The sequence below is a fragment of the Lactuca saligna genome, chromosome 1, assembly GCF_052625555.1.
Source record: "Lactuca saligna cultivar CGN05327 chromosome 1, ASM5262555v1, whole genome shotgun sequence".
Classification (NCBI taxonomy): Eukaryota; Viridiplantae; Streptophyta; class Magnoliopsida; order Asterales; family Asteraceae; genus Lactuca; species Lactuca saligna.
Window position 1 is genome coordinate 103,592,174 of NC_136417.1, and position 72,089 is coordinate 103,664,262.

General features: G+C 37.2%; 2 protein-coding genes, 1 long non-coding RNA gene and 1 pseudogene across 3 annotated transcripts; 3 read left to right on the forward strand and 1 right to left on the reverse strand.

Annotated features, from left to right (window-relative positions):
- Positions 1–24,543: 24,543 nt before the first annotated feature.
- LOC145010205 (toll/interleukin-1 receptor-like protein pseudogene) lies at positions 24,544–25,050 on the forward strand (annotated as a pseudogene).
- Positions 25,051–26,480: 1,430 nt separating this feature from the next.
- Positions 26,481–47,794, forward strand: LOC145010211 (uncharacterized). Its single transcript, XM_078968782.1, has 3 exons — positions 26,481–26,859; positions 46,482–46,714; positions 46,853–47,794. Exons 1-3 carry the CDS (start codon positions 26,481–26,483, stop codon positions 47,792–47,794), a joined length of 1,554 nt encoding a protein of 517 aa, XP_078824908.1.
- A 191-nt stretch (positions 47,795–47,985) lies between these two features.
- On the forward strand, positions 47,986–48,567 carry LOC145010217 (uncharacterized). Its single transcript, XM_078968787.1, has one exon. The coding sequence runs from the start codon at positions 47,986–47,988 to the stop codon at positions 48,565–48,567; it is 582 nt and encodes a 193-aa protein (XP_078824913.1).
- Positions 48,568–60,388: 11,821 nt separating this feature from the next.
- On the reverse strand, positions 60,389–61,427 carry LOC145000443 (uncharacterized). Its single transcript, XR_013661223.1, has 3 exons — positions 61,394–61,427; positions 60,523–60,567; positions 60,389–60,430 (listed from the first exon to the last, which is right to left on the reverse strand). It is a non-coding gene; the product is annotated as an uncharacterized LOC145000443 (long non-coding RNA).
- Positions 61,428–72,089: the final 10,662 nt, after the last annotated feature.

A 72,089-nucleotide genomic window follows, 5' to 3' on the forward strand; every position in this document is an offset into this window, starting at 1 on the left:
CAACTTTCTCTTTCCAAAACCTAACAATGGCGGCCACTACTTCCAACAACGATGAGGTTCTTTCTCAGTCTCTGATGAAGATTCAAAGCACAAACTATCAAGTCGATCCCAAAGTTTCTGCTTATCCTGAAGGGTTAAAGATGCTGATTGTTGCCCTAAAACGTTCTGCTTTGGCAACTGCAATGTTCAATTCATCTTCGGTTCCGATGGTCTGGTTATCACGTGCCGCTTCCACAGCTTCCTATAATCACACAGCCGATGTGATTACTTTTAATCTCATCAACAACAAACGAGTTAAACTTTCGAAGAACTTGTTTGTGGAAATACTACAAATTCGAAACAATCCTCCCTTCATCAAACCTGTTAACTCCCAGGTTATTCATATGTTTAACGAAATGGGGCATCAACCGGAGTTAACAAAAATCAGTGATTTTAGAAAATCAGGGTTGCCGTGTATGTGGAATTTTCTTTTTGGAATTTTCTCCGGTGTCTTACAGGCAGAGTCGTTGGCTTGGATAGAGGAAGGATGGAAGTATATGCCATGGTGATGGGCATATACTATGACATTAGTGTTGATTATGCAACACAGTTATGGAAGGAATTTGTCAAGAGTTTAGAACACACAACTCCGGAGAATGGAATTTCGTGTGCAAGATATTGGAGTTTGATTCTTGAACACGTGTATGAGAAAGAAGAGATTTTGATGTTGTCAAATGTTGAAGTTGCTGAATTTTCTTTTTATCAATTTCCCAAAGTTGTAGAAGATGATGAAGCAATCTTCACATATGTAGCTTGTATTCCAGACGCAATGCTTCGCAAGGTCTCTCCCACCCACAAAATTTTGGTGAGATATTTGCGAACTGTTAAGAAGGCTGGCAAGAAACTTGCGAAGGGCTCATCTTCCTCAGTGCCAGCAGAAGTCATTTCAACTAAGGAACCTTCCAAGAAGTCGAAGAAGGAGCTCTTACCTTCTAAATCTGGGGTACTAAAACAGATTCGCAAAGCGGAAGTGAGTAGTAAAGGTGTTACTATTCAAAATATTCCAGCCCTAGTATCTCCTACGAAGAAGCGACAACGAGCGGAAGACGTTGCGAAAAACATGCAACGTACCATGGTCAAGAAAAGGAAGATGGTGATTCGTAATGAATCATCTGAAGAAGAGATTGTCCCAGAAACTCCTCCTGTCACAACAATGGTACCTCTTTCTTTACCTATCATTCCCACTTCGCAAATTTCTACCACTATCTCCTAAACCAAATCACTCGAAATAGTTCTTACCAAATCAGTTACTGAGGCGGTTCCTATTTCTGATATGGTTGTCAACGTATCTGATACGGGGGCACCTATCCTGAGTGATGCACCATCTATTCAAAAAACCTTACCTATTTCCTTACCTGTTACCACTTTGTCTACCACTTCAAATATTTTTGACCATGCTCTACAAAACCCTTTCACCACATTATTTCCTTCGCAATCACCAGAAAATCCTCAACCTTCGCAACCTACACAACAAATGTCTGAACCAGAAGTCGAAGGAGGTGCCTTCGGGGGGATACTTGATGATATTCCTTTTGATTCAGATGAAGAAGATATTCCTGATCATATGCTGATGAAAGGAAAACAGGTTAAAATACTGAATCAAAAGTTGAAGACCATAATTCAATCACAAGCTGATTCAGGTCGAATGTCATCAATATCTGCCATGGAGGTTGATATCATGATTAAAGGAGCAGAAAAACGAATAATGGAGAAAATTGCTCAGTCTGATAAAAACAATGAGCTCAGAATTATGTCTCAAGGGAATAATTTTAATTCTATAGTTCAAGATCTTCGGGCAGTTACAAAAGAACGTCATGTTCTTTTTGTCCAAGATGTTAAAAAGGTTCGCGAAGACGTCAACTTCAAAATTCAGGAGTTGAAGTCTGAACTTGTGAAAGATGTTCATGATGTCCACAACAAACAAGATGCTGTTCAACAACAAATTGTGGACATTTCTGCTCAGCTTCAAAAGCTACATAATCTTCCTGGTCTTGCAAATCACAAAGCCGAAATCATGATGAAATTTGACCAGCTTATCCAGTTGGTCACTGATCTCAAAACAGCTCTTTCGCATTCTTCATCATCTCAAATTCTTACTCCAGAATTCTTGTCTCTAAAGATTAATACTTTAGAACAAGCTATTCACAAAGCCCTTACTCCACTCACCAGCTTTACTTCTTTACTTCCAAAGGGTGCTCCGCCTGTTTCCACAGGGGTGCAAGGGGGAGAAGAAAGACGAAGCAAAGAAGAGGATGCAAAAACTGTGGGAAAAGTGATATCAACACAGCTTGTTGCTACTCTTCCAATTCCTTCTAAGCCGATTTCTGCAACAACAATCACCACAAGAAAAATTACTAAGGGTATTGTTATTGGAAGACATGAAGGTGGTTCAAGCTCAAAACCCCAACATGATATTGTAGGAAGAGGGAAAGGAATTTCATATGAAAAATCAAAAGAAGAGTTGAAAGCAGAGGCTGAGGCTGAGATGGAGAAGATGAGGCAAGTCCAGAGCATCATGAGGCAACGGGCAAGTGATCCTCCTTCCATGAACAAAGGAGATCCCGCAAAACTTTACTCTTATGAAACCATAGAGTCAAAAGTTGTTTGTAGGGAGATGTATGAGTTCGAGAAAAAGCCGAAAAGAAGTTATGATATTGTGAACTCAGATCACTGCCAGTTGGACTTCCCAATTAATGAAATGCTTTTCATCAATGCACAATACAAGATCACTGAGAAATTTGATAATCCGAATGATTTCACTCAAATGAAAATCAGATTTCATGCTGTCTTGGGGAAGGAACCTGATGAAGTTTGGTCGTTAATGAAGATCAATAAGGTTGTGACGATAAAGAAAGATGTTATGTTTGAAGAGATGTTACAGAATTTCAGATACTTTGTTATCAGAGCTGACAACAAACAATATGACTTCACAGTTGCTGACTTTCCTTTGATGAATTGCAATGATTTGATTCAAGTAGCACTGATTTTGAAGCATATGGAAGAAAACAATCTCAAAGGCTCTGATACAGATGTGATCAAAGCAGGCTTCGCACATGTGAAGACTTTCATAGACAATTACTTCGATTGTCTAGCCCTTACTGATGATGAATTAGCACATGTTGTGGGAAGGGAATTGAAAGTTCCATGGGAGGAGACTTTGACACAATCTGCTTTGTCAAAGTATGCTGTTGGAGAAATCTGTCTCAAACCATTTGGTATGGTGTTTTCAGGCAGAGCCACTAAAGGCAATCCAAAGAAGTTTTTGTTCAAGGTCTCAGAGATTGAAAGATATAATTCTTCGCAATATACGCACTTCATTGTACGTATGAACAATTGCAAGAAAAATAATGAAGGAGACAAGAAGGATTTGAAGAAGGTGATCTCCTGGTATGGAGAGGTGCGAAAGGCAATTCACTCTGCAATTCAAAAGCTTATGAATTGAATTGTATCGACTGTTTACAAAGGGGGAGAATGTTGATGTATATTGTAAAAGTCGAATAGAGTGTTTTGTATAGTTTCGCATTTTATGTTATTTTACTAAGTCATTTTTATGCAAAGATAAAATGTATAGACTTAGTATACTTTTTGATGGTTCCCTATAAATAGGGACTTAGGCTAGAAGTTGTAGGGCGATCTTTGAACTTACTTCTTCTTAACTCTGTAATCAGACTTTATCAATATAAGATCTGATTAATATTTACTCTCTGTGTTCTTCATCTTAATTCATACAAATCTATCATTTCTGTTATAAATTATCGATAACAATTCTCATCACAGGCCCGGAGTCTGCTAAGTGGAAGGAGGCTATGGATAGCGATATACAGTCCATGTATGACAATCAAGTTTGGAACTTGGTTGACCATGTACCAGGCCGTAAAACAGTCGGGTGCAAATGGATCTTCAAGAAGAAGACAGACATCGAAGGAAAAGTGCATACTTATAAGGCTCGACTGGTTGCGAAGGGTTTTACTCAAACTCAAGGTATTGATTATGATGAAACCTTCTCGCCGGTAGCAAATATTAAGTCTATTAGGGTTATGTTAGCCATTACCGCATTTCATGATTATGAAATATGGCAAATGGATGTCAAAACCGCTTTCCTTAATGGAAAGTTGGCTAAGGATGTGTACATGAATCAGCCAGAGGGCTTTGTCAGTGCAGAGTACCCCAATAGAGTATGCAAGCTTGAGAAATCCATTTATGGATTAAAACAAACATCTCGTAGCTGGAATCCGCTCTCAGTCAGGCTGGATCTTTACCTTAAATGGAGGGGCAATCTCTTGGAAGAGTTCCAAGCAGGAGACGGTGGCTGATTCGACTTGTGAATCAGAGTATATAGCAGGGAGTGAAGCATCGAAGGAGGCGATATGGCTAAAGAACTTCATCGGAGACCTTGGAGTTGTACCAGCTATTAAGGAACCTATGGAGATTTTCTGTGACAACAATAGTGCGGTTGCCTTAGCCAAGGAACCAAGAGATCATGGCAGATCCCGACACATTGACAGAAAATATCACTTCATAAGACACAAGATTGAAGAAGGACTCCTCGTGGCAAGGAGGATATCGTCGGATGAGAATCCTGCAGATCCCCTTACGAAGGGACTGACGAGGGTTAAGCATTTTCAGCATGCGAGACGCATCGGGCTGAGGGACGATATTAGTTTTACAGATTAGATAGTTTTCCTGAAACTTGTAAAATGTAATCGACGTTTGATGATGAATACAATTTGTGATTTATTTACGAGTAAAGTGTTACTATCATTGTCAATTATTTACTATTGTTTCAGTTTTGCATGTTTTGACTTCCAGAATAATTAATTTATTCAAACCTCCACAATCGATCATACGTCGGAAGTAGGTATGAATCAAGATTGTCATGAATTGAGTTTGTAGATGGCTAAAGGTGTTTAGACATGGCAATGGTTGCCGCAACATTCATGACTACTCATAAGTTATGAGTATTGGTATAAACCCACGCTCACTTGTATCACTTCATGGAATTTATCTCGAGTGATCGTGAGACGATAATATCATATAAATCTTCAAACCTAGAGATATGAGTTGTTACCTATGAGTTGGTTGTGCATTGATTGCACGTAAACGCATCAGTAACTTGATGTTATAAAACGTGCCTTTGTGTATGATTCAATAAGTTGTAGAACAAGCATATCAGTCGAAGTTTATCTGTTCCTTCTAGACATAGAAGCGATATCTGGGCCCCTCGATGATTTTGTGTTGACCCACGTACCGGGCCCGGTCAGAACTAAACCGATGTGTTCAGTGAAGTTCTTCGTCAAACAAATCGGAAAATCGAGAAACAACTGCTAGACAATAAGCAAGACATAGTTCCATGTGTTTGTCCGGCTAATATCATGAGAACAGAGGATTATGTGATCACTTTTCTTAAAATGGCGCTTCATAGTTCGACGGAGTTTTCGAGAGCTATGATTGCTGGTTGGTTCCTGAAGTTATAGGCAAATACAATTATTAGACTTATCCAAGTGGGAGTCTGTTGGATAAGGTGTCTAAGTCCATAACTTATTTGGTATATACTTGACCCGACCGGCATGGTCCATTTGGGTTGCATCTCATCCAAACTATTATGGATAATTTTATGAGAGTTATACACATATGTTTATTAATATATTATAAGTTATAATATATTAATATGAAGTTACGTTATTTAATTAGTTTTAGTCTTAAATTAATTATGAATTAATTTAGAGATTAAAAGGAAGACTAATTAGATTATGGGCTAATTGTTTTATATAGTGTGGGCTAATACTCATTTGTTAATGGGCTAGGCTTATGTGGAAGTCCATGGATGATCCATGGAGCTTTTAACCCATGGATCCTTAGAAAGGAAAGGACATGGGTTATTAGGGTTTCACCCTAACCATGCACACTATATAAGCATGCTTATGGAGCATGAAATGGAGCCTAAGAAGAAACTAGTGAACTAGTGTGTGTGTGCTTGTGTGTGGCCGAATTTATACAAGTGTGTATACTCTCTCAAAGTTTTCCAAGAGTTTGTGGTGTTTTGTGATTCCATTTGAGGCATTCACACTATTGGTGCTTGGCCCTCAAACTCCTTAGAACCAAACTCATCAAAAGCTATGTAATCTCTTCTAACTCTTTTATGTTGAAATGTTCCCCATGCCATGTTAGATAGGTTATAAACCTTGGAAAATTTATTATTTTGCATGTATTTAGACAAACATAGATCCAAGGTTTATTAGGGTTGCATGCACACTTAGGAAGTGTTAGATTGCTCAAAACCCAACAGTTATAAGTTGGGTAATAAGGTTAAATAAATTTTAAACCTAAAGTGTAATCATATATAAACTAAATTTTAATATTAAAATAATATCACTACTTCTACTTATAATGTTATGTTTTTTAACTTTTAACATATTATACTTAATTTATTAGTTGCAATATATTATTGTGTGTAAACCATTCTCATTTTAAAGATATAATTTTGGAACAATTTGTATAAAATACTTAACTTTTTAAATTAAATATATATTACAGGGTTAATTTAAATATAAATTTTAGATTAACTTAAACAATCCAAAAAATATTTTGTAAATAGTTAAAAATGATAAACCGTAGTGTCTTTCTAACAATAATTATAAGTTTGTTAATAATATTAAATAAATAGAAAACTGAAAGTGTAATCATAAATAAACTAAATTTCAATTTTAAAATAATATATTTACTTCTACTTATAAAGTTATGTCTTTAACTTTTAACATATTATATTTAATTTATTATATTTAAAATATTGTTGTATGTAAACCATTATCAATTTAAAGTTACAACTTTTGAAAGGTTTGGAAAAAATACTTAAATTGTTAATTTAAATATAACATTAGAGTCTCAACTTAAATATAAATTTCAGGTCCACTTAAAAAACCAAAAAATATTTTGTAAATAGTTAAAAGTGATAAGCTGTAGCGATAAATTCAAAAACTAAATTGTAATCTCAATTTAACAAAAATATTTCTTAGAGATATTTTTATAATTGTTAAAGGTTTTTAAATAAGTAGTTTAAAATAACTTATAACAACAATAACTAAAAATAACTCTATATAAATAATTATACGGTTAACTTTAAAATCAAAAAATAATATTTGATGTTTTAAATAATTATAATGATAGAAATTAAACGATTAAGAAAATAAATTTAAAAAAAAATAGCAATAACAACTATAAATAATATAAAACCATATATTATATCAATATATTATATCATTAATTTATCATACGAATTATTATATCAAATTTAACAACAATTTTATTGTTATATTTAAAAAACATATACTTGTAAAGACTTCAACTACATAGGTGTTTCTGTGCAACATGCGTACATTCGCCTAACTGGTATATAATATTAGTTACTTTTGTTCCAAAAAAGACATGAATATGCATTTAATTATATAGTTGTGCATTTATTTATTTGTTGGAACATACTTAACTATTGTGGAACTAAATGCCAAATTTTAACTACGCCCCATATAATCATTTTCTCACAATTTCATCATTTTAACTTTTTTAATCTCTAATTTGATCAACAAAGTTTTAAAAATCCAGAATTTTTGGACATTACTTACGTCATAGTCATATTATCTTGTCATACCATAATAATTATACCAACTAACGTTTGATATGAAAAAAGATGATTACTTAACAGTTTAATTATCTTTTAATGCTCGTATACTAGTAAAAAAATATATTTCAAAAGAAGTATTACATGTTTTCACTTGAAGACAAGGTATGTAATAAGTGTTCGAATACACACCTTAATTTTTTTTGTTTTATATACATTTATTTATTTGTTGTCGCCGGAACTAAGTGCCAAATTTTAAAAAAAAAACCCACATAATCACTTAATGTCAATTTCAACCTTTTATCTTTTTTAATTTCTAATTTGACCAACAATGTTTTCAAAATCAAAAAATTTGGATCCTTACCTAGATCTTAGTCATATTATCTGGTCATTCTGCAATAATTATACCAATTGATGTGATATATGAAAAACCAATCATTACTCAACAACTTAATTATCTTTTAATGCTCCTATTCCATGAGGAAAATCTATTTTAAAAAGAATACATGTTTTCACTTGATGAAAATGTATGTTAGAAGTGTTCTAACACACATCTTAATTTTTGTTTTTATAAACTGCAACAAATTAATATATAACAAATATAACTAATACAATATCATTTTCAATTCAACTCTATTTTTTTTTCTTCTATAATTAGAGTAAAAATTAGCGTAAATAATATTTCATATCCAAGTCCATTCCATTTTTACCCTAAAAATATATTCCTAATACTATTTTTCCAACTTACATAGATTGTTAAATACACATTTGTATTAATTTGGTTTTAACAAAAATATAATCTATATATTTTTCATTACCATAATGATAAATAGATTATTTTATAATACACATTCAAATAAATACGTTATCGTGTTTCATGATTTTAATATACATTTAAAATTTTATATGAATTCAACAAATAAAAATAATTTTTATACTTATGATTAGTTAATATAATTTATTATATAACAAAATATTATAAATATCAAATATTATATCTAAATTAAAACTAATAGTTAAAATAAACTAAAAATGTCTAAATGTATAAAATGAGGGATTAAAACCGACAACTGAAACTTCAATTGCAAATTTGCAAAAATGAATAGTATTATACTATTGTTCCATATATGACTTAATACTATTTATATCTGCAAAAATGGAGAAAGAAGTGGGGAAGGTTTAGATAAGAATAAGAAAAAAAAATGAAAAAAATAAAATTAGGAAACAAATTGGATAACGTTGGAGAAGGATAAGAAAACAGAGGAAAAAATAGCATTTGAAGTGGATTGGAGATGCTTTAAGTATATACAAACTTTCATAACTTTTATTATTCCTTTTGACTATCTCACGGTAATTAATTTATAGTAATAAAAAATAGATACCTACCATTTATAAAGTAAACATCTAAAAGAACATGAGTGAATCAGATAAATGCATTAAAATGAAATTAATACAAATTATGGTGTTAATAGCAATAGAGTTTTGTTTTATTTGTTGTCTTTTTGTTTTATTTATTTATTTTTTTTGAATGGAAAATACAAATATATATTAAAATACTCTTAAATTAGTCCACCTATGTTCATATTGGGATTTGAACCCTCGATCTCAAGGAGGTAGGGGTGAGAATATTAACCAAAAAACCGAACCATAACCAAATTAATCAATATAACCGAATCATTACTAAAATATATGGTGCGGTTTCTAATTTCCATTAACCGGATACATATGGTTCGGTTATGGTTTTCATCCAAAACCGAACCACTATTAACCGAACCGAGCCAATAATATTAATAAATATTTTTAATATAATATAATATTAGATACTCCTCCATTCCATATTTATTATCCAATTCTGACTTTTGTCGTATTTATTTTTCTACTTTTACCTTAAACATTTATGTTTTTGATATATAATACTTAACGCAACATATACGAATGGATTGTGTTTTAAATGTTTTTTTTTTATAAGTTTCATCAAGTAATTTATAACACAAATAAAAATATTTAGGGTTAGAGTTAAATAATAAATACTTCAAAAGTTAAAAGTGAACAATAAATAGAAGACACAGGGAGTATAATGTATGTAATATATTGAGAATTAAAATTTTAAAGGGAAATTACTTGGAATTAGATATGATAAGTAATCTCCTACCAATATACTTATATATATATATATATATATATATATATATATATATATATATATATATATATATATAATCATTCATTTTTTATAATAATGGATTTATGTTTTTCAATTTTTATAGAAAATTACTTTTATGTTTATATCATTTTTTGACCATTATGGTTAACCAATATTTACCGTTAACTGTAACTATTAACCGACTAAAACCATTATCCAAAACCAATATAACCGTTACCTAATGGTTATTAAAACATATTAACCAATTGTAATGGTTATGGTTCGGTTTTGACCAATAACTGAACCAAACCGCCTCATACACACCCCTTCAAGGAGGGAAGTCAACACCAGATAGAACCCCTTTGTAATTCTTATACAATTAGTAGTTGATATAATGATACAATAAATAGCATTGAATGCTCATTTAAAGAAAGAAGACAAATGCCAATTGTGTATATAGTGTGTCCTGCCTAAAGTAAAAATCAATTTCTCAAACAGAAGATTTCAAATACAAAGACATGGATGCTACTAAATTTATGTTTGTTTTGTGTCTTCTTCTTGCAATCAACATCATCCATATGAAAGCTTTTGGTAATACATATTTTCGATTTTTTCCTTGATAGCATAAAATGAAATGATGTTTTAAGATATGTATTCATTTTGTAATACATATATGTAATATTTGCATTGAGGTTGTTATCATCCTTTTTTCTTCGTTAGTATAATTAATCGAGTCATAAATTGAGACTAAATAAAAATTATGCATTCACTTATGATCACGATACAACTTGAATAACATTTTAAAAATCATATATTCTGAAATAGTTTAAAATGTTTTTCAAAAAGGCTTTTGTTTTTTTTTCAAATAGTAACATGCTTATAATTATATATTTTTGTTATAACATGGCAGTGTCGTCGGAAGAAGTAGATGGACTTTTTTGTACTGGCATACTAAAATGTGAGAATGATGAAAAATGTATAGCCGCATGCAAGGCAACTGGATTTAAAGGAGGTGTATGTGACAATACTCGTCATTGTTGTTGTAGAAGTCCATTGTAAAGTTTATTTCCTTCTAACAAAATAACATAAGTTTGTTACTATAAAAATTAATGTTATCGATCGTCGTACACACATACATATATACATAAAGCATTGAAATCTATAAGGTAGTTTCCTCTAAACTTTGTAGAATGATGATAAAACCTTATCACCACATTGATAAAATCATAATTAAAATAAAGTAACTAACCAATTAAAATTAAACTTCTAGAAATATTTTAAAATCAACATATCCCCTATCCACATCCATGTTTTGATATAATGATACAAGGAAAGTGATAGTAATTGGATGGGTTGAAAAGTTTGACAAGTCTTTACTGGAATTAAATGACTTGTACTTATTTGTTTTTGATGTTGGGTAAAAGATTCGTTCGGACCAAAATTCCCCTGGCTAAGCGATATTAGATGTATGCAAATGAATTCCTTCCTAAACGGGCTCAAGGTTCAAGTTTTGTGGTAAACAATGGCGTAGTAGTGTAATTTTTTCCGGATTTTTTTTCTTAATAGGTATTACGTGATTTTTTTTTTGTCGGGATACCTCTTTACTTGTTGGGGATACCTCTTTATTTTGATCATGGATGTAACACCGATGGTAGAAAAATGCTAAATTTAGGAGTATGATTTAGAAAATTTATGTTAGCTGTTTTCCAAATAGAGCTTTCCTTAGGAAAGCTATTCACAACAAATGGTAACCACTAAAAGAAAAGAAAAGAGGCATGGTTATGTTTTATAATATATATAACACTTTAAAATCCATAATAACTAACCAATTATTTTCATCTGAATAGTTGTCGTCGTCAAATTCCCTTTGTTGTATTTATTCATACTTTATGTACAGGCATTGTAATCAAATTGAGAAGGTGAGATTAATTCAAATGGTGAGGAACTAGTAGTAGGAATACATCTTGAGAGTGATGCAATAAAACTTTGGTACGATATTCTTCATGGTAATAGGTTTGCCAAGTTGTTTTTTGCATAACATAACATACTTTGCATCACCTCAAGTAGAGTGATGAATGAGGATGCAAAAACTAAACAACCTTTTAGCTGAAGCATCCTAAAAATCACGGCCAAAAATTTTATTTTTAAATCACTAAATAAACCATAATTACTAAAAATCATTTGTCAAAACATGAACCATAATATCTCAAAATATCAAAAGAAGTATATCAATATCAAACATATGTAAAATATATCATATTAATAATCCCAAGGCTAGCATCATGGTGTGTGCACTGCAATCGTCCCGAGCTCTTCCCTTACTACCGGAAGTACCTAAAACGAAAACTGAAAATTATAAGCACGAAGCATAATGAGTCTCCCCATACTATCACATACCATACATAATCACATAACCACATAATAACACATCATGGGCCTAGCCCGCTTCATTGGGGCCCGCTTGGCATTGGACATTGTCCGGCATCAGGCCCCGCCTGACATCGGATAGAGTGGCATCGGGCCCCGTTCGACATCGAGCAAAGATCGGTATACATATAAACATATCAATAAATACACATAAAATAATCACATAACTTAAACATATAAACTTTCCTTGCCCCCCCCCCCCCCCCCCCAACATTAGACCAAAATCCGAAAACATACAAACATTTATTGGGCATTGGCCGGCATCAGAAAGTAATCCGGAAACATTCAATACAAATACATGTGATAATCATGAAGAAATCAAGCATACAAACATTCCTCGGGCACTACTCGACATCAGATTGAAATCCATAAATATTTAAACCTACATGTGGCACTGCCCGACCTCGAACCTTAGTTTGGAACATGCAAACACACATAAACGGGTCAACATTAGTACCTTCGACCAGTTCCTACGTGAGGAAAACTCACCTCGCAATGCTGAATGTAGAATCTCATGGCACGGAATCCCTAACGGCTGCTCCAACGCCTCCCCGAGCTATCAATATAAAAAAAATAACACTTAGTCAAACTCAATAATCATTCTTAGGGTAAAATGACCATTTTACCCCTGGTCTTATGAGGACCATAACCTAGGCCCAAATCCATAACACCAATTGTACAAACCTATAAAGTCTTTCCAAGCCCACTTATGGCCTAATTTTCTAAATTAGGCCTAACTCCTCAATTGAGACTTCCTTAAGCCCAAAGATGACCTTAGCCTAATAAATGACTTCTGGTGGTCCCCCAAGCCCCAATAGCTGGGAGATCCAAAGAATAGCCCAAATTGAGGCCCAAATGACGTGAAGCCCAAAATCCATGAGTACGCGGGGTGTACTCCTTTGTACGCAAAGTGTACTACCCTGTTAAACCATATTCCTCAAAAATCCTTAATACCTTAAGACATTATGCATCAAACACAAATCTGAGTCTGCAAACATGTCTTAACCCATGAATTCAATGACTTGGTGGCTTGCAACCCACCAAATGGACCCAAAAATGAAATATAGCTACTAACTTTCATGTAAATGACTAAAACTCATGCATTATCACAATAAGACCTTTTAAGATGGAAGCTTTTCTGTTCTTGGGACTCATATAGCACCAGGTGGCAACCCTAAGTCTAGAAATGGATAAGATCTATAAAAACCCATTAGTGGGAGCTAAAAAGGTCCAAAACGCCATTAATATAGATCTAAGCATTCATGAGGCAAGTTGAGAGATTTTTACCTCAAATAAATGTCAAATGGTTAAGTTATCTCAAATCCTTGAGCTCAAGCTACTCAAGTTATTCTTCCTCAACTTCTTCCTTCTCCATCCACCCTTTAAATCACCCAAATAAGCTTCACAAGGCCAAAAACACACAAAGATGAAGAATGAAAGGTTTATAGGGTTTTGAGTTGAGGTGGCTAGTAAGGAGGCTAGGGATTGGGACATAATGATGTATTTATAAGGTTTAAACCCTAAAAATTACGGTTTTGAGTTTGCTTGTGTACGCTGTGCGTACTCCTTGGTACGTTGCACGTATGCACCAAAACCCCCCCACATCCAATGTTGCACAATGCATCGCGTACACTAAGCTTACACCCATCTTATTTCTTCGGGCAGCTCAATCATGATGGCCCACTCACTAAGGCCTAACTCAGGAATGCTCCCTCATCTCCACCTCGGGCTCCCAAGTCCACTCCGAGCCCTTGTGGTGCTACCACTGCACCTTCAATAGCTCTACCTTCTTGTTCCTCAACTCCTTCATCTTCCTGTTGAGAATGGCTAATGGTCTCTCGATGTAGTTCAAACTGTCATCAACCTGAATTTCCTTTAATTGCACAACTACAGAGTCATCCTGTAACATCATGGTTATTAGATAAATGAATAGATAAAGATTAATAATTGAATATTAGCCCTAAAATCCATAATATTTATCAAGGTTTTGGTTCCGGGGAGTCAAACGACATGATTTGGAGTTTTGGGGGTTAAAATGTAATTCCCAGATTAGTTTGTAAAGAATTTTGGAGGTTAAGGGCTATTTGGTAAATTCTGGATTTAAATTGAAAGGATATTTAGAAGCTGGGGGTTGAATGGTAAATATTGGATTAAAGTTGAAAAGATTTTATGGAGACAGGGTCTAAGGTGTAAGTTTGAGGCTTAAGTTGGAAAGGTTTTGTAGATGAGGGACTAAACTCATTAAGAAGGATGAAAATTTGATATTGAACATGGGAATTATACCCAACGATCTCCCCCCCCCCCCCCCCCCCCCCCCAGTTTTAAGGTTGCTACTTCCAAACCCTAACCCTAATGATAAACAACGGCCGCCGCCTTATACCTCCTAGCCACCGGTCGCCGTCACCACCCATCTAGTTTGTTTTTCCAGCAAGCTAGTGGCCACCGAACGTCCACCTTCTTCTCCTTCTTCAGCCGCCAATGAAGGTGGAAGTCATCTAGTCACTGCTGCACTGCCAAGCAAGTTGCCACCTTATATGTTATGTGTTATGTGTTCCAGAATTCGGTTCGATGCCAGGGTAAGCCCGAGGAAGGTTATATGTTTTATGTTATGTGTTTATGTTATATGCTTCTTGTTATGTTATATGTATACCGGACTTCGGCCCAATGCCTGACTTTAGTCCGATGCCGAGCGGGGCCCGATGCCGCATTCGTCTGATGTCGTGTGGGGCCCGATGCAGTAGGTAAGGCCTAGTATATGCTCTTATGTGTTATTTGTATGATATGTGGTAGTTTGGGGGGACTGAATAAGCTTCGTGCTTACAGTTTTCAGTTTTGGTTTCAGGTACTTCCATTAGCAAGGGGAAGAGCTCGGGATGACATCATGGCACACACCTTAGCTTTTAGAATGGGATGATTTACTTTTATATTTTCACATATGATATTGATATAATATTTTGTTATGATGATTTGAGATACACGAATTATGATTTTATATGATGATAATATTTATGGTTTTATTAATGATTTAAAAATGAAAAGTTTTGAACCGTATTTTTGGGATGTTACACATCCACTAAGCACTTCCGCATCTAGGAGACATGGAAAGTGTTGTGGATCTGACTAAGGATGGCTGGAAGATCCAATCAATATGCAACATGGCCCACCTGGGCCAAAAACCTGAACAAACCGATATACCTGGGGCCCAGCTTTCCTCACTTCTTGAACCGGATGACACCCTTCCAAGGTGACATCTTCAGGAGGACCATATCCCCTACCTGAAAATGTAGGTCTGAACAGCGCTTGTCGACATAGCTTTTCTAGCGACTCTGAGTAGTCCTTTTCTACTGACACCTTCTGGAGAACCACCTCAGTACTCCCAATGACCCTCTGATTGACCTCACCCCAATAGATTGGGGTCCTACACTTTCTCCCGTAGAGCATCTCGAAGGGAGGTCGATGTATGCTAGCGTGATAACTGTTGTTACATGAAAATTCCATTGACAGAAGATACGTATCCCAACTCCCACCAATGTCCAATATGCACATACGCAACATGTCCTATAGAGTCTGAATCATCCTCTCACTCTACTTGTCCGTCTAAGGGTGGAAGGTTGTACTGAAGTGAAGATGAGTACCCACCTCTTCATGAAACCAATTCCAAAACCTGGAACTGAAACGGACATCTTGGTCTGACATAACCAACACCGGCACTCCATGACGTGCCACCACCTCACATACATAGATCTCGACTAGCTTCTTAACTGATATTCTCTCCTGGATTGGGCTGAAATGAGCACTCTTGGTCAACCGATCCACGATGACCCAAATCGAATCCATTCCACGTGCGGTCCTAGGAAGCTTCGTGATAAAATCCATAGTGATATCTTCCCATTTCCACATGGGAATATCCAACAGCTGCATCTTGTCGTAAGGTTGCTGGTGTTTGGCCTTGACTTTCCAACGCTCCTCCTTCAAACCCTCAACCTGCGCCTCCCAGATCCACTCCAACAACATAGTAATCACTGTCATCCTCAGACATATGTCTCAAATCGGATATGTTACTGCCTTGCAGCTAAGAGCATTGGCCACCACATTGCCTTCCCTGGGTGATAAAGGATCTCACAGTTATAATCCTTCACCACATCTAACCACCAATGTTGCCACATGTTTAGATTCGGCTAATCCATCGGGTACCTCAAGCTCTTGCAGTCTGTGTAAATGGTACAACGAACCCCATAGAGGTAGTGTCGCCAAATCTTGAGGGCGAAAACATAGCAACCAACTCTAAGTCGTATGTTAGGTAGTTCGCATCGTGAGGCTTCAACTGCCTTGAAGTGTATGTTATCATGTGACCCCACTGCATCAACATTGCACACATACTCGCGATCAAAGAGTCGTAATAAACCACGAAATTGATGCCCCCCCCCCCCCGCCAAAGTCAGAATCGGTGCCTCACACAACCGCTGTCTGAGAGTCTCGAAAACTGCCTGTTACTCAGGCCCCCAGCAAAATGTCACTGACTTCTTAGTCAGTCGGGTCAAGGAAACAACAATCTTGGAGAAAAAATCATGGATGAATCTCCGATAATAACCCGCCAGACCAAGAAAACAACGAATCTGAGATGGAGACCTCCGAACCTCACACTGCATCACGGCCTCTATCTTGGCTGGATCGAGTAGAATACCCTTCCGGTTGACAATGTGCCCCAGAAATTGCACCTTGCGTAAATAGAACTCACACTTAGAGAACTTTGCAAAAAGTTTGTCCCTCATCAGTGTCTCCAACACCTCCCTCAGGTGCTCCTCATGCTGCTCCTGAGTCTTGGAAAAAACCAAGGTGTCATAGATAAAAACTATCACAGACCGATTCAGCATCGGTCTGCACATGCAGTTTATCAGGTCCATGAATGAATCAGGAGCGTTGGTGATCCCAAACAACATCACCACGAACTCATAGTGGCCATAGCGAGTCTGAAAAGCTATCTTCTGCACATCATCGTCCGTGAATCGCATCTGGTGATAAATCGATCACATATCAATCTTGGAGAACCAAGATGCACCCTGAAGCTGGTCAAATAAGTCATCAATCCTCAAGAGGGGATAACGCCTTTTCACCATTACTTTATTCAGCTCCCAGTAATCTATTACACATCCGATGTGAGTCGTCCTTCTTCTTCACAAACAGGATCCGGGCTCCCCATGGCTTACTGCTCGGCCTGATAAATCCCTTGGCTAACAGCTCCTACAGTTGTGTAGACAACTCCTGCATCTCAGGAGGAGCCAACCGATATGGTGCCTTGGCTATCGGAGCTGCACTACGAACTAGGTCAACCCAGAACTCTACCTGCCTCTCCGGAGGTATCCCAGGAAAATCCTTCGGGAATACATCCGAGGTACTCCCGTACGATCGGTACATCATCCACTGTCCCCTTAACCTTATCTCGGGTATCCATGACATAGGCGACATAGCTTGTGCAACCCTGCTATAGGTAGCATCGCGCCCTCGCTGCTGAGCACAATGTCGGTCCACACTGCGTCCTCTCTCCCTGAATCACCAAACCTCCCCCACTTAGGGTCCGAACTCGCATAAGCTGTTGCTCGCAGTTGATCACTGCCCTATTGGGGCTCAACCAGTCCATACCCACGATAACCTTATTCCCTTGCAGGGGAATAGGGACTAAATCCATAGAAAACTACTCATCGAAGTACTGAAGTGTGCCTCCCCGATGAACCCTCACAGCTAGTACCGTCCTATCGTTAGCTATCTCTACATCAAGAGGACAGTCCAGCTCCCGCGGAGTTCCAACAAATCGCTTGCTAAGTGTGAGCGATACAAAAGATCGGGTATCACCGGAATCGAACAATACTAGAGTAGATATACCGTTCACTAAGAACGGTCCTATAACAAAACACATAAACATAAACAATAACAAATATAAATATAGAGGTAAGGAGAAGATATGCACCCTTCACAACATCGGGAGCTGTACGTGCCTTCTCTGAAGTAAGCTGAAAGGCCCTTCTCTTCGCCACAAGCACCTCTATCTGGCCCTGTCGGCCATCGATAATCATTATCAGTGTAGTAGAAGCGGGTGCCACCACCTGTCCTGCTGCTGCTAAATTTGGGCACTGGGGCCGCTTGTGTCACCTCTGATTGCACTGGAAGAAAATCAAATATGATACTATGGTGGTGGTGGTAGCAATACAATCCCTGCTGATATGACCAGTTCGGTCGCACTTAAAGAAGCCCGAACTACCTGCCTTGCACGTCCCCTCGTGCATCTTGACGAACTTGCCACAACGGTTGCGGCCCTACTGGCTCCTCGATCTGTAATATGATACCTTGGGATTTTTTCCCGCACTCCCTATCTGAACCCCCTCTGATTTCCTCTTTCTCTCCATCTCCAAATCTAGCTCCTTCTCACAAGCTCTCGCTATCACATCCTATAGTGTCTTCCAGCTGGATCAGCTTATAAACTGTCGAATATCGCTCCACAAAATCTCATGGTATCATGCCTTTTACATCTCCTCGTCCACTACGTAGTACGGAACGAGAGATGCCCTTTCCCTGAATGTGGCGGTGATATCGGCCACTGTCTCAATCGTTTGCTGGAGATCCTGGAACTCCCTCATGAGCTGATGCACCTCTATCATAGGTGTGAACTCAGCCCCGAACCAAGTCGAGAAATCACTCCAGGTGATTGCATCGATAACGACATCATCTCCAATGGCTCGTCTAACCTCCTCACACCAATCATGTGCCTTGTCCTTCAGCAGGCAGGAAGCAAGTCGGACCTTGTCGCCCTCGGGACAGCGGCTGGTGCGATAGGCATTGGTGACATTCACCAACCACCTGCTACTAGCAATTGGGTCCCCAGCCCCATGGTAGTCTGGAGCTTCGCATACCCGAAACTCCCTGAATGCTATCGTGCATTCCCCTAGCATGGCCACCATCTTGGTATGGACTGAACCCAACCTCTTGTCAAGAATCGCCAAAATTCCCTCCTTGAACGTATCGAAGATCATATGAGTCTCGTTAATGATGCTGCGTGTGATCTTAGATAAAATGAGCTCTCTCATCTAATCATAGAGCTGCTCGACTCCAAAGCCCGAGCCTGATCCCTCGCTTGTGCCAAAAATACCAACTGGTCAAGTACATAGCGTCACCATACTGAAAATACACCATAAAAATCACCAGAATAGTCATCGTAACTCGAGGGATCTCATACAATACAAGTTCTCTAGGTTCATCTCAACCTTCCTTGATTCGAGTACGGATCCTCTGCTTTCAGTAGTATGGAGCCATACTACCTTCCACATTTGTCCGTACTTTCCTCAAAAACTGCCTTGACTCCACCAAATCCCTTTCACTGCTGTTGATCTCTGTGTAGATCTCATCCTAGCCTTGCCCTAGGGTAATCTCCAACCCACTCTCCGCTATTAGCTGCATAAGAAGTCCCTGATATCCTTCCCTAACTAGCTCCTAAATAGCATTACATATTACTAAGACTAGATAATTCTTCGAATGAGAGGTCTCCCCCTACAGTGGTTAGACTTAGACGAGATTTGTGAAATAAGGCTAAACCTAACCTTCTAAAATTATTTAGTCCTCGTAATATTTCACTTAACATATTCATTTACTAGTTATTTAAAGATAACTAGAACTCCTAAAAGCATAAAGCAAGCATCATTCAAGCATTGAGTAACCATAATCAAGCATATCCTAATTAGGTCATCATATTACTAACTAATCAGTAACAGCATGCAGTTCAAATAAGCTCATACAATAGGCATACAAGACATCCTTCCTAGATGCTTAACCCTAATCTAGCATCCAGTTCATATATTCACAATTCATATCATATCATAAACATGTATGGTTAATTTGGGAGAACTTATTTGAGCTCAGCTGATTGCATGCACAACACCCTTTTCTCTTTTAAAAGTCCATTTTATAAAAATGATTTTCTTTATAATAGCTTTCAAACCAATTCCTCAGTTTGAGTTCAGACACACTTGAGAGTGTGCCCGAATCCCTCAAACCAAGGCTCTGATAACAACTTGAGACACCCTAAAAATCATGACCAAAGATTTATTTTAAAATCACTAAATAAACCATAATTACTAAAAATCATTTGTCAAAACATGAACCATAATATCTGAAAATATCAAAAGCAGTATATCCATATCAAACATATATCAAATATATCATAGTAATAATCCCCAGGCTAGCATCATGGTGTGTGCACTGCAATCATCTTGAGCTCTTCACCTTGCTACCAGAAGTACCTGAAACCAAAACTGAAAACTGTAAGCACGAAGCTTATTGAGTATCCCCATACTACCACATACCATACATAATCACATAACCACATAATAACACATCATGGGCCTCGCCCGCTTCATCGGGCCCCACCCAACATCAGACAATGTCCAGCATCGGGCCTCATCAGACATCGGACAGATTCAGGCATTGGGCCCCGCCCGGCATCGAGCAAAGGTAGGTATACATATAAACATAACAACAAATACACATAAAATAATCATATAACATAAACATATAAACATTCCTCGGGCCCCGCCTGACATCGAACCGAAATCCGGAAACATACAAACATTCGTCGGGTATTTCCCGACATCGGACTGTAATCTGGAAACATACAATACAGACACATGCAAGAATCACGAAGACATCAAGCATACAAACATTCTTCGGGCACTACCCGGGATCGGATCTAAATCCAGAAACATGTAAACCTACATTGAGCACTGCCCAGCATTGGACCTTAGTCTGGAACATGCTAACATACATACACGCGCCGACATTGGTGCCTTCAACCCGTTCCTACAAGAGGAAAACTCACCTCGCAATGTTGAATGTAGAATCTCACGGTATGGAGTCCCTAATGGCTGCTCCAACGCCTCCCCGAGCTATCAGTATAAAAAAAAAATAACACTTAGTCAAACTCAATAATCCTTCTTAAGGTAAAATTATCATTTTACCCCTGATCTAATTAGGACCATAACATAGCTCCAAATCCATAACACCGATGGTCCAAACCTATAAAGTCTTTCTAATCCCACTAATGGCCTAATTTTTTAAACTAGGCCCAACTCCTCAAATGGGCCTTCCTTAAGCTCAAACATGACCTTAGCCTACAAATGACTTCAGGTAGCCCACCAAGTCCGAACAGCTAAGAAATCCAAAGAATGGCCCAAACCGAGGCGCAAATAATGCGAATCCCAAAATCCATGAGTACGAGGGGCGTACGCCTCTATACGCTAAGTGTACATGCTACATGGCTTGTACACAACGCGTACTGGCTGGTACGCCCATCGTACTACACCGTTAAGCCATATTCCTCAAAAACGCTTAATCCCTTATGACCTTATGCTTTAAACACAGATCTGAGTCCACCAACATGTGTTAACCCATAAAGACAATTACTTGGTGGCTTGCAACCTACCAAATGGACCCAAACTTGAAATATATCAACTACCTTTCATGTAAATGACTAAAACTCATGCATGATCACAATAAGACCTTCAAGATGTAAGATTTTCTGTTCTTGGGACTGAATTTGCACTAAGGGTGGCAACCCTAAGCCAACAAAAGGATAGGATCTATAAAAATCCATTCTTGGGACCTAAAAGGGACCAAAACACCATTAACATAGATCTAAGCATTCATGATGCAAGTTGAGAGCTTTTTACCTCAAATGAATGCCAAATGGTGATGCTATCTCAGACCCTTGAGCTTAAGCTAATCAAATTCTTCTTCTTCAACTTCTTCCTTCTCTTTCCAAGCTTCAAATCACCAAAATAAGTTCCACAAGGCCAAAAACACACAAAGATGAAGAAAGAAAGGTTTCTAGAGTTTTGAGTCGAGGTGGCTGGTAAGGAGGCTAAGATTTGGGACACAACGAGGTATTTATATGGCTTAAACCCTAAAAATTAGGGTTTTGAGTCTACTTGCGTACGCGGAGCCTACTCCTTGGTATGTTGCACATACGCACCTGAACCCCCTGCATCCAATGTTGCACTACACCTCGCGTACGCCAAGCTTACGCCCAACGTACGTCTCCGGGCAACCTAATCATGACGGCCCACTCGCTAAGGCCCAACTCAATAATCCACTATTTATCTCATAGTCCAACAATTAATTACAAATGTATTAAATAAGTATTATTACCTCAAGTTACGGATGTTAAATTAGCTTTCATTCCATATGATATTGTGACCATGCCATGAACCATGGGCATTAGACTTTATTTTACCCTTGGTCACTGAAGATCCATATGTGGATTGATTCCATTCTCTATATCACCTCAATCAAGCGCCTCACAGTCGGTGTCAAGAGAAGATTATAAAAAATAGAAACTCTATAAAAACTTATCTAAATTAATGTATAATTATATAATTGGTATATCTTTACCTAGGACATCAATGTTTTTAACTCCACAGTAACAGCAGAATGAAGGATATAAACGATTTCAATAATTGTCTTTGATAGGTGGTGGATTCATATATGGATATTAACTCTTCCACCTCGCGCTGGTACAGTGATGTGTTTTATGTAAACAATAAATGATTGATCGAGAATAAATCACCCATTTTAAATCTTTTTTCTTTCTCTGAATTGAATTTACCATATATATATATATATATATCTTTACTATCTTATAAAAGAAATCTAACTATTTCTAAAAATAGATTGATTATAATAATAATATTTTTTTAAGACGTCCAAATGATGAAGCTGATAGTACAAGTAATCATTAATAAATTAATATTAAATTTTAACCATATTTTGAATTCAAATATTTATCATCAAATCTCCTTATATTTCTCAACAATTTGATATGGTTTCCTCAAATCTCGGATTCATTCAAATTTTGAACTCTTTTAGATATCCTTAAATTTAGCATGTTGATTCAAATATCCTTCCAATCGCATATACCTCTTTGCTCCCTCCTCTACTATAAAGTCCACCGTCCAGGAACAAAAAATGACTTCATTTCCCAAATAACACCATAGTTTGATTATTTTGTCTTCGACGTGTACTTTCTTTTGTAACATAACATTTTTGTAGAGGAAACATATCACTAAAAGAATTTACACGCCCCGCCGCTTTGCGCGGGTGCACTGCTAGTATATATATATATATATATATATATATATATATATATATATATATATATATATATATATATATATATATATATATATATATATATATATATATATATATATATTGGAAGCTTTTTTTGAAAGACCCCATGTGGAGGGTCTTAGGAATTTACCCCATAAGAGGCCACTAGTTCTTCGCTGCTGACTTAAACAATTCTTCGAATTCATCCCAATTTACCATTAATTGCCTTGAAAGAATAACACCGTTGATTCGTAAGGCAATGGAGACCCTCTGTAATTTCTAGTCGTCATCTTTCTTAGCCTAGTCACTGCTAGTTCATCCTCTATCACCACTGCGTCAGGTCTCATTTTCTTCCAGTTGGCAGGTAATTGTGAACGACATTCTTACATCATAATTATGTGTTTATTTAGTTAACAGATGATTGGATTTTGTCTATTTCAGTTAACGTTGTTCATTTATTTCTGAGAGTTTGAAATTGAAACCTTAGAGAGGACATGCCTTTAGATTTAAGCTGATACTAGTTCCAGTGATAGTGAATTTCAAAGTTGAAAAGATTTCGCTGCTAATTTGGGGGATCTATAAACTACCATGTCAAGAAACGTACTCCTTTTTTTTAGATCTTTTAGTTGTTTGTTGATATCTACTGCATGCTTAAAATTGCTCCATGTATTGCAATTTCTCTTGAGGGGGGTAATAGTGAATCTTGTAGTTGTTTACAGAATCATATTTAGTGTTATTTTGTTTAAGTGAACTTCATATGGATAAATTTACACAATAGTAGGGATGTTTATGTGGGTTAATTAAATCAAAATCAAGTGTTAAAACAAACATATACACATTATGCACTATATAGCTCCAAAATGAACTGGACACTCAGAAGTTTAGGAATAAAAAGTGGCATATTAATACAATCAGAGCTCATACGTGTTGTATTCTATTTATTTAAAAGTTTCCTTTTGAAGAATTCAAGGTTATTATTATCATTGAGTTTTGAATTTTTTGATGAGATTTAAGTTGCATATATAGATATATTAGTTTTGAATTTTGTAGAGGCATCATGAACCAGATCCTGACATTGAAGCAAAAGTGAGGAAAGCCGGTGAAACCACTTTCTTAACCGATAACGTGTGGAGGAGTTTCAAAGATTACTAAGAGACACCCATAACTCATAATGGTTGTTCTATTTGAACTTCCAGAAGGATCTTCATCTTCTTCATCTACTCATGGCCATAGTTCATCAACTCACGATCATAGATATGACATATTTTTAAGTTTTAGAGGTCTTGACACTCGTCGTAGTTTCACCAATTACCTTTATCAGGCTCTTATTGATGCCAATATCAGTACCTTCTTGGATGATGAAGAGATTGAAGCAGGGGAAGATTTGAAACCGGAATTGGAAAATGCGATTAAGGCATCCACGGCTTCTATTATCGTGTTGTCCAAGAATTATGCTTCTTTAACATGGTGCCTTGATGAATTGGTGTTGATCCTTGAGCAGCGTATGACATCTGGCCATATTGTCATCCCCATATTTTATCATGTAGAGCCCACCCATGTTAGGAAGCAACAAAGTAGCTTTGGAGATGCAATGGCTAAGCCTAAGCAGAAAATGGAGGTAGAGATAAATGTAACCAAAAGAAGTCAGTTTTGCTCAAAAGATGGACCGATGGAATAAAGCGCTTACAGACATTGCTAATTTAAAAGGAAATGATGTTTATGGAAGGTAACTACGTTGTTACTCATATTTTGGTACACCTTTAATTAATTTTGTTTGAATAAACGCATGAAATGCCAATACCATCTTCTCCCTACCTATTTCAATTTTTTTTTTTTTTTTTTTTTTTTAATATCATCCAAAAGACCTTACATTTTTATTTTCATTTTTTTCCAGAAACCCTTAACTTCGTCTTTTTTACTGGAAAAAACCCTCATCATTATAACTGTTTCTGACAAGACCCTCCACTATTTTAGTTTTTCCGAACAAAGTCTCACATTTTAAAACTTTTTTCGGAAAATAATGACTAAAAGGGGCAAAATAGAAAAAATGAAAAAATGGAAGCTCAATTTCAGGAAAAAAAAAATAAAGTTCAGCTTTAATCAGGAAAAAAATACAAAATATAAGGTTTTTTTTATGAGACTAACCCTAAAATATATGCATATTTGATGATATTGAAAAATTGAATTGAAATACTTAGGGAAAACATGTTATTGGTATTTCATAAACAAAGTTGAATCCATGTATCCTTTTACGTGATCTAATATTGATTCACCATTATGATAAAGTTGGCATATTCTTTATGGATTTAGTATTTATCGTAAGGTAGTTCGTTATAATCAACCATTTTCACTTATTTTAATATACTTACTTTTAAAAATCTAAATTTGAACCGTTTGTTATGCATTTACTATTGATTATATCATATTACGTTCATATCATATAATTTTTATAATTAATAACTTCTCTTGCATGTAAGTAGTAGAGGATAAACTATAACTGGTTTGTTTTTTCAAACACATGCAAAACCACATTGGTAGTTAAGTTTAATGGTCTTATAAAAACATAGTGAACTTAAATGGCCCATTAGTGAAATCTTGTAGCACATTTATCAAAGAAATAATCAAATTTATTAAATTTGTTCATACTTAATTGTGAGGTCAAAGCCTCGTTATATATACAATCTAATTATCAAAATAAGAAACTAGATAAAACTAATCTACATAACTAATGTAACTCTATGCTATATATACATTGGGTTGGGCGAGAATATAACAAGACTATAACAGGAATATACATTCTAACAACATTGATTGTTTTTATATTTATGACCTTACACATTAGATGCTTATATGGTCAGAAGTGAAAATGCAATATAGTTCTGATGTGAAGAAGATTATTAAAAACAATCGCTATGATAGAATTTTAATTTGGATCATTGGATAAATATAATCTCCAAATCTGGCTTGTTAGTATGTAGATTGTGTGAAGAAGCCTTTAAATAAATCAAGTTTTTCAGGCTAGAGACGGATTTCATTGAAGAAATTGTGAAAGATATCCACCGTAGATTACATGTACCCTTAAGGAGTGTTCACCAACACCTTATTGGGATGGACTATCATATTAATTTTGTCACTTCATGGTTGAAAGATGCATCCTCACGTACAACTGACATACTCACTATTTCGGGTATAGGCGGGATCGGAAAATCATCTTTAGCTAAACATGTGTTTAGGCTATATTGGCAGGAATTTCACAAAAGCAGCTATATTGAAGATATTAGTAGGATATGTGTTGGAAAGTTTAATGGTTTGCTTGATTTACAAGAACAACTTTGCAATGACATTTCAAAAACAAGTTCAATTAGAGTTCATGATGTTTCAGTATACACCGCGAAGATAGAGAATGCAATAGCCCGTAAAAGAGTGTTTCTAGTTCCTGATGATATCAGTACTCTTGTTCAATTGGATGCATTACCTGGAAGCAAAGGTTTTCATTCTGGAAGCAAAGTTATAATAACAACAAATGACGGATGGTTGACAGAGAGTTGTACACTATTCAAAACAAACACTAAGCCGAAACATACAAAACTCTTCCTTGAAGGCTTCCATGAGACTGGATCACGAAAACTTTTGTGTTCACATGCATTCCTGTGTAAGCATCCCAAGGTAGGTTATGAAGAGGTGTCATATAAGCTTGTGAAGTATTGTCAAGGACATCCATTGGCTCTTGAAGTTTTGGGCAAGTCTGTATAATCTCGACGTGGAGTATTGGGAAGGGTGCATAGAAGGGCTAAAGAAAGAAATTAGTTCTCCTATAAAAAACATCTTGAGAATGAGCTTCGACTCTTTGCCATCCAAAAATGAAAAGGACTTGTTTAAGCATATTGCTTGTTTTTTTGTTAAGATAGATAGAGATTTTACAAAAACAATTTTAGATGCACGTGATATAAATACCAGATTCGGAATCACGAATCTCATTGACAGATGACTCCTTAGTATTGGAGGGAATAATGAATTGAAGATGCATCAATTGGTTCAAGAGATAGGAAGATTCGAAGTGTGTAAATAATCACTTGACAAGCCGTGGAAGCGAAGTCGATTATGGTGTCATATGGAGTCATTTAGAGTGTTGAAACAAAAAAATGGTAAAAGACCATGCATGCTTTTAGTAGCGTGTATGTCTAAAATTTATTTTGTTTTGCGTAATTTGTTTGTTTGCATTATGTTTTCTTCTTAGGGTAAGGGAAATATTCTAGGCCTTGCCCTTGACTTGCACATGCTTGAGAAAGTGAAGTTGGGAGCATCATTTGAGTTAAAAACAGATGCATTGAGTAACATGGATAGTGTTATGCTACTACAACTTAATTATGTACACATGCATGGCTCTTATGAGAACTTTCCAGAAGAAATAAGATGGTTATGTATGCATGGGTTTCCTTTAAAGTGTATACATATAACGCCCGGGTTTTCAGGGCTAAGCATTTTTGTCAATGTAATAGTCTAGGTCAACTATTGTAACTCTTTTTGAAGTAATAAATATGAAATATTTGAGTATTATGTGAATTATGTGTGTTTATGTGTTTATTATTTAAATGTATAGTTAATAAAGAATAAAAATGAGCGTCAAAATTAAAGCGTGAGATAATCCCGATATCTCTACATAAAGTTGTAGAATATGTCTCAAGGTTTCCGTACATATAAAGAATGCCGAAATCCGAGCTATAACAAAGAAGTTATGACCCGCCGAAGTTTTACGGCAAAACCGACACAGCACCGTAAGACATAAAATAGTGAATTTACGATAGAAGACTTTTTAGCCTTAGAAATATAAATAAAAGTCGTAGAATATGTTAAACTAAGAACATCGATAAAAAGAACGCCCAAATCTGACTTTGTATGAAGAAGTTACGATTTTTCGAAGTTTCGGACTAGCAGTGTACTGCCCAAAATTCAAATGTTTGATCGAGCAGTTTTTAGCCGAAACGACCTAAACGAGAATCGAAGATCTCGTTAAGAGTAACGTAACGAGAAAAAGACGGGCGAAAACGGATGTCGGATGAAGAAGTTATGAGGATTTAACAGACCAATCCTATCCCGACCCGTTGATAAAATAAAATTTGAGATCGGTCGAGAATTAGCCGACGAAGTCTAAACGAAAGTTTTAGAGTAGGTTCCCACCTTCGCATGGATATAAAGAACGTTGAAAACGGAGCTCGTATGCGAAAGTTACGAATTTTTAAAGTTGAAGCATGAAAATGCGAAACCTGTTGCGAAGTTGATGACGTGGCACAATCCCAGCCGTCGCTTGCGGCCCACGGTCTCGCTTCGGATAAGTGACACGCACCCTCATATTACGCCCCGCGTACGAGGTCCGGTACGTGTAACGCCCGTAGATCCGGGCTAGTCAATTTAGAGGCAATAGGGGTCGAAAATGACTTTTCGACAAAAGATTATTTAGAATAAATAATCTTAACCAAGTTGTAGAATATGTCACAAGGTTTCCGTACATATAAAGAACGCCGAAATCCGAGTTATAACGAAGAAGTTATGGCCCGTCGAAGTTTTACGGCAAAACCGGCATGACACCGGGAAGCGTAAATAGTGAATTTACGATGGAGGACTTTTTAGCCTTAGTGATCTAAACAAAAGTCGTAGAATATGTTAAACTAAGAACATCGATAAAAAGAACGCCCAAATCTGACTTCGTATGAAGAAGTTATGATTTTTCTAAGATTCGGCTTAGTAGTGCACGGCCCGAAACTCGAATTTTAGTTCGAGCGGTTTTTGGCTTACGCGACCTAAATGAGAGTTGAAGGTCTCATTAATAGAAACTCAACGGTAAAAAGACAGACGAAAACAGAGTCCGGATGAAGGAGTTATGAACTCTTCGCGGTCATTTAACAGTCTAAACGCCTCCTACTGTTAAATTTGAGATCGGTCAAGAATTAGCTGACGGAGTCTAAACGAAAGTTGTAGATCTTTATTTTACCTACGCGTGGATATAAAGAACGTCGAAAACGGAGCTCGTATGCGAAAGTTATGATTTTTCTAAGTTTGAGGGCTGACACACGATAGGGGTGACGTGGCACCACCAGAATTGGACACGTGGCACCACCAGAAGGCCACCAAATGGACCAACTCGGTGAGTAGGTCCCCCCTACTCGGCGAGTACATCAGAATCCACCCCTATAAATAGAGGTGCCGGGTTCCCTCATTTCCTCACCCCTCACCCCACTTCTTTCTCTCTCTAAACTCTCTCTCTCTAAGCTCCCCAACCCCCCTAAAAGCCTAGGTAAACCCCCTAGCACCCGAAGGAAGCCCCGAGGCTCCCGGAGTCCCGAGAAAAGAGCCTTTCGGCTCGGGAACGCTGCTCCATCGAAGCCCGGTTTTCGAGAAAAACCCACTGTAAGTGAGCTGTACCTATCCTATCTTTAGTTTAGCTTATGTTTTAATATAGGAATGTTATTAGGTCCTTAAAATAATTATTTGGGCTATTATTATGAGTTATATTGAGTGTTATTAACGCTTATATAATAATAATAATAGTCAGATAATTAATTTGTCGCGGTTATCATTAGAGTAAACCCTAGTGGTATCAATACTAGGTTTTATCGAAGGAATATCATTTTGAGAGTATCGAACCGCTGTCCGAGTGCTGAGTCACCACCTAATCAAGTGAGTGCATGGTCCCTTTCATCTTACACATAGATATGAAGTATTTTAATATAAATTACGTGCTATGTGTGCATATTGTTTGAATATTTGTCGTCTATGCTCGATGAATGATTTATACATGTTTTAAATGATTTAAACTGTATATTTATTTTATATCTAAAAATATGTTGGGATAAAACATGGGTAGATGAAATAGTTGGTGAGTGATGATGAGAGGTAGGTGATGATAGGAAGGTGATGATAGATAGGTGATTATGAATCGGTGATGTAGGATACTAAAACCTTGTCCGACAATTTGGAGATGTAGACATCTACCAGAGTATAGATGGCGACCGCGGACTATTATAGACAACCCTGTGGAAACACCAGTAGGCTAGTAACCTGTAGGCGATGAATTACGAGTTCAGGCAATGTTGTAACTACGTATTCATGCGATGATATTCTAACCCTTATTATGAAGTACGAGTCCAGGCGATGTTGTGGCTACGTACTCATGCAATGATAGACTAACCCTTATCATGATTTACAAGTCCAGGTGATGTTTTGGCTGTGTAATCATGCGATGGTACCCTAAATCTTACTAGACACATATTGAGGGAGTAATCCCCGGATTAGTATTGTCTATGCAATGTAGGCGATGATCCTTAGGTAAAGTTCGTAGGAACAATCATATAAGGAAATACGATGTAACGAGATGAGAAGTAAAAATGATATAGGAGATGACCCTTGAGATAATATCTTTAGGGAAGACTAAAAGAAGATAATGGGGATGGGTAATTGGGTTGAGTGTTTGATTGTTTAAACATAATAACTATATTATTGTGGGTTGAAAACCCTATGTACTCACCAGGTTTCCCAACCTGACCCACTCAGTTTATTTACATCACAGGTGGCGATATGAAGTGACATTACACTGAGAGATTTAAAGAGATGTAAATCACTAGTGTAAATAATTGTAAGTTCTGTTTTTTGCTTATGTTTCTGTATTAACGATGACATCCCAAACGTTTTAAGATGAATAAAAATACATTTCTTCGAAAATGTTTTAATAACGTATTTATCATGTTTTTGTAGGAACAAATTCCGCAACCTTTTTATAAAATGAAGTACTCTGATTTTTATAAAGCATATACAAAATCGGTCTTTTCTGGCCGTGATTTTGGGGATGTCACAGTTGGTATCAGAGCATTAGTTTAAGCGAACTAGGAATATGGATTTATTTCTAGACTTAAAATTGAATGCTAAGTGATGATTGTGAGGTGTGTGTCAAATAGATTTAGGTAACGCACCTGAATAGACACAAGCACTAGCTTATTTTACGAATGATGCCTAAATTCCTTTTACGTGCTAAATGATGCTATAGTTTGATCGGATCTATGGTCTGTTGCCGACCGGATCTGGAAACCTTATGTGTTTAGGATTCTAAACGTACGAATACGATATTAGAACTAGCATATAAACGTTTCGGAGTGATAAGGATGATTTAAACGTCAATCTTAAGTAAAGGTCTAGATTCACCTTATTCGGTGTATAGATCAAGATGGCAAGGACCCGTAGCGGAAACATGAATGCAAATGGGAACCGGAACCAACCCCCGGTGATTGAGCAAATACCGGTTATGGTAACCACTGTTGAGCCAATAATAATGGACGGAGTGCAAGCGATGATCCAGGCGATGTTGGATCGTCAAATGGAGGAAACCAGACGTTTGCTCCAGCAAAATCGAGAAGAAGCAACCATACAGATCGAACAGCCCGAGTTGAACGAAGGGCAGACTGAGGAGGGAAACTACAGTGGGACTGTTGGTCAAGCCAACCCACCGATAGTTAGGCAAAACCACCAGGATGGAGGAAATGATGGACGTGGATGCAAATACAAGGATTTCATGGCGTCCAAACCACCAAGTCTATCTGGAAGCCCGACGCCGGTGGAAGTCATAAACTGGATCTCCGAGATGGAGACGATGTTTGAGAGTTGTGAGTGTAGCAACAGGCAAAAGACCGCTCTCGCGGTTCCTCTGTTGAAATCTAGAGTACTAAGCTGGTGGAAGTTACTAGCTGATTCGATGCCCAAAGGATAAGCGAGCAAAATGTCATGGGAGGATTTTCTGGTGCAGCTAAAAATGCAGTACTGCTCTGAACAGGATCTTCTGGAAATCAACAACGAGTTTCAGAATCTAAAGAAGGGAAAGATGAGTGTCATCGAGTATGCTGCAAGTTTTACGGAGAAAATGAAGCTTGTTCCTTATCTAGTTCCAACTGAACTCTCCAAGGTCAATAAGTTTGCCCACGGATTACTAGCAGACTTTGGTCCAATGGTCAAACAAGCAACCACTTTGAAAGTCGCCATCTGGGCAGCCAAAAATGTCGAGACCCAAATAAGAGAAAAGGGTCTGGAGAAAGTTGAAGTTGGTGAGAAGAGGAAGTTGGAAGGATCCTCAAGACCTGATAATAAGGGAAAGTTCTCGAAGTCTAACCTGGACGACCGAAGGAATGAAGCCAAGTGGTGTGAGAAGTGCAAGAAGAAGCACTTCGGAAGATGCGATGGAGAAGTGACGTGCTATAAGTGTGGTAGGACCGGTCACTATTCTAGATATTGTACATTCGACAACAAGAAGTGCTACGAATGTGGAAATAATGGGCATATTTCAAAGAACTGCCCAAAGAAAAATAAAGCAGCAAGACTAGAAACGCCACCAAGGTCAAGGGCATTTCACATGATCCTCGACGAAGCAGAAAACCGTGAATCAAGGATGAGGACTTCATATCCGAAGATCAAGTTATGTAGTAGCCATAGTATTGTATGATGTAGCCTATTAGAGGCATAGCCTAGGGTGAACTTGAACACCTATGTAATCGTTTCAAGAAATAATATAAAACCTTTGTTTTGTTATCTGATGAGTTAAGTTGTTGTGTGATTTGCTGCATGGTGACTTGGGAAACTACGAGACAATACTTGGGACGAGTATGAGTAGGTGTGAAAGGTAGTAGATGCATATACTACCGGAAGCACAGGACTCACGCTTGGATCAGGGAAAGTCACAAGGTTACCAAGAAACTAGTAATTGATTTCGTTTTATTCAAGTATGTCGTTACCATTGTATTGGTAATGACTAAGACGATTGTTGATATTCCGACCCTAGTGGTCATATCGAATTGAGTCCGACTACGATGAGTATGTTACGCGGTTCAGAGAACCAAGTTTGATGTAGCGTCCGACTTAAACCAAACGATTGAAATCAAAGCGATCAATAGAAGTATCGCGCTCGTTGTTAAAAGAAGATGGTTGCTAGAGATGCTACCTTTTTAGATATGACTAGAACATGAAGGACGGTATAGACTGTTCTGGAATTTGACTCTAAGAGACCTGAGTCTGAGCATTGCAACATACGATGAGAGGTCATTAGAATATGACACATCGGTCCATTGTATTAATAAAAGAACTTATCTTAAGTTCGTATCCAGTGAGGATCGAGATTGTGACTTGAAGGTCATAATTTGGAGTCTAACGTGAGATAGAGAGCGTATGCAAGATCGAGCACTGCCTGTAGTCAAGGAATCTAAGGGTTAGATACACGTTCGAAGAAACATCGAAGTTATGACTTAGGATGAATAGATAACAAATCGATTCATCATGTGAACCCTGTTTCGTTGATGATTCCGGGACGTAATCATCCTAGGGGGGAGATAATTGTAACGCCCGTAGATCCGGGCTAGTCAATTTAGAGGCAATAGGGGTCGAAAATGACTTTTCGACAAAAGATTATTTAGAATAAATAATCTTAACCAAGTTGTAGAATATGTCACAAGGTTTCCGTACATATAAAGAACGCCGAAATCCGAGTTATAACGAAGAAGTTATGGCCCGTCGAAGTTTTACGGCAAAACCGGCACGACACCGGGAAGCGTAAATAGTGAATTTACGATGGAGGACTTTTTAGCCTTAGTGATCTAAACAAAAGTCGTATAATATTTTAAACTAAGAACATTGATAAAAAGAACGCCCAAATCTGACTTCGTATGAAGAAGTTATGATTTTTCTAAGATTCGGCTTAGTAGTGCACAGCCCGAAACTCGAATTTTAGTTTGAGCGGTTTTTGGCTTACGTGACCTAAATGAGAGTTGAAGGTCTCATTAATAGGAAGTCAACGGTAAAAAGACAGACGAAAACGGAGTCCGGATGAAGGAGTTATGAACTCTTCGCGGTCATTTAACAGTCTAAACGCCTCCTACTGTTAAATTTGAGATCGGTCAAGAATTAGCTGACGGAGTCTAAACGAAAGTTGTAGATCTTTATTTTACCTACGTGTGGATATAAAGAACGTCGAAAACGGAGCTCGTATGCGAAAGTTATGATTTTTCTAAGTTTGAGGGCTGACACGCGATAGGGGTGACGTGGCACCATCAGAATTGGACACGTGGCACCACCAGAAGGCCACCACATGGACCAAATCGGCGAGTAGGTCCCCCCTACTCGGCGAGTACATCAGAATCCACCCCTATAAATAGAGGTGCCGGGTTCCCTCATTTCCTCACCCCTCACCCCTCTTCTTTCTGTCTCTAAACTCTCTCTCTAAGCTCCCCAACCCCCTAAAAGCCTAGGTAAACCCCCTAGCACCCGAAGGAAGCCCCGAGGCTCCCGGATTCCCGAGAAAAGAGCCTTTAGGCTCGGGAACGCTGCTCCAGTGAAGCCCGGTTTTCGAGAAAAACCCGCTGTAAGTGAGCTGTACCTATCATATCTTTAGGAATGTTATTAGGTCCTTAAAATAATTATTTGGACTATTATTATGAGTTATATTGAGTGTTATTAACGCTTATATAATAATAATAATAGTCAGATAATTAATTTGTCGCGGTTATCATTAGACTAAACCCTAGTGGTATCAATACTAGGTTTTATCGAAGGAATATCATTTTGAGAGTATCGAAGCGCTGTCCGAGTGCTGAGTCACCACCTAATCAAGTGAGTGCATGGTCCCTTTCATCTTACACATAGATATGAAGTATTTTAATATAAATTACGTGCTATGTGTGCATATTGTTTGAATACTTGTCGTCTATGTTGGATGAATGATTTATACATGTTTTAAATGATTTAAACTGTATATTTATTTTATATCTAAAAATATGTTGGGATAAAACATGGGTAGATGAAATAGTTGGTGAGTGATGATGAGAGGTAGGTGATGATAGGAAGGTGATGATAGATAGGTGATTATGAATCGGTGATGTAGGATACTAAAACCTTGTCCGACAATTTGGAGATGTAGACATCTACCAGAGTATAGATGGCGACTGCGGACTATTATAGACAACCCCGTGGAAACACCAGCAGGCTAGTAACCTGTAGGCGATGAATTACGAGTTCAGGCGATGTTGTAACTACGTATTCATGCGATGATAGTCTAACCCTTATTATGAAGTACGAGTCCAGGCGATGTTGTGGCTACGTATTCATGCGATGATAGACTAACCCTTATCATGATTTAGAAGTCCAGGTGATGTTTTGGCTGTGTAATCATGCGATGATACCCTAAATCTTGTTAGACACATATTGAGGGAGTAATCCCCGGATTAGTATTGTCTATGCAATGTAGGCGATGATCCTTAGGTAAAGTTCGTAGGAACAATCATATAAGGAAATACAATGTAACGAGATGAGAAGTAAAAATGATATAGGAGATGACCCTTGAGATAATATCTTTAGGGAAGACTAAAAGAAGATAATGGGGATGGGTAATTGGGTTGAGTGTTTGATTGTTTAAACATAATAACTATATTATTGTGGGTTGAAAACCCTATGTACTCACCAGGTTTCCCAAACTGACCCACTCAGTTTATTTACATCACAGGTGGCGATATGAAGTGACATTACACTGAGAGATTTAAAGAGATGTAAATCACTAGTGTAAATAATTGTAAGTTCTGTTTATGCTTATGTTTCTGTATTAACGATGACATCCCAAACGTTTTAAGATGAATAAAAATACGTTTCTTCGAAAATGTTTTAATAACGTATTTATCGTGTTTTTCTGGGAACAAATTCCGCAACCTTTTTATAAAATGAAGTACTCTGATTTTTATAAAGCATATACAAAATCGGTCTTTTCTAGCCGTGATTTTGGGGATGTCACAGTACGCCCCGCGTACCTTCGCTTCCCATCCGACCAGTGTGCGAAACAGCTGGCTGCGAGCTGGCATCCTCATCTGTGAGAACGCGCCACGTAGCCGAGGATTACGCCCCGCGTAGTCTGAGGCTCGCAGGCTATAAAAAGGGGCGAGGGTCTCCGGATTTTTCACACCATTTCTCATTCTCTCTCTAAAATCTTTCTCTCTCTAGGGTTTTGAACCCTCCCTAAAGTCTAGGTGAACCCCTAGCACCTTAAGGAAGCCCCGAGGCTTCCGGAGTCCCGAGAAAAAGGAGTTTTTCGGTTTCGAAACGCTGCTCCAATTAAGTCCCGGTTTTCAATAAAATTCGATGTATGTATGCTACGCTTACACAATTTTTAATATAGCTTTCAAATAATTATAGGAATGTTATTAGGTCCTTAAAATAATTATTTGGGCTATTATTATGAGATATATCGAGTATTATTAATGCTTAATAATACTCAGACTAATTAATTTGTCGCGGTTATCATTAAACTAAACCCTAGTGGTATCGATACTAGGTTTTATCGAAGGACTATCATTTTGAGAGTATCGAAGCGTTGTCCGAGTGCTGAGTCACCACCTAATCAGGTGAGTGCATAGTTACCTTCAACTTACACATAGATATGAAGTATTTTATATAAATTACGTGGTATGTGTGCATATTATCTGAATACTTGCTATCTATGCTAAATGAACGTTGTTATACATGTTTTCAATGATTTAAACTGTATACGTATTTTATATCTACGAAAATGTTGGGGTAAAACCTGGGTAGATGTAATAGGTGATGTGTGATAAAATGATGAGAGGCCTCGATGTTGTTGTTGTTGATCCAGTCATCTAGCAGAGTATAGATGACGACCACGGACTCTTCTAGACAGTCCAGTGGAACACTAGCAGGCTCGCAACCTGTAGGTGTTCTGAACGATGTGTTCACCGGTGTACTCCATCCCCCACATGGTTGCCTATTAGGACATTTATCGCTGAGGAATCCCCTTAGCAGTAGTGTCCGTCCCGATGATAATCCTTAGGCTAGGTCCCTTATGATAGGTGTTTAGGGACGTAAAGTGAGGATAACGGGAACGGGTAATCGGGTTATTGTTGATTGATGAAATTAATAAACTTATTTATTGTGGGTTGAAAACCCTATGTGCTCACCAGGCTCCCAAGCCTGACCCACTCAGTTTTATGTATTACAGGTAGTGGCGCATGAGCATAGGTGTGATGTTTTGGACGAGGGATTACGGATATAGGCCTGTAGATATGAAATAATGTAGTAAGGCTTATATTGTACTGTTTATACTTTTGATCTGTACGAACATGACATCCCAAGTCTTTTAATGAAATACATTTCTATGGAAATGCTTTTGATAAATCTTTATCATATTATTGTTTTGGGAGAAATTCCGCAATCCTTTTATTAAAAGATAACTCTGATTTTGAAATAAAGTATAAACAAAACCGGTCTTTTCTGGCCGTGATTTTGGGGATGTCACAGTTGGTATTAGAGCATTAGTTTAAGCGAACTAGGAATTTGTAGGATTTCTAGACTTAAACTTAGAATGCTAATCGATGATTGTGAGGTGTGAGCACTAGCTTATTTTAGGAATTGTGCCTAAAATGCTTTTATGTGCTAAATGTTTTATGCATGATATGCTGTTATTTTGTTCGGATCTATGGTCTGTTGCCGACCGGATCTGGAAACCTTATGTGTTTAGGATTCTAAACGTACGACTACGCTATTAGAACTAGCATGTAAACGTTTCGGAGTGATAAGGACGATTTAAAACGTCTCCCCTAAATAAAGATCTAAATTCACCTTATTCGGTGTATAGATCAAGATGGTAAGGACCCGTAGCGGAAACGTAAATGCAAATGGGAACAGACACCAACCCCCAGTGGTTCAGCAAATACCTATTGTTGAAGAAGTTGCACCTGAGCCAGTTACCATGGCTGGAGTTCAAGCTATGATTCAGGCTATGCTAACTGAACAAAGGGAAGAAATGAGACGGATGCTCCGCGAGAATAGAGACGAACCTACCATACATGTTGAACCGACGGAGCCAGTTCCCGAGCCATCTGAGGAAGGGAACTATAGCCGTCAAGTGAGTCAAATAGGGACTCAAGGTGAGCAAAGGGATGGCCCAGAAGGGAGAAATAACAAGGATGGGTGGATGTACAAAAATTTCTTGGGTGCAAAACCACCAAGTCTCTCAGGAAGCCCAAAGCCTGTTGAGATTATGGACTGGATCTCCGAGATGGAGGTGGTGTTTGAGAGCTATGACTGCAACGAGAAGCAGAAGACTGTCTTCGCTGTGAGACAATTGAAAACTGGAGTCTTGAGTTGGTGGAAGCTATTGGCAGATACGATGCCACGAGGAGAAGCCCTGAAAATGTCATGGGATGAGTTCTTGGAACAACTGAAGGCACAGTACTGTTCAGAGATAGACCTGATTGATCTGAACAATGAGTTCCAAAATTTGAAGAAGGGGAGAATCAGCATCGATGACTATGCTGCTGCATTTATGGAAAATATAAAGTTGTTTCCATACCTAGTGCCAACCGAACTTTCTAAAATTGAGAAATTCGCAAACGGACTGCCGGCTGACTTTGGCCCAACAGTCAAGATGGCAACCACTCTGAAATCAGCTGTTCGAGCAGCTAAGAATGTGGAGACCCAACAAAAGGAAAGGGGTCTGGAAAGGGCTGAGGTCGGTGAGAAACGGAAGTTCGATGGATCCTCGAAGTCCAACAAGAAGAGTAGATTCTCGAAACCTGGTTCGAGAGGAGGAGGATCAGAAACCAAGTGGTGTGATAAGTGCAAGAAGAAACACTTTGGGAAGTGTGATGGAGGGGTCACTTGTTACAAATGCGGAAAGCCTGGGCACTATGCCAATGAATGCACCCTCAACCAGAAGGCCTGTTATGGGTGTAATGAAGAAGGGCACATTTTGAAGGACTGCCCGAAGAAGAAGGAGGCAGGAAGACCCAACATACCACCGAAGCCGAAGGCGAGAGCCTTCCAGATGATGCTCGAGGCTGCAAAGGAGGCAGCAGACGTCGCTTCAGGTACGTTTCTTGTAAATGGTTTGCCTGCAAATATACTGTTTGATTCCGGAGCCAACTACTCCTTTGTGTCGCATAAATTTAGTGCGAAATTAGCATTACCTGTAGAAAAACTTGACAACGCCCTAATTGTAGAAGTTGCTAGTGGCAAATTCGTACCTGTTAGTAATCGTATTAGGAACATCGTCATTGACCTAAACGGAAACGAATTCCATGAGGAACTATTACCCATAGAGTTAAACGGTTTCGACATCGTTTTGGGTATGGATTGGCTTAGCGCCAACGATGCCGAGATATTATGCCGAAAGAAGATAGTTAGGATAAACCCACCCGGAAAGGAATCATTTATGGTGTATGGGGACAAACGCAGAGTGAATTCTGGAATCATCTCCCTGATGAAAGCCAGGAAATGTTTGTCCAAAGGATGTGCATCATACTTGGCATTCGTAATCGATGCTAAGAAAGAAAAGAAAGAGGTGCAGAATATACCGATTGTGTGCGATTATCCGGAAGTCTTTCCCGAAGATCTTCCCGGATTACCACCTGATAGGCAAGTAGAGTTTCATATAGACTTATTACCAGGAACAACACCGATAACAAAGGCACCTTACCGATTAGCACCGACGGAGATGAAGGAGCTCATGACGCAACTTCAGGAGCTGTTGGACAGCGGTTTCATTCGACCTAGTTCATCACCCTGGGGAGCTCCGGTGTTATTCGTGAAGAAGAAGGACAGAAGCATGAGGATGTTCATAGACTACCGAGAGCTGAATAAGGCAACGGTGAAGAACAAGTATCCATTGCCGAGGATTGATGACCTATTCGATCAGCTGCAAGGTTCAAGCTACTTCTCAAAGATCGATCTTAGGTCAGGATATCATCAGCTGAAGGTGAGAGAGCAGGATATTGAGAAGACTGCATTCAGAACAAGATATGGACACTACGAGTTCTTGGTTATGTCATTCGGACTAACCAATGCTCCCGCAGCATTCATGGATTTGATGAACAGGGTTTGTAAACCATTCCTCGATAAATTCGTGATAGTGTTCATCGACGACATTCTCATCTACTCGGAAAACTAGGAGGAGCACGGCAAGCATCTACGAGAAGTATTGGAGGTGTTAAAGAAGGAGAAGCTTTTTGCAAAGTTCTCCAAATGCGACTTTTGGATACGGGAAGTCCAATTCATGAGTCATGTTGTTAACCAGGAAGGAATAATGGTTGACCCTACCAAGATCGAGGCTGTAATGAAGTGGGAATGTCCGAAGAGTCCCACGGAGATTTGAAGCTTTCTAGGATTAGCCGGATATTACCGACGATTTATCCAAGGCTTTTCTTCGATAGCTGCTCCATTAACAGCTTTGACCCATAAAGGAGCTACGTATACATGGAGTGAGAAACACGATGAGGCGTTCGAAAAGCTAAAGAAGAAGTTATGTGAAGCATCGATACTTTCTCTACCAGATGGAGTAGAAGATTTCGCAGTTTATAGTGATGCATCTGGAGTCGGGTTAGGTTGTGTTCTGACCCAAAGAGAAAAGGTGATAGCATACGCATCTCGACAATTGAAAGAGCACGAAAGAACTACCCCACTCATGATCTGGAGTTGGCAGCAGTAGTATTCGCCTTAAAGATATGGAGGCATTACCTCTACGGCATGAAGTGCAAACTCTTCACTGATCATAAGAGTCTCCAGTATCTCTTTAATCAGAAGGAGTTGAACATGAGGCAACGACGCTGGCTAGAACTTCTCAAGGACTACGACTGTGAGATACTTTACCACCCAGGTAAAGCAAATATTGTTGCTGATGCCCTCAGTCGGAAAGTCAACCTTAAAAGAAAAAGGCCAAGAGCGTTAAGAATTGAAGTCGTCTCGACGATTGTGGAAAGTATCAGGAAAGCTCAAGAGGAAGCCTTAGAAAAGAATGACCGAAAGGAAGAACGTTTGGGAAAAACGTTAGTGTTCGGTACGAACAGTCGAGGAATGAAGGTATTCCAAGATCGAATTTGGGTACCTAAGACGGGAGGAATAAGAGATCTTCTAATGGAAGAAGCACACAAGAACATGTACTCAATTCATCCCGGTAGCACTAAAATGTATAGGGACCTAAAACCCTACTACTGGTGGCCGACGATGAAGCTCGATGTTGCGAAGTATGTGACTGAGTGCGTAACATGTGCAAGGGTTAAGGCACAACATCAGAAACCGTATGGGAGTTTAGAACCTTTACCTGTACCCATGGGTAAATGGGAAGACATCACCATGGATTTTGTGACTAAACTGCCCAGAACGAAGAACGGACACGACATGATTTGGGTAGTTGTGGATCGTTTCACCAAGAGTGCACACTTCATAGCAGCCAACGAGAAGTGGTCTATGGATAAGCTCGCAAATGCTTACGTGAAGGAAATTGTAAGACTTCACAGTGTCCCTCTTACGATTGTGTCAGATCATGATAGTCGTTTCACGTCGAGGTTTTGGAGGAGTCTACAAGAGGAGTTGGGTAGAAAGTTGTGTTTGAGTACTGCTTACCATCCGCAAACTGATGGTCAGAGTGAAAGAACAATTCAGACGTTGGAAGATATGCTGAGAGCATGTACCCTCGAATTCCAAGGGAATTGGGACGAATACTTACCTCTAGTAGAATTTTCCTACAACAATAGTTTTCACTCGAGCATCAAGATGGCACCTTATCAAGCCTTGTATGGACAGAAGTATCGTACACCATCTTGTTGGCTTGAAGCCGGAGAGAAGCAGTTTATGGGCCCCGAGATAGTCCATGAGACTGCTGAGAAATTGAAGGTGATTAGGGAAAGAATGTTAGCAGCTCAGGATCGTCAGAAGAGCTATGCTGACAAGAAAAGACGATCGATAAACTTTGAAGTTGGGGATTCCGTTTTACTTAAAGTCTCACCGTGGAAGGGACTTATACGATTTGGGAAACGAGCAAAGTTGAGTCCAAGGTTTATTGGACCATTCAAAGTTCTTCAGAGGATTGGGAACCAAGCTTACAAGCTGGAATTGCCCGAAGAAACTCAATGGTATTCATAACACCTTCCATGTGTGTTATTTGAGGAAATTCGTGGGAGATGTTCCCGACATAATTCCAATCTCAGAGTTAAGGATGGATGAAAATAAAAGGCTGACCGAAGAGCCCGAGGCAATTGTTGACCGTAAGACTAAGAAGTTACGACGCAAGATGGTCGACTTAGTGATAGTCCAATCGAAACATTCAAATGGGCCGAATCTCTCTTGGGAAACAGAGGATGACATGATGAGTCGTTATCCACATCTGTTTGCTGATGCATGATTCCGGGACAGAATCATCCTAAGGGAGAGAGAATTGTAACGCCCGGGTTTTCAGGGCTAAGCATTTTTTTCAATGTAATAGTCTAGCTCAACTATTGTAACTCTTTTTGAAGTAATAAATATGAAATATTTGAGTATTATGTGAATTATGTGTGTTTATGTGTTTATTATTTAAATGTATAGTTAATAAAGAATAAAAATGAGCGTCAAAATTAAAGTGTGAGATAATCCCGATATCTCTACATAAAGTTGTAGAATATGTCTCAAGGTTTCCGTACATATAAAGAATGCCGAAATCCGAGCTATAACAAAGAAGTTATGACCCGCCGAAGTTTTACGGCAAAACCGACACGGCACCGGAAGACATAAAATAGTGAATTTACGATAGAAGACTTTTTAGCCTTAGAAATATAAACAAAAGTCGTAGAATATGTTAAACTAAGAACATCGATAAAAAGAACGCCCAAATCTAACTTCGTATGAAGAAGTTACGATTTTTCGAAGTTTCGGACTAGCAGTGTACTGCCCAAAATTCAAATGTTTGATCGAGCGGTTTTTAGCCGACACGACCTAAACGAGAATCGAAGATCTCGTTAAGAGTAACGTAACAAGAAAAAGATGGGCGAAAACGGATGTCGGATGAAGAAGTTATGAGGATTTAACAGACCAATCCTATCCCGACCTGTTGATAAAATAAAATTTGAGATCGGTCGAGGATTAGCCGATGAAGTCTAAACGAAAGTTGTAGAGTAGGTTCCCACCTTCGCGTGGATATAAAGAACATCGAAAACGGAGCTCGTATGCAAAAGTTACGAATTTTTAAAGTTGAAGCATGAAAATGCGAAACCTGTTGCGAAGTTGATGACGTGGCACAATCCCAGCCGTCACTTGCGGCCCACGGTCTCGCTTCGGATAAGTGACACGCACCCTCGTATTACGCCCCACGTACGAGGTCCGGTACGCCCCGCGTACCTTCGCTTCCCATCCGACCAGTGTGCGAAACAGCTGGCTGCGAGCTGGCATCCTCATCTGTGAGAACGCGCCACGTAGCCGAGGATTACGCCCCGCGTAGTCCGAGGCTCGCAGGCTATAAAAAGGGGCGAGGGTCTCCGGATTTTTCACACCATTTCTCATTCTCTCTCTAAAATCTTTCTCTCTCTAGGGTTTTGAACCCTCCCTAAAGTCTAGGTGAACCCCTAGCACCTTAAGGAAGCCCCGAGGCTTCCGGAGTCCCGAGAAAAAGGAGTTTTTCGATTTCAAAACACTGCTCCAATTAAGTCCCAGTTTTCAATAAAATTCGCTGTAAGTATGCTACGCTTACGCAATTTTTAATATAGCTTTCAAATAATTATAGGAATGTTATTAGGTCCTTAAAATAATTATTTGGGCTATTATTATGAGATATATCGAGTATTATTAATGCTTAATAATACTCAGACTAATTAATTTGTCGCGGTTATCATTAAACTAAACCCTAGTGGTATCGATACTAGGTTTTATCGAAGGACTATCATTTTGAGAGTATCGAAGCGCTGTCCGAGTGCTGAGTCACCACCTAATCAGGTGAGTGCATAGTTACCTTCAACTTACACATAGATATGAAGTATTTTATATAAATTACGTGCTATGTGTGCATATTATCTGAATACTTGCTATCTATGCTAAATGAACGTTGTTATACATGTTTTCAATGATTTAAACTGTATATGTATTTTATATCTACGAAAATGTTGGGGTAAAACCTGGGTAGATGTAATAGGTGATGTGTGATAAAATGATGAGAGGCCTTGATGTTGTTGTTGTTGATCCAGTCATCTAGCGGAGTATAGATGACGACCACGGACTCTTCTAGACAGTCCAGTGGAACACTAGCAGGCTCACAACCTGTAGGTGTTGTGAACGATGTGTTCACCGGTGTACTCCATCCCCCACATGGTTGCCTATTAGGACATTTATCGCTGAGGAATCCCCTTAGCAGTAGTGTCAATCCCGATGATAATCCTTAGGCTAGGTCCCTTATGATAGGTGTTTAGGGACGTAAAGTGAGGATAACGGGAACGGGTAATCGGGTTATTGTTGATTGATGAAATTAATAAACTTATTTATTGTGGGTTGAAAACCCTATGTGCTCACCAGGCTCTCAAGCCTGACCCACTCAGTTTTATGTATTACAGGTAGTGGCGCATGAGCATAGGTGTGATGTTTTGGACGAGGGATTACGGATATAGGCCTGTAGATATGAAATAATGTAGTAAGGCTTATATTGTACTGTTTATACTTTTGTTCTGTACGAACATGACATCCCAAGTCTTTTAATGAAATACATTTCTATGGAAATGCTTTTGATAAATCTTTATCATATTATTGTTTTGGGACAAATTCCGCAATCCTTTTATTAAAAGATAACTCTGATTTTGAAATAAAGTATAAACAAAACCGGTCTTTTCTGGCCGTGATTTTGGGGATGTCACAATACCTTTATACTTACCTATATACAATTTGGTTTCTCTTGACATGTCCTTTTAGCAATATTGAATCCTTCGTCGGTTGTTATAGTAATCCATAAAGAGTTGAGAAGAGGCAAAAGGTAAAATTATCTCCATTTATTATTCGTGCATGTGATTTGATGAAATTCAATACTATACTATGTTATTTTCATTTGGTAGTTGGATGGATTGAGCTGAAAAGACAAAAGGTTATTTTGTTCATTGAATATTCTTAATTTAAGTTCCTGTGAACACCTTCATAATGTTGGTGACTTTGACAAACTTCGTGCGCTTGAGAGGTTGATACTTAGAAATTGCATTGGTTTGCTTGATATTTGTGAATCAATTAGGCAATGTGTTGAACTTGTCCTCATCAGTGGCGGACTGTCTTAGGGGCCAGGGGAGGCCATGGCCTCCCCACTTTTAGGTCTCCTTATACCAGTAATTACATAGTCTGATAACCATGTTGAAAAAATATATTCTAAAATGACATCCTTGCCCCTCCCCCGACTTCCATATAATGTGAATATAAACTGATAAACCAGTTACAAAATTTTCGGAAGATCTTTAACAAAATCAAAACCATCCTTGAGCCTTGTTTCTTTACGATTCTTTAAAATATGGAAAGTTAATATCTATTAAAATCTATAAAACCCACGATCTAATCAAAATTACAACAATATAACCAAAGTTTGAGTTTAAGAAACTGAAAAGCGTAAACCTAAAATCCTAAGTTTATCCCGCCGCTAGAAAACTATTTCTTGAAACTCACCGGAAAAACACCACCCATTAAGGTCGTTGTTGTCTTGTGCCTTTTTCTGGTTGCCGGATTGTTCACCACACTCGTGATAGTTGCCGGATACTCCTCTTTGCTAGTCGCCGGAGCTTGGAGCCTTGGACCGTTAACTGTTGAGACGTAATCTCCGTCGTGTGATAAAGTGCTCCGCTGATTGCTCCACTGATTTGGTATTCGTTGATTTGGTCATCGTTTCTCACTTCTCTTGTTAGGTTAGTAGTTTTGCTTCTCTGCCTTTTTCTTTGTATCTTTGTTGGCTGTTTGCTTTCTTTTTGTTTATATTTATATTGATTACTTTTACTATTGATACCCTACACTAGTCATCACTGGGACAGTAATAGTCAATAAAGTAGAAATTTTGGTATGTGGTTTTGACAACACACTCCACATATCTGCCATTCATTTATATTTTACTTTAACTTTATTATATTAGTTTATTATTAATAGAATTATTGTTTTATTTTGCATATAAAATCATAAATGTGGATAACATACGTTGAATTAGTAAAATTATTTGGAATTATTGATTATTCGAATGTTCTTTTTAAAATAAAAAACTTCATTTGTTTATTGTTATTTTATATTGATATGTTTTGATTGCTAGTAATGTTGGTTGTGTCGTAGATATCAACATGAAAAAACAATCAACTATTGATGGGTTTTTTAAAAGAAAACATACAAGTTCTGCTCAAGATTCAGAAAAGTCACCGGAGATTGTTTTAGATGAAGATACCCCCACACCCACTGTTCCTAATACTGATAACCGTTTCAAAAAACCTCATCTTGAAATTAATGAAATTGATCTTAATACACTAGAACGGGATCCTGGTTTGCGTAAGCAAATTTATGATTATCCGGTGAATGAACGAGATACTATTAGGCGAGCGTATATTAATCTTGGTCCCTTTCAACAAACACTTTCTATATATCCAAAATCGGGGCCAGAAAATCATAAACGTAGCTTTCAAGCTTCTTGGTTTAAGTTATATCACTAGCTTGAATATTCTGAGAGCTTAGATGCTGCGTTTTGTTTTCCATGTTTTCTATTCAACAAGCCTTCTGGAATGGGACACTACGGCCAACAAGCATTTACTATAGATGGATTTCAAAATTGGAAGAATGTTGGTGGAAAAAGTTGTGCTTTTTTGCATCATATAGGGACTGAGTGTACATCGTTTCACAACATTGCACAAAAATCATGTGATGATTTGTTAAACGAGGTGCAAGACATACGAAATGTGTTTGAGACATTTACAGAAGAAGAGCGTAAAAATAATAGATTGAGACTAAAAGCCACTATTTATGCAGTGTGTTGGTGTGCCTTTCAAGGAGTTGCATATAGAGGCCACGATGAAGGACCAGATTCCATAAACAAAGGAAATTTTCGTCAAATGTTGAAGACAATTGGCGATTATAACACGGAGATGGAAGAATTGTTTCGTACAGCTCCTAAATATGCATCATATATATCATCGGCAATTCAAAAAGAGGTTCTAAACCTTATATCAATTAGGGTGAGGAGGATGATTTGTGCGGAGATTGATGGTGGAAAATTTTGTTTAGTTATTGACGAAGCACGTGATCAGTCTAATAAAGAGCAAATGTCAATTGTTTTGAGATTTGTAAATAAAGAATTATTTGTTATGGAGCGTTTCTTTGGGCTTGTTCATGTACCTGACACTACAGCACAAACACTTAAAAATGCAATTTATTCTGTATTGTCACATAACAATCTTGATCTTAAGTCAATTCGTGGCCAAGGGTACGATGGTGCAAGCAACATGCGATGTCATTTCAAGGGTTTGCAAGCATTGATTTCAAATGATTGTCCATATGCATATTATATTCATTGTTTTGCTCATCGATTGCAATTAGCATTAATGGCTGCTTCGCAAGGAGTTGTTGCATTACAAAAGTTTTTACTCGATTATCTTTAGTTATCAATGTTGTTGGTGTTTCCTCCAAGCGTGCCGACCAACTTAGAGTTGCATAAGCCGAAGAAATTGCATATAAGATTTTTATTGATGAGTTAGAGACAGGTAGAGGTCTTAATCAAATTGGTACATTACAACGAGCTGGTGATACTAGATGGAGTTCTCATCTTAAATCAGTTTCGGGCTTAATCAAAATGTTTAGTCCAACTTGTGAGGTTTTACTTAAAATTATTGAAGATGGCACCGGTTCAATCAAAGGCGACGCAGATTCAGCATATGAGACTATTACTACATTTGAGTTCATTTTTGTTCTTCATCTCGAGAAAGAAATAATGGAGATCACTGATTTACTTTGCCAAGCTTTACAAAGACAATCTCAAGATATTTGTAATGCATTGAGGCTAGTTGCATCTACCAAATTGTTATTACAAAAAATGAAAGATGAAAGATGGGATGGGTTGCTCTCTCTTGTTATGTCATTTTGTCAGGAACACAACATTGATATCCCCGATATGTCTTCTCCATACTTTAGTAGAGGGGCTCGAGCTCGTAATGAGCGTAGTGATCATACACTTGAACATCATTACCGAGTAGATATATTTTACGAAGCAATTAATTGTCAAATAATGGAACTAAATCATCGATTCAGCGATAGCTCTACAGAGTTGCTTCGACTTTCAACAACTTTAGATCTTAAAAGTGTTGATGAGCCTTTTCGAAGTGGTGATATAATTGAGTTAGTAGAGAAGTTTTATCTTAAATACTTCAATGAATAAGAAAAAGTAGTTTTGAAGATTCAACTTCAACATTATGAGATTGATGTTGTTCAGCATGCATATTATAAACTATTGACATCTATGTCAGAATTGTGTCAATGGTTGATAAAGACTAGAAGAGTAGCAAACTTTCATCTTATTTATCGAGTAACTAGTCTCGTACTTACTCTTCCAGTCTCTACTGCTACAACAGAGAGATCATTTTCAGCAATGAACCTCATTAAAACAAGGTTATGGAATATGATGGAAGACGATTTTTTGAATGACTCATTAGTTTTGCACTTCGAAAGGAAACTTGCTGAAGAGATTAGTTTAGAAACAGTTGTAGAAGACTTTAAAAAAGCAAAAGATCATCGCGTTCCACTTTGATAAAAAATGTAATAGTCTTTATTAGTTTTCTTGTTTACACTTCTGATATGTCAAAATTTTGAACCAAATAAAACTTGTTTATATAGTTTAATTATGAAGTTTTGATTTCGGCCCCCCTAGTTGTAGTGCTTGTGTTCCGCCCCTGGTCCTCATTGATGTGAGCTACTGCAAGATGCTTGAAAAACTTCCAAGCAATATAAGCATGTTAAAGAAGGCTAAAACAATGTTGCTAAATGGTTATAATCTCGGTGAATCTCAAATCACGAAAATGGATATTGATTCAATGGAAATATGCATCTTTAACAACATGGGCATAAAAAAGAGAACCTCTTTCTCTGCCTTTATGGGTGATGTACCATGCGATTTGAAGTCCTTTGCTATGTCTTTACCGTAGTCTTTAGTAAAGTTGTCACTTGCAAATAATAATATGTCACATGATTGCTTTCCCTTGGACTTTAGCTGCCTATCCATGTTAAAGCACTTATATTTAGATGAAAATCCTATCAATTCCATGCCCAGTTGCGTGAGAACCCTTCCTAGACTTGAGACACTTAGTATGGGAAAGTGTAAAAATTTGAACTCAGTCGAGTATCCTCTACGTAAAGTCAAAGATTTGTTTATTAATCCTAATGATGGGTATTATGTAGACAAAGTTTTATTTGATCCAGAGAAATGTCCCCACTCCAGTTATCAGTAAACTAGAAAGATTACCCATGGTTAGATTGCAAACTTGGGTCATTCGAAGTTGAAGGTATACTTAAAATCAAAGCAATGGTGAGTGTTGAGGAAAAGGTATTACGTATCTTGTGCTGGAGTAATTTGGACTTCCTTAACAAAAAACATAGTTCTTCAGAATCTATAATCCAGGTTTTGTCTGGTTAACATAACTCAGTGACTTTATATGAATATGTATAATATAATTATTATGGCGATTGACTAATTCATGTTGTTATATTTGGCAGATGTTTTATGAATTTCGAATATTCAGCACAATATACGTGGCGAAGGAGATGCCGAGTTTTTTTAAGTATAGAATCGTGGTGCCATCAATATCATTTACCATCCCATCATCATCATTATCATCTCCAAACAAGCTCCTTACAGGAATTAATTTCTGCTCTCTGCACACATGGCGAACAGTGGATCAAACACCTTCATCTGTAGATGATCAGTTCCCTACATGGCCAATGGTGACTATTAGTAATATAACAAAAAACAGTATGTGGATATACAAGCGTTACATTGACAGATATAGTCTAAATCAAGAGTGTAGGGCGATGTTAAGACATTTGATGTTTGGGATGAATGAGATGGAAGCTGATGACCACATTTCTATTACTGTTACAGAGCCGCTTTATGAATCTGTAAAGGAGTGTGGGTGAGCCTTGTGTATGATGATGGAGAAGAAGAAGAATGAGAAGAAGATGCATTGGGTTATTACAAGTCATGGAATCACATAATTGGTGGAGGTCTCTCTCCTTTTCAAACAATAACAGGACAACACATCCTAAACAACAAGCGGTTTTCTTCACGTGGCATTAGCTTGTTTCCGTATCATCGTAAATTCATTGTAGATGGTCCCAACTTTCAAGGTAGATGTGAATTTTGTTAAATATATTTTTGTTGTCATGTATTATGTGTAAGTGTAATGATCTCATCCATTACCAAACTTCTTTGAATAGATGGATAACGACCCATTTATAAAAGTTTTTATTTACAAAATCTGAAAAATAAAATTTCTACTTCTAACTTTTAAATGAATTGATCCGTCTGAATAGATCTATGTTAAATCGTTAAGTCTTGATATGTTGGATTGGGACCCAATACAAACTTCTTTGTCCAAGTGGATGTTTGTTGATAAATATTAACATATTACTTTTTATATGTTTTCAGCATAAGAGAAGGGTTGGTTTAGAGCTCTATCCCCAAGGAAGCATAGCATACTTCGTTTTAAGGACATTTGGTTGTATCTTTGAATTTAAAATTTTTTTATATCAACAAAATTAATTTTCAAAATATTTACAATTCAAAAGTTTGACATCGATGAGCCTATTGAGTTTTCTTGTTGAGAATTTTAGTCAAACAATAGCTGTACTGTAGTTTTTTACTATAGTATTAGTCTTTTCCTGAATGACGTCCCTCTCTACATGTTTAGAGACAACATTTACAAGATGCTTTCTGTGTTCATTAATAGAAATATTAAAATTTGAAAAATCAAATACTTGATCATTTTGCTGAGTTGTTGATATTGGATTAGCATTCTAGAAGGTGTTAAATGGAGGTGGTTATTTGTAATCTTTTCTCAAAGATGATTTCCTCTGTTTGAATTCTTCATAAATTTGTGGAATTTCGTTGTTGTAAAATCCAAAATTTCATCACATTTTTGGGGAACTAATTTTCCTCAACCTTTAAATCAGATTAATTTGCCACAAATGCACTGGGTTTGCTTCATAGTTTTCATTTCCTCCAATAAACTTTATATAACCATGAACTATTATTTGATTACCCAAGGTCATTGGTTCCCCTCTAATCAATTGCAATGTTTGACCACATTTTATTCGACTTTAAACAATCAGTTTTTCCATGTTATATTTATTCTCTATGTATTGATAAATTGCTAACATATTTAGCTATTTAGATTATTGTTCTCTCTCTTTACTATTGACCTCCTACACTAGACATGAATTTAATATTTATGTTTTTTTCACTTGAAGCCTTTTCAACTTGCTAACAAGCATACTATACAAGTCAAGGGTTTCAGTTAGTGACTCTCTAGCGGATGCTTTAAAATTGTTTTTCGTTTAGGCCTTGTACTCTTCTATTTTTATGGACATGTTCTGATCCTTTGATTTTATTCTTTAACATGTCCCACATTTGTTTAGCTGATTCACATATATGTACAAACAAATTTAAGGAGATCTTGTTGTATTGTATTACCATTGTGTGTCAAAGTCACTAAGGTCAAGTTCTCACATTTCCATGCATAACCTATAATAAATGTTTATGGTCTTCCATGTTCTAAGAACTTAGAAGCCATGGAAATATAGTCGACTATGGTGTCATGGCGTCATGATGAGTCGTTAAGTCATAGAATTTTGTATCATATCTCTATATACTTACGTAACTTTTAAAATTTTCTTACTTTTACATAGGGTAAGGGGGAATCTTCAAGGTCTCATCCTTGACATGAAAATGCTTTAGAAAGATTGGCTGAATGACTGTGTGAATTCAACAATACATGCATTTACAGAAGAATTAAGATGATTTACTTCTTGTCACGTTTAGTAACGACTTATCTTTTCTGTTTTTGTTTTGATAATTTTATCTTTGATTGCAAAAAAAATAGGGGAAACAATATGAATGGTTTTTGAGTTAATTAATACACATGTAAAGAATATGATGTAAATTGTAATATGATGTAGTCTAGCAGAGTTGTGTCACTATCTGGTTGGACCACCCCACATACCATTCCCATCACATCATCAACAAATGATTGTCACAGTTACATACATACCCGATACATATTCTCTGGTCATTGAAAAATAGTTTAAATAGATTTCTAAAAGGAACAATCTCAATTGCAGACTGAACTAGAATCTCGATTATCATTTAAGAAACTGTTAATTGGGGAAATGTTCTATATCGTGTTAAAAATGATACTCTCCCGGTCGTTCGTGGCATTGAGTATTACGATTTTGGCACTTTCGTTCACAGTTAATGGAACAAATTGTAGGGTGAAATGGTTAATTTTGAACTTGGGAAGATAGGTTACTTGATTATTAATTTTGTTACACGGGACATTGGTTAATAGTGAAGAAGCTTTATAGGGCTATTTGGTGATAAGGATGATAAGGGATCGATAGCAAGTCTTTTGCACAATTGAGATCGAGATCAAGTTCTCATCTAACATAAAATGTAGAACAAAAAAGTTGCAACTTTGTGCATTTGCCATCAGTCTAGATACAAGTCCAATACACACAATATAAGGTAGTCTTGCCCTCTTGTGCCATGTGTGACAAATTAATGGGCCTGCATGGTTGACTAGATGAGAAGAAGACGAGGGCCTTAACGTCTTTCGCAGTTTTGAGAGATCAATAGCAAATCCATGTTCTACCTTTATAGAAATCTAGATCGACCATACAGTCGATTGGGTGATTCTTCCCTAAGCCCACAACCAAACAAGAAACAGGAAATGAGGCGGAAGTCACGCATCCCACTGAATGTCGGATGTTAATTTTATATCACCCTGATGTATATACTAAGTAATCACATTGTTACTAACCATGATGACTCTTTGTTAAGTATATTATTATGTGAACGAGGCCATGTTATATCCATGTGAGTCCTTATAACTATATTGATGGAAGTTAAACCCTACGACGTTCATCAGACGTCGTTAATGTTAATGATGCTTGTCACCCAGAACGACTGTAGCTCAGGATGCTAGATTGTCAGTCCCGTATAGATCTATACACAAACTCACGCTCTTCGTCCAGGATACTTTGATTCATAACGTTAGACTTCCCTAGGTACTTAGGTATTTACTCGAAAACGTCTCTAACAAATTTGTTCCCTCAATGAATTCACGAATAATACAACGAAAACCCTTTTTGTTAATAAAATTTAAATTGGTAAAAGTAGTACGTTCGTTCCATAAACTATACTTAATATAGTTGATAGGTTCGTTTTCCGTGTTATAATCTGTGCTTGTAAAGTAGTTGCGTCTTAACATGTTTTGTAAATTGTTTCTAAGTCTAATAGTCACATTGTTTGTCGTATATAATAAGTGTCACGTTCAAATGCATGTTAACGATAAGAAAATATAATAAGCAAAATTATATTTTTAAACAAAAAATTACTTGTGTTTTACTTGTATTCCCCACCCCCACCCCCACCCCCCACCCCCCTTAGAAAAATATGGGGGTATGAACTCACCTCAAATGTGTGTGCTCGGTTGAGTTGAGAAGTGCTAACGGTGATCCTCAGATTAGAATACGTGACAGCAGTCGTATCTTAAAAATAATCATCCCCGACGTGGTTTTTAAATTAATATGATATTAATTTAAATAATAAATTAAATAATGTTGTAATTAATAATTAAGAAATTAGATAATACTTTAATTATGTAAAAAAGACTTACAATAATTATTTGGAATTAATTGGAATGTTGAAATGGGTTCATGGTTGAACAAAATGGGTTTACGGTTGAACAAAATGGGTTTACGGTTGAATCAAAGGAGTTCACGGTTGGATCCGATTGCTTGAAGATTTGAAGGTGGGTTCGATGTTCTTGATGAAATATGGGTAAAAGTTATGAAGATTTGAAGGTTCATGGATGATAGGTGAGAGGATTTTGGGGAGTGTTTACAGATGGAAAATGAGGGAAAAGAAGGTGTTTTCGCCAAAACACTTATATATAGGAGGTGTTCACAGTTCATAATGGGCCATGAAATTGAGTATTCGGATCCTTAATGGATCCTTAATGAGTTTTCGCCCCAATTGGGCATGAGGATTGTGTTTTCGGATGAAGGCAAACTGTACACACAATTTTTGAATTAAACTTCCAATCCGTAAACTCTTTTTCTCTAATTAGTTTGGACCGTGAACTACTTTGGCATTAATTCCCTAGGACGTAAACTCCATTTAGAATTGATTACATTGGGTGAAAACTCATTTAATGATAATATTTATGTTTTAAATCGTTAGTCTTTTAACTTATGTTTATTTATAACACCCTATTTTAGCTTAGGTTTCAATCCAAACCTCTTTGTTAGCTTTTTAAAACAAACCCTAAGGCTATAGATGATAAAATGCAACAAGAATTGCAATGCAGTTTCACTTGAACTTGGTTAGGGTTTATGCTTTACTTGATCTAAAAATTTCGAGTTGTGACAAGGTTGATGGAGATGGCAAACTACTCAAATGAGAGCTTCTCTAAAGATATCCACCAAGAAAGAGTAAACCACCATAAATGTTAGTCTTCACTTGCAATGTGTTGTTCTTCATTTCTTGTACCATTTACAAGAAAGGAAGAAAGGAGAAAGGAGCTATAAATCTTGACAATGGCAGCCCTTATTTTAGAGAGTTTTCTTGCCAAAAAAATCAGCCCTTTCATGTTAGAAATGCACCCTTTAAATACCTCTACATATGTACTAAAGTCAAGCATTCAATTAATGAAGGTATGATGGGTGTTATGAAAGAATGGATGTAAGAAACAAAGCCACACACAATCTCTTTCTTCATCTATATGCCTACGACATTATGAAGAAAAAAGAGACACATAATGTTTCTTACACTCAAGCCTTGAACTTCTAGTTGGAATCTAACCAAAGTTGTAAAAGTCGCTCGGCGGTAGCTCGAGGGTTGACTAGGTCAAGCGATTAATTGGGGACCCTAAATTACTAATAAAAGTATTTTAAAACTTAATATATTATAATAAAATTAGTATTTAAAATTTAAAATCTTTAGATTTTGAAAATTTGAAATATTTGTTATACTATTTGAAAATGTGTATATTTAAAAATTAAAATTTTTTGTGTAATATTTGAAATTTTGAAAATTTGAATTTTTAAAAATATTCCCGCCTAGGAGTGCCAAGGACCACTAAGGAGCGTTGAGGACCGCCTAGCCCATGTTTGAACGATATTGAACAATTTACGCCAAGCATCCTAATCGTAATCAGTTACATGCCACCTAGCGCCTAGACCGATATTTACAACACTGAATGTAACTAAATTGGATACCTACAGTGGCCAAAAGTTTGTACACAACTTTAATATTCATACCTTATGAGATTAAGTAGTTTTTTTTTCTATTTGATTATTAGTTAGTAGAAAAATAATTCCCAATATGTTGTTAAAATAATGTTTTTCCAATGAAGTACACGTATTGATATATTTATTAATAATCAGATTATTCAAATAAATAATTATTTTGGTAGTAACTTGCTATAACGTGTGACCCTATAAGATCATATGTCACTAGCAATATCATTTTATAAAGAGTCTTGGGTATAAAGATCTTTCAATCTCCCACTTGCATAAGACTCATCATAGATTGATATAGACAGTGGTGAACGTCTAGCAACATTTCACTGCCCCCAAGAACATCCGACGTAGAATGTCATTCATCAACATCCAATTCCCAAAAGCTCAAAGCTTCAATTGATGTACAAGGTAAATTTGTCAATTATCCCTTGGTTATAGTTATCCTGTTGAACATGAGACTTGGATCATAATCAAATCTTATTTGGTGTTCAACTTTGGGTACCATGGTAGATGCCTAACTCTCAACACATAAGAGGATCAAATCTCATCTTATCTACATAAGCCTCTAGCGTAGTACTCACCATACTTGAAAATGGATTTTATAACTACCCGGTTAAGGATCAACATTTGACCATTTCAAAGCATAACACTCCCTACACTCAAGTCTCACTATATATCTAAGTCATTAAGGGTACGAATATAGTACCTCTTAATCAAGTATCACAAATGAAATTGAGCTATTAGGTGATCTTGATGAGGGTCCGTTTAATACTAGTTCTATGACAAGCACCAATGAATCTTGGTTACAACCCATTTCTTACTTCCATCTCATGAGACTCAACCAATCCGATTCATATTATTCTTACTTCATAATTGCTCCCACAATTATAACCAACTATGAACTTTTAGAATAATAGGATTATTCATGTATTAAACATAATATAAAACACAACAATTATTGATGTTATGATCATATTCCAATATATCAAAATTATGTAATAATTGTCTTTCATGTTCCAATATCAAAATATTAAATCCAAATCAAATCATATTTATATAATAATAAAGTGACTAAATTTAATGGGTCTGACTAAATTTAATTTGTGTGAATTCTGCGAATAACTTCATCTCCATATTTGATTAAGTACACTCTATAAGTCAAAAAAGATTTCCATGTGATCCCTGAATGGTATAACACAACATAGTTGATTGAGAAGGATTTCACCAACCCCATGTCTCGAACCTTCAATGGAACAGGAGGCGTAATAGCTCTAAAGCGATGGATTGAAAAGGTGGAATCAGTTTTTGAAATTTGCAGGTGTCCAGATGGGTACAAGGTCAAGTTTGCAGCATGAACATTAATTGATCAAGCTCTCTCTTGGTGGAATGGCCACAAAGAGGCCATGACACTCCCGGTGGCGAACGCGATGCCATGGGAAGAACTTAAGGATATGTTGTTAGCTAAATACTGTCCAAGAGGCAAAATTCAGAAGATGGAACAAGAGTTGTGGAATCTCATGGTTCAAATCTCTAATACAGACGCATACATATCGAAGTTTAGTGAGCTATCTCTCCTATGTCACGGAATGATCACCTCTGAAGGGAAAAAGATTGCGAGGTTTATCTTGGGATTAACCACACCTATCCAAGGGAATGTCATTACGGCAAACCCTAAGACGTATGATAGTGCAAAGAGGTTGGACAATAAATTTTATGATCATGGAAACAAAAAGGGTGCCAAAATAGGAGAAGCGAAAGTTAAGAAAGAAGGTGATAACAAGAAAGGGGAAAACAAAAAGCAGAAGGGAAAGCAAAACCATGAATCATCAAAGAAACAACAAACTGTGACTGTCCATGCGACTACTCAAGCTACCACCACACCACATACTCCAGCCTTATCCACAGAAACTAACCCATAGCAGTACTCAGGAAATCTCCCCAAATGTAACAAATGTAACTTCCATCATCATGGGGAATGCCGAGAAATGATTTGCACAAGGTACAACCGGAAAGCTCATATAACAAAGTACTGTAGGGCTCAGCTTGAACAGAACCAGACGCCAAACAACAACAAAAACCACAACAACAACAACAACAATAAAAACAACGACAATGCTTGGGGCTAGTCATACCTGTTACGGATGTTGGAGAACCGAGAATTTCAGGCATAATTGCCCCAATGTTAAACATCAAGGAGTTGGAGGATTGGGAAGAGTTTTGACTTTGGGACAAGGTGAAGCAGTCCAGACCCTGCAGTTGTCACTGGAACGTTTCTACTTAACAACACATATGCATGCATCTTATTCGATAGTAGATCAGAATGAAGTTTCGTGAGTAACAAGTTCAAACATTTAATAAATCAATGATCCCAGAAGCTTAATGAAACCTTCACTGTGGAAATGGCTAATGGGAAGGCTGAATCAACTAAAGATATCTATATAGGATGCATGTTAACACTAAACAACCACTCTTTCCAAATAGATTTGATGTCTGTAAATATTAGGAGTTTTAATGTGATAATTGTCATAAATTGGTTAATCCCCCCATCATGCTAATATTATGTGTCATGAGAAGGTCGTTCACCTTCATCTTTCCAATCACGAAACCCTAATAATCTACGAAGATAAACCGGACACAAATCTTCACCTTATCTCATGTATCAAGGCACAAAAATGTCTACACAAGAAGAACCATGCATTCCTCGCCCACATTGTGGACAAGACCAAAGAAGAAGTAAACATACAAGATATCCCAGTAGCATGCGACTTTCTGGATGTATTTCCTGAAGAACTTCCAGGAATACCCCCAAAAAGACAAGTCGAATTTCGAATCAACCTAATACTGGAAGCCACTCTAATTGCCAAATAACCCTATAGGTTGGCTCCACTGAAATGCAAGAATTATCAAGCCAACTAAGCGAACTCCTCGATAAGGGATTCATCAGACCAAGCTTCTCGTCGTGGGGAGCTCTAGTTCTTTTTGTTAAAAAGAAAGATGGATCCTTCAGGATGTGCATGAAGTGTTTTGGCCATATGAACATTCCTATATGCACATACAAACCCTAATGCTTGGATCTAGGTTTCTCTAGTTGAACATGCATGAATCCAAGACTTATAATGGTTATTCTAGCATAATAACAAAGAGAAATCAGAGTTATAAGTATATCTTGAATCACTTGTTTGATCTTCTTGTTCTTGGAGCTTTAGAGTCACAATTATCACTCCTCTAATGGCTTACAAACACCAACTAGCAAGAGGATGATTTGAGAGAGTGGGGGAGGGACTAAGAAATTGGCCAGGATTTCCTTAGACATAAGGGTGCCGATTTCCATGATGCCAAGGGTCTATTTATACTTGTAAGGCTCCTAGGGTTTTATCTTTAAACCCTAATTGGATAACTTAGGCTCTAAGCAATCCTAATCCCTTTCATGATAACCTTGGATAGATTTTAGGTCTATCCTAAGCCCTAAAATCGTCCACCCTATTATCCTTAAGGGATTATAGCCTAAAGTATAACTATCACACATTTGACAGTTTAAGCCCTTCTATTTAATTAATCTCTATAAGTCACCAAATTAATTCCTAATTAATTTATGAATTATATTAATCAAATAATATTATTATTCCTTATAATATTTCAAATCTCATTGTACATCATCCTATCAAGTTGCTATGGTGAAGGCAACCCAAAAGGACCATGCTCAATCGGGTCAAATACTTACCAAATATAGTTGCAGCCTTAGATACTATTCCAACACACTACTAGAAAAAAGGCCTTTTACAATGCTCATTGCGCGTCGTAAAACGCTCAGACGACGCGCAAATGCGCGTCAAGGAAGGCCATGTCATAAAGAGAGACGACACGCATTTACGACGCGCATTTACGACGCGCAATTACGACGCGCAATTATGACGCGCGTTTACGACACCCAATGCGTATCAAGGAAGGCCCTGTCATAAAGGAAGACGACACACATTCGCGTGTCATAACCTTACGACGCGCGTGTTAAGGACACGCAATGCGTATCAAGAAAGCCCCTGTCAAGAAAGGCCATGTCATAAATGAAGATGACACATTTTTGCGTATCATAATCTTAAATGTTTTTAAAAAAACTATTATTTATAGATTTACTAATTTTCAAATTAAATAATACATTAAAAATCTCATACTACAAAATAAAATACCATAAATAATAAAGATAATTCATTTCACTAGTATGTCAAATACAAATAATTATTCCAAAAGTGAGTAAATGTTATAAAAAATGAACTCATTTATATACAATTGCATTATAGAATTTATGTAAGAATATTAAAAACATAGAATAAAGAGATAAATACAGATAAAGAATGAACAGCAGGTCCACTGAGAAGATGTTGTGCATGTCTCATAACAACTGCCAAAGCTGCTGGTTATGGTAAGCCACGAGTATTAGAAGGCAATTTTGTTGCACTACTATCTGATGGGTGATGCCCTGTAAAATATCAAATAAATCATGCAAATAATTATCAAGGAATATTTATCATTAAGAAATATTTTTATCAATACTAAAAAAAATAGAAATACAATAGGTGTATCACATAATGAAACAAAAAATGAAAGAACAAGTGTCACCTGCATATTTGGTTGTGATACACCAATGGGGGTTTGACTTTGACCCCCTACCCCAATGGAATTCAATGCTGGCTTTTTACTAGTGGTCCCACCAGTATTTTCCAATTTGTGACCTGAAATAGATCAAAAATATAATTAAAAAAATAAGTAACAACAAAAATATAAGAAAACAATGGAAAGGATTTTAGTATTTAGTCTTACAGACCTTGACCATTCTGGTATAAACTTGAAAACTTTGTTAATGAATGATCTACAGAAAAAAATATATTTTTTAATGATAATACTGAATTTACAAACAATAGTAAATTAGAAAAAATAACCAATAAGTTTTAGTAGTTTAAACCAACTTAATGTCACAGTGTAGATTAAGGCTATAACCTAACTACAGTTAAAAGCATGAGGTATAAAGTAGAAACAAGGAAGTGGGAATACAATACGATAAGCACATACTCATAAAAGCAACTACGAACTTTGTCACATCCATGATGAATTGATATAAGTAGGAAAAAAAGCATCAACAAACTGAATCAAGCAACTGAGGGCATACATGTCTTTTTGGAGATGAATGTGATTAGATTAAATGAAAGAAGCAAATACAAACCAGACAAGAACATACACTTATGGTATAAAATATCAATGTTATTTGGTATAAGAACAAAAACATTCATCTCGTTTGCATTATTTAACACATCATTGTGTCGGGTCACTCTCTCCTCATGTTACATACACCTATTTTTTATGCCGTCAATGACCATGACCTTGTCAACTGCCATATCATACTCATCTATTTAAGTTTTACCCATTCCACTTTCATCAGGTATTAAGTATTAACCAACAAACACCTACCTTTAGTTTTTCTTTCTTCTAGCAAAGCATCATAGACCAATCCAAATTCCAAAGTTAAAAAGCTTAAAGGTCCTTGTAAACCAGAATCTATTAATCAAGATTTTCATACACCGTTGTTTCAAGAGGAAAACTGCAGGTAATCAATGTCCTGCTTTTTCTGTTGATGCTATACTACCATTATCTCTAATATAATCAAATTAAATGATTGGTAAGTATTTTGAGTTACTTACCTTACCTCTTCATCATCATCAAGACAAAGACATGCCATGACATGTAGACTACTGATCCACCTTTAAACAATGCTTCAGGTACCTATCATCCAGAAAAACAACAAAACAGACAAAAATTTACGCCAATCCCATCACAAACAAATCCAGCTGCTATTATCACAAATAACAAATATAATATTCTCCTAACAGTATTAAAATGTAGCAGCATCAAAACATATTATAAGATGAAAAAGTTAATAATACGAAGAAGTAAGAAGTAGACACCCACTCAGATAAACAAGGTCAACTCAGGCCTACTGTAGACATTCTCCCCTTCATCCTCTAAAACAAGATAAGCCGCGACAAGTGCATCCTGAGCCCCAATATACAACGAATTGTAAATCTTCCAATACACCTCCCTCACCTTCCTGGCCGGATGAAACAGCCCCTGCAAACAGTAATAATACGTCTCCTTGTTTTTCATCATCCATGAGATCCTTTCCTGTAGCAACGAGGTTGATTTTGGCAATTTTATTGGCCTATGCATCACAACAGAACATCAAAAAAACAAATCCATATCAACACGTCGCAACATAGTAATAGTAGGGAATGCAAAAGAACAAACATATATATATAGACCGTCCCCAAAGGGTACATTACTATTTACTTCCAGAGAGTGATTTTGCACTATTATACAAAACATCTCCTCGCATTGATTTCTGAAATAAAGAGAGAATATTACCTGTAAAGTAATGTTCCAAATGGACTTGTAAAGTTCTTATATCTTGACCATCTACCATTATCAAACCTGTCATTTTATACCAAGATTAAATTCAAAACCAAATTTTAGCTTGACTATCCATCATTATACCGTAACTGAGAACTGGGGACAAAAATAGCCTCAGGGGTATTTTGGGAAAGTTCCATTTTAATTAAGTTTTTGTATGAAAATATGATTGCAGTTTGTGAATTACCATAATATATCCTCTATTGTTGGCATAATTCAGGATAAAGCCAACAGGGGCATTTTAGGAAAAATGCTTTTATTATTTTTGTTTCCCGGTTTTAGACTATGAGTCAAACTCTTTTTCTTTTAGTATAAATATGCTACGTTATAGGTATTTAGAAAGAAGTTTTTCAGCAATAAAAGTCTAAATGGGTCCCTCAAGCTCACAAGGTCATCAATTTCTTTAAATACACCAACAATATTCCCAAACCCCGACTTTATTTAACAACTCTCTTAGGTTCCAATATAGAAGGCCTGAAACCATTAAGCAATATTAAAAGTTTAAACAACCATCTTGGTCTTAAATCCCCTATTTCCTACTCAACAACTCTCTTAGGTTCCAATATAGCATTATAATAATACATTGTCTGATTAAAAATTACAGCCCTGCATTTCCCTATCTCAATCCCTAAATTTCTTAATAAAACAAGCATCCCCAAAAAAAATTAATAGCAATCTCCTCCTACAACTATAACCGTACAAAAAAAAGGATTCTCCATAATCGAACCAAAATTTCCTGCAAATCTTTTAAATCCACCAAATCAGATCTTCCTATCTTTTATTATTAAAATATCAAAATCCAGAAAAAAAAAACGATAAATTAGTAACCAACACAAATTATCCAACCTATCATTAGATCCATGATTCGTGGTTTTACTTTTACTATGATGCAACTCTCATTACCTAGGGATGTAGGTGCATACCAAAACACTGAAAATTCATCATGTGATAATATTTATATATGTTTTAAACTACACTACAGAGAATACCGTTTTTCAAGATTTAGACAAAATATATTTCAAACAAGAAGCATCAACTTTGGCGTTATTGCTAGCATTTGAAACCCTAAAAATTGAGAAATTGAGCATGGCATGGATTGCAGACTACTACTCTAGAGAATATAGATTAGAGATTCAAATGCAGCCACCTTAGGTACTAGTTGCTTCTTTTAAATCATAGTCTCCTAAAACCTAACCTCATTCACTCACTATTTCATATATGTAATACCTTGTATATTTTTTAATAATTTGTTGAAGACACTGAGGAGATTGCCATCAGTTAACAAGGGGGGACACCAGCTTTACCAATACCATAGGAAGAGGAACTATTACTGTAACTCCATAATCAACAAAAGGGTTGTTTGGGGATCAAAAGATTTTACAATTCTAACCTGCATTTAAAAAAAATAAAAAAGAGTTAAATTAAAGGCACACGAAAAAAATAGTTAAACTCAAGTGAATAAGGGTCTCGCTGAGAACAGTTGCCTTCTGTGTCCCTGAGAACCTGTACAAGAACAAAACTTCATAGTATTAAACGAAACTGCCAATAAAAAATATATATTATGTTAATAAAGCAAATAAATTACCTAAGTGCCCTTGCTATCTTTTTCTGTTCTTCAAGAGGATCAACACTTGAAGCTGAACCAAATCAATTTCTCGGTGGCAAGTTTAGCAAGTTTGGAAATTTAAGCGGTGTCAACTTCCCCTGCTTCAAGGGCACTAATTGCAATCAAAATGACTTTAAATACACCAGCAATATTCCCAAACCTCTGTAAATAACAAGAAAAAGAAGTTCAAATAGTCTTTCTGTTTTCTGATTACGTGTGTAATTTATGTTACAGTGAGTGATACACGATGCTTGCTGTGAAATTAGAGTTGCCTTTACCAATCAACCTCTTCTTCGTCTAAGGAACTGGTGAGTTTTTGCCAATCCACCACCACAATGAGGCTGAAAACCCTAATCGGAGAAAATTGTTGCAAAATAGTAAAACCTTCAGAATTTTTGATTTGAGGTCAAAGAGATTTAATTACCTGGTTGAAACTTGGGATAAGGATATCGGAGATGCCTTTTGGGTTGGAGCGCGAAGCTTAAAGAGACATCAGTAGATTTAGATTTGACGCATATACCTTACCAACATATTAGAACAGTGGAGTGGATAGAGAGGGAAGCGGTGGATTGGCGTTTGTCAAACAACGATTCAAAAGGAAGTATCGATTTCTTTGATGTATACGGTGTTGTTCCGGGAGATATTGATAGGTGAAGGGGATACGAGAGAGTTAAATGGAGGTGGACATGAGGTTGCCGGACCTGAGGCTGTCGGACGTGAGGTTGCCAGAAAGGCCAAGCGAAGCGAGGTAATATCATCGATTATTGCAGAGGCTAGAGAGAATCGAGAGAATTTGAGAAGCATCATAAGTCGTAACAACGATACGTACATTCTTCATGTTTCTTCTCTTTTCGTCTCTGCCTCAGGGGACTAGGGCTTGAAATGTATTGATCTTCAGAGTAACACTAGAGCAGAAATCTGATGAGACGATTAACAAGTAAGGTCAAGAGTAGTGGAGAAGCAGATAGGAGAGGAGGGAGAGGGGAGAACCGATTGTGAAGATTAAAAATAGAAAGAAGGTACAAAAACATCAAGGCGGGTTTTCAAAATTTTGGGGATTTCATTTCCCCCCCGTATCTACTAAACGCGTGTTCATTAAAATTATAAAGCGACACTTACAGACGACACGCATTTAAGATACACCGCCCTCTATGTTTTTAATTTTTTTCTTATGGTACTAATGTAAGGGAACGCAATAATGTGTGACCTAAATCCTTAAATTTTTTGAAGAGATGACACTTTTTTAATGTCACTCTCTTTTACGTAACATAAATCAATGAGTGTCGTGGTTTGCGTGTCGTAAAAGGGTCTTTTTCTTGTAGTGACAGTCTCCCACTTGGATAAGTCTAGTAACTATATATACTGATTAGCAATCGTAGCTCTCAAAGATCCTATCAAACTCTGATCTAATCAATCTTGTCCTTTAGATAAGGGATCGTACAGTCCTCTGTATAGATATCATGCAGATAATCAAATGGAACCAATTGTCTAGCATTTGGTTTCTCGATCTCAGATTTATTTGACATAGAACTTAATCGAACACATCAATTCAATTCTGACCGGGCCCGGCACATAAGACAAATCAAATCATCGAGCGGCCGAGATATCGCTTTTACCTTCTTAGGATAAAAGTAACAGGTAAACTTCGACATGCATTTACTTATTCATTAATCAACTATACACAACAATGCGTTTTATAACATCAAGTTACTGATGCGGTTTCGCACCATCAATGTATAACCAATTAACAAATAACAAACCATATATCTAGGTTTTAAGACCATATGATATTATCGTCTTGCGATCACCCTTTTATCACATTCCATAAGGTGATTCCAGCAAGCGCAAGTTTGTTCCAGTGCTCAAAACTAGTTCTTAAGCACTCATGAACGTTGCAGCAAACTTTTGCTATGTCTAATACCATTTAGACAATCTACACACCAATTCATGACAATCTTCAGTCATACATACTTCCAACATATGAACGATTGTGGACAATTTGAATAATTCGATTATTCTTAATAAACTCAATTATTCTGGAAGTCAAAACATGCAAAGTGACACAATAGTTAAAAAATTAACATAAGACAGTAACATTACTCATAAATAATACTCTTTTATTTAATCATCAAATGTTAATTACATTTATCTATTATACGTTTCTAATACTATCTAATCTATACTAATATCATCCTTCAGCCCAATGCTCCTAGCATGTTGCAAGTAGTTAACCCTGCTCAATCCCTTCGTAAGTGGATCTGGTGGGTTATCTTCTGATGATATCCTCTTCACCACGAGTTTTCCTTCTTGTACACGATGTCTTATAAAATGATATTTTCTGTCGATATGTCGAGATCTACCATGATCCCTTGGTTCCTTGGTCAAGGCAACCGCTCCTTCATTATCACAAAAAATCTCCATAGGCTCCTTTATGGTAGGTACAACTCCAAGATCACCAATGAAGTTCTTTAACCATATTGCCTCTTTCGACGTTTCGCTCGCTGCGATGCACTCTGATTCGCACGTTGAATCAGCTATGGTTTCTTGTTTGGAACTTTTCCAAGTCACTGCTCCTCCATTCAGGGTAAAGACCCAGCCCAACTGCGAACGGTAGTTGTCCCTGTCGGTCTGAAAGCTGGCGTCACTATACCCTCGCACCTTCAAGTCATCATTCCCTCCGAGGACTAATAACCATTCCTTGGTCCTCTGAAGGTACTTAAGGATATTCTTCACCGCAATCTAATGGGGTCTGCCAGGGTTCCCTTGATATCTACTAACCACGCTCAAAGCAAAAGCTACATCAAGGTGAGTACAAGTCATAGCATACATGATTGAGACAACTGCGGAAGCGTATGGTACTCGGCTGATTTCTGCTATTTCGGATTCGATACTCGGACTTTGAGTCTTACTCACCTTGGCATTATATTATATTGGTAATTCTCCCTTTTTCGAGTTTTCCATACTAAAACGTTTTAGTACTTTATCTAAGTAAGTGTTCTGACTAAGTCCTATTAGTCTCTTACTTCGTTCTCTCACTATCCTTATTCCGAGAATATAAAAAGCCTCTCCGAGTTCCTTCATAGCGAAGCACTTCCCGAGCCAGGATATAATCTCCTGCAGTGTCGGGATGTCGTTTCCTATGAGCAGCATGTCATCCACATACAAAACGAGAAAGCTAACTATACTCCCACTGGATTTGACATATACACATGATTCATCTTCACTTCGTACAAATCCAAACTCTTTGAATTTATCATCCAAGCAAAGATTCCATCTGCGAGATGCTTGCTTAAGTCCATAAATGGACTTCTCAAGCTTACACACTCTATTTGGATTCTTCGGATCGACAAAACCCTCTGGATGAGCCATGTAAACATCCTCAGCCAACTTCCCATTAAGGAAAGTTGTTTTGACATCCATTTTCCAAATCTCATAATCATGAAATACGGCAATCGCTAGCATCACTCTAATAGGTTTTATCTTTGCAACTGGTGAGAAGGCCTCATCATAGTCAACTCCGGGAGTTTAAGTGAAACCCTTCATAACCAATCGCGCCTTATATGTGTGTACGTTTCCATCCACGTCGGTCTTCTTCTTGAAGATCCATTTGCACCCAACGGTCTTACGTCCGGGCACATTATCAACCAAATTCCAAACTTGGTTGTCATACATGGATTGGATCTCGCTGTCCATTGCCTCTTTGCATTTCACAGATTTCGGGCCTACCATGGCTTCCTTATTGCTATTAGGTTCATCTAGATTTATTAGTATAATATCACTAATATACGTGTCCCCTTAGGTAGTAATATGAAAACCATATGACTGGAGTTGAACTCTAACTCTTTCGGAACGTCTAAGAGGTAAGGACTCGTCAATCGGTTCAACCGGATTTTCCTCCTCGGGTTGAGGGCCAGCGGTAGAGGTTCCTTCATCTATCGACTCTTGAATCTCTCCAAGCTCGATTTGCCTCCCACTGTCTCCTTGGCTTATGAGTTCTCGCTCTCGGAAAACTCCTCTCCTTGCAACAAAGACAACAATGTCCTTCGGTCTATAGAAGAGATATCCAAAGGATTTCTGCGGGTAGCCGATGAAAATACATCGCTCACTATGAGGTTTGAGTTTGTCGTGAGTATCTCGTCTTACAAAAGCCTCGCAACCCCAAACCTTGATATGTGCTAACGAGGGAGCTTTCCCTGTCCACATCTCATGAGGTGTTTTGGTAACCTTCTTAGTAGGGACTTGGTTAAGGATATGGGCGATAGTATCTAAGGCATACCCCTAGAATGAGATAGATAGCGAAGCACGAATCTTCATAGAGCAAACCATGTCCAACAAGGTTCGATTACGCCTTTCTGCCACACCATTCAATTGCGGTGTCCTAGGTGGCATCAATTATGAAACTATTCCACACTCCTTGAGATAGTCATGGAATTCAAGACTTAGGTACTCTCCTCCTTGATCGGATCGAAGCATCTTGATTTTCCTGCCCAATTGATTCTCCACTTCATTCTTGAATTCTTTGAACTTTTCAAATGTTTCTGACTTTTGCTTGATTAAGTAGATATACCCATATCTACTATAGTCATCGGTAAAAGTCACATAGAAGCGGTTTCCATCCTTTGTGGTTGATCTAAACGGTCCACATACATCGGTATGTATTAGGTCCAATAGACCCTCACCCCTTTCACATGTGCTAGTGAAGGGTGACTTAGTCATTTTTCCAAGTAAACAAGATCCGCACGTATCATCTTCCCTAAGGTCGAATGACTCCAACACTCCATCCTTTTGGAGTTAGGCTATGCGCTTCTGGTTGACATGTCCAAGACGACAATGACACAAGGATGCTCTATCCATACTATTGGAAGAATCCATGCATATAACATCATTTCCTAGGTTATCTACAATTATAAACAGTTTCATAAATTCCATTACATGGTATTGCTTCAAAATATAGGACACCATTTAGATAAGCACAAATAGAACCATTCTCATTATTAAAATAAAATCTAAATCCTTGTCTAAACAAACCATGAAATGAAATGATGTTTCTTGCCATTTCAGGTGAATAGAAACAATTGTTCAAATCTAAACATAAACCATTCCTCAGCACTAGAGAACACACTCGAATCTTGGTCACAGGCGACGATCTTCTGTTCCCCATGATTAGATTTATTCTTCCATGCTCCACATCCCTGTTTCTTCTTAGTCCCTGCAATTCAGAACAAATGTGGTAACCACATCCAGTATCGAGGACCCAAGAAATAGCATGAGATGAATCATTAGATTTAATTGTATATAAACCTGCGAAAGACGGCTTGATCTTTCCTTCCTTGATGGCTTGCAGGCACTCTGGGTAGCTTCTCTTCCAATGCCGTATTTTGTGGCAATGGTGGCACTCTGCCTCCTTTCGGTTAGAAGTAGGCTTAGCGGGATCAACTTTTGCCCCACTAGAAGAGGAACCATCTCGGGACTTTCCCTTGCGGTGGCTCTTAGACGGAGCCTTCCTCTTCTTGCCTCTTCCTTGCCCAATGGCCAAAACAGGAACAACGGGTGGATTGGGAGTGGCTGCAACGGACTTGTCCTTGAGATTGCTCTCAGCAATCCTAAGGATACCTTGGAGCTTACTTAGGGTGACCTCTTCTTCGTTCATGTGCTAGGCCATCGTAAATTGGTTGTAACATGGAGGCAATAAGTGAAGCACCATGTCGATTGCCAAGTCTTCCCCAAAGTCAACATTTAACTTGCGAAGACGATCGACATACCTTTGCATCTTTTGCAGGTGCACGGTTAGAGATTCACCATGACCCATCTTAGCGGATATCATGTTAGTGAAAATCTCGTAACGTTCTTGCCTCGCATTTTGGTGGTATCTCTCCAACAAGTCTTGGTGCATTTCGTACGGATACATGTCCTCGTAGGACTTTTGGAATTTGGAGTTCATAGTGGCTATCATGATGCAATGAACCTTCGTTGCATCACGCTCATGAGTTTCAAAAGCAGTGATTTTAGTCGGAGTAGCGATTTTGGGATTGATCTTCTCGAGCTTTTCATCGAGGACATACTCCTTGTCCTCTTAGCGAGCAATCGTGCAAATGTATCTTATCTATTCGCTAAAGTTCATTCCATCAAAAGTCACCTTTTGGCAAAGGCTCATCAATGTGAATGAACTAGCAGCAGCATTGTTCGCGTTCGACGTCGACAAATAGAAAGGACAAATATTTACATATTAGAAAAGGGATTCCGTAATCTAACATGCAAAGAATTTTGAAGGTAAGTGAATGACGATTCACTAATTCTCCACCATGAAAACATAACTTTAAGTTCTAAATGTATTGAGAATTCCTAGGTTTGGATGAGATTCATTGAAACTTTTCAATGGCATGTTTAAATCTCGATATGCCCCTCTCGTTTGTGACTGGGATACCGAGGATCACAAAGTGGGTGTAAATTACCATGCAAATTCACATGGTGCCTTCATTGTAACAATCACCTATTCGATGTGTTGGTAAACCACACACACTCCATCGAACTATGATAAACAATGAATCACCCTTTGCCACCTTCGCTTAGAACCAATTAGTGTGCCGGTAAACCACACATGCTCCACTAACTTCTTAGCAAGGGTGCAAAGTGTAATTTCATGGGATTGCATCAATTCACTTTTCCTAAAGTAACTAGGATTGGGAATTTTGAAAAACATGTAGTTACTTTGTATTTCATATTATACTTTTAATGAGGAGATGAGGTTTCCCTATCCTACCCATTCGGCTAACGACCCTCCACTGATCAAGCAAGCGGTGGGTGTGAGTGTACACCCATTAAGCGCCATTTTATAGGCAGCAACCTTATACGCACCTTATAAACCGGCTTCGTGAATGAGGCCTACTAACGGTAAGACTAGCATTTTAATTATACATATATATATATATATATATATATATATATATATATATATATATATATATATATATATATATATATATATATATATATATATATACATATATAGGGTAAAGTGAATATACCTAACAACCTTATATAAGCTTAGATACTTAACCTCATCAAACTACATCATTTTGCTTTAAATTTTCATTGCAATCATCCAAGGTTCTTAAACTTCATCCCTAAACTTGATTTACTTCAAACAATTTTGGAAATTCATCATTATATTTCTCCTACATCCTTTCATTTGTAGCGGTAGGATATGAAGCTCATCAGGTGGTATTCGATAGAAAGACGTGATGTAAAAGAAAGATATTGGTGAAAGTCCAAAGATTTTGGAAGTAATCAAGTTATGGGGTTGAAGTTTAAGAACCTTAGGCAATTACAATGTAAATATGGTACAAACCGATATAGTATTACGATGTTAGGTACCTAAGCTTATATAAGGTTGTTAGGTATATTCACTTTACCCATATATATATATATATATATATATATATATATATATATATATATATATATATATATATATATTAATCTTGTAATATCATATTAGTATAGGGTTGAATTTTAAACTTGTAAAATTCTAGGGTTTGAAATTTAAATTGTCCAAATTAAACTTTTAATCACAAAACATAAATTTCAAAACTTGAGGGCAGGTTTTAAACTTTTCAAAACATAGAGGATCAAATAACAAATAATCTAAATTAACATTTAATCACATAATTATCCATATTTGATTTATTCAATTATTTCTTGCAAAACAATTTACCAAATTAATTAAAATAATTAATCAATTATCACATAAGGAAACTAATATTTAATTAATTGATAAATATCTTCAATTAGGTCAAGGATATACTCAAATTTATCAAAAAATTGGATTTATATTGACCTAATATGATTAAGGTAAGTATCAAAAGGATAAACAGCAAGAAATCTCGAAATTAGCTCTTTCTGACGCTCGAACTCGCCGAGTACCACAATGGACTCGCCGAGTTGAGGCCTACTCGCCGAGTCCACTATGGGACTCGCCGAGTACATCAGGCAAAAACACAAAAATCGAATTTTTCAAGCATCAAACAAGCAACCAATGCATCAATTCAATAGAAACCAATCTAGGCTCTTATACCACTGAAGGGTTTTGACCATATGAGCATTCCTATCTGCACATTCAAACCCTAATGCTTGGATCTCGGTTTCTCTAATTGAACATGCATGAATCCAAGACTTATAATAGTCATTCTAGCATAATAACAAAGAGAAATCAGAGTTATAAGTTTACCTTGAATCACTTGTTTGATCTTCCTGTTCTGGGAGCTTTAGAGTTACAATTGTCACTCCTCTAATGGCTTACAAACACCAACTAGCAAGAGGATGAT

Excerpts from the sequence above, each read along its gene's own strand:
- LOC145010211 (XM_078968782.1), top strand. The coding sequence starts at position 26,481 with ATGGACTATCATATTAATTTTGTCACTTCATGGTTGAAAGATGCATCC. Across the intron at positions 26,860-46,481 it reads TGCATTACCTGGAAGCAAAG|ATATCAACATGAAAAAACAA; the intron begins GTTTTCATTCTG and ends GTTGTGTCGTAG. Across the intron at positions 46,715-46,852 it reads AGCAAATTTATGATTATCCG|CTTGAATATTCTGAGAGCTT; the intron begins GTGAATGAACGA and ends TTATATCACTAG.
- LOC145010217 (XM_078968787.1), top strand. The coding sequence starts at position 47,986 with ATGTTTAGTCCAACTTGTGAGGTTTTACTTAAAATTATTGAAGATGGC.